The 72,089-nt window shown below is 40.0% G+C and overlaps 1 protein-coding gene and 1 long non-coding RNA gene across 3 annotated transcripts; one reads left to right on the forward strand and one right to left on the reverse strand.

Moving 5' to 3' along the window:
• Positions 1–26,303: 26,303 nt before the first annotated feature.
• Positions 26,304–48,270, reverse strand: LOC119525740. Of its 2 annotated transcripts, none has more exons than XR_005215003.1 (3): positions 48,227–48,270; positions 30,406–30,529; positions 26,304–27,037 (listed from the first exon to the last, which is right to left on the reverse strand). It is a non-coding gene; the product is annotated as an uncharacterized LOC119525740 (long non-coding RNA). The 2 variants fall into 2 exon arrangements; XR_005215004.1 differs by lacking the exon at positions 48,227–48,270 and adding an exon at positions 31,832–32,169.
• An 18,325-nt stretch (positions 48,271–66,595) lies between these two features.
• LOC119525702 (olfactory receptor 13A1-like) lies at positions 66,596–67,486 on the forward strand. The gene has a single exon (XM_037824529.1). The coding sequence runs from the start codon at positions 66,596–66,598 to the stop codon at positions 67,484–67,486; it is 891 nt and encodes a 296-aa protein (XP_037680457.1).
• Positions 67,487–72,089: the final 4,603 nt, after the last annotated feature.

Here is a 72,089-nt window from a genome sequence, read left to right on the forward strand (position 1 = left end):
GTGGGCCCAACTTCTCAGCTGTGATCTTCCAGGACCTCTGCTGATGGAAGGCTGTGCTATGTCACAAGTGTGCACCATCCCTCAAGGGAAGCCCTGGATGGCCAGGCCATGCAGGGGTGCTCCTAGCCTGATGCAAAGATGGCTGAATGGGGCATCTCAGCCCCCTTCTTTTCACACAGCTCCACCTTCCCAGCTCTGGGACAACTAGCTGTGTATGCATCTAAGGCCACTGTCCATGGCCAAGATTGTGGCATGTGTGTGGTGCCATGGGACACACTCCCTTTCACACTGGGTTTCCGGGCATGGCTCTGGGCTGTGGGACCAGCCCTGGGCAGGATTGTCTCCAGCCCACTGGGGAGCTGGCTGCAATCAATGTGGGTTTTTTCTCCCTTTGGCTCTCCCCTATGCCCCCCTGGCCCTGAGGGGATCAGCAATTGTCTATCCTCCATGCCAGACACTGAGAGGTTGGCACAGCCTGCTCCTCCCATGCTTCACAGCAGGGTTCTCACCATCATAGCTGCAGCTTCTCCTGTGTTTCTTTTCAAGAACTAGTCCATCTCCAAACACCATCCCTTGGTTTCCCCACACTGCAGCATGGCTGTGGAACTTTCAGCCAGCTCACTCACTTGTTTCAGAAATCAGACTCCCAGTTTCACCAAGTGCATGGTCCTGTGGTTTTAGCAGACATTGTCCAGCTGGTGCATTGCTGAAACTGGTGTTCTGGGTCATTTCCTGGTTTTTATCTAGTATTTTTCATGGAGGTGTTTTTTTGCCCTGTCTCACCTAGCCGTCATCTTAGGTTCTCCCCCTGTAGCACTCCTTTTTTAATTTCCTGTAGCACCTGTCTCGTACTCATGAACTCTCTCAGTGTCTGTTTGTCTGAAAATATTTTAATCTCTCCCTCTTTTTTGAAAGACAGTTTTGCTGTATACAGAATTCTTAGTTGGCAGTTCTTTTATTTCAGTATGTTAAATATATCACACCACTGTCTTCTCACCTCCATGGTTTCTGTGGAGAAATCAGTGCATAGCCTTATTGAGCTTCCCTTTTATGTGACAGATTGCTTTTCTCTTGCCACTTTCATAATTTTCTCTTTGTTTTTGACATTGGACAATCTAATCAGTAAGTGTCTCAGAGTACATCTATTGGGGTCTATTCTGTTTGGGGTGCACTGTACTTCTTGAATCTCTAATTTTCTGTATTTCATAAGAGTTGGGAAATTTTCAGTGATTATTTCTTCTATTATTCTTTCTGCTCCTTTACCCCTCTCTTCTCCATCTGGGACACCCATAACATGTATGTTTGCATGTTTCATGCTGTCACTCAGCTCCCTAAGTCCCTGCTCATATTTTTCCATTCTTTTCACCATCTGTTCTTTCATGTGTGTGAATTCAGGTACCTGGTGTTCCAATTAACTGATCCTTTCTTCTGCTGTTTAAATTTACTGTTGTATCCCTCCATTGTCGTTTTCATCTCCTCCCCTATGCCCTTCATTCCCATAAGTTCTGTCATTTGTTTTTTCAAGTTTATGAATTCTTCCTTATGGTCATCCAGTGTCCTTATATCCTTCATCTCTTTTTTCTATTTCTTCCCTCAGCTCATTGACTTGATTTTTGAATTGATTTAGATTTGTTTGAACATCTCCAATTAATTCTTCATTCAGCTCATTGAATTGATTTAGCAATAATTGCTTCAACTCCTGTATCTCAGATGAATTATCAGTTTTTTCCTTTGGCTGATACATATTTTCATGTTTCCTAGTATGGCTCATTATCTTAAGCTGTCTAGGCATCTGACTTTCTTGGTTAGTTTATTCTGGAGCTTGTTTTCACTGTTTTAGCTAGGATTTTCTTGTTATTTGCCTTGTTCTCTAATCCTTGGTGTTTAGTTTGGCTTATTCTAGATGTTTAACTTAGATTCTGTTTAGTTGATCAGAGTTTTTCACTTCTTGTTTTTCTGTTTCTTGCCCTGCATCTATGAAGACTTTTGTGTGGTGTTCGCCTCACATATTGTCAGCCCCAGTCAGGTTTTCCTAGTCCAGAGGGGTCAAGGTCTCAAGAGGAGGGTATGGAGTTTCCTTGAAGATGAGACCCTCCTGTGAGGCCTTTACACCCTGTGCATCTCCTATGATGTCCAGGAGGTGGTGCTTGCCAGCCTGCAGTTCTCCCACCATTGTAAGGAGGTGGGGAGCCTTTAGTTCTCCAGGTGACCCTAACCCAATATGGAACATGGCTGACTGAAGCTAGTTAATTAATTCCAAACCCTGGAATTTGAGCTCCCAAAAGTGCTAGGAAGTTAAGATGTTTAGTGAAATTTCTCTGCCACCAGACTTATTGCTTTGTCTCTCAGAGCTATCTTAGCTCTGCTCTTGCCTGGGCCCAAATTGCAAGTCTCTGAGGATTTCTATAGTGGGTTTCATAGAGTAATTATTTAGAAAATGAGAAAAAAAATTAAAAAACTAAAGGAAGGTCTCTGTATGGTCTATTTACAGTCCTTGCAGTTATAATGGACTATTGAAATGCTAAAAGACCAGGGGTTGAGGGCAATTAAGGAGAAATCAAGAAAGAAGAGAAGCTGGCTTTTCAGACAAGGGCTCTCCCTCCCTGGATTTGCATATGTGTCTGATTCTGTTTGAACCCTGCTCTTCTCCATATTATGTTCACCTGACTCCAAAAATTTCCTTTTTTATTTTGTTTTCTATTTTTTTGCTGTTTTGCCAGCCCTATCTCCTCTCCAATAGGCTGACTGCTCCCGGATTTTCTAGTGTCTGATCTCAGTTTATCTATGGTTGCAGCTTTCATTCTCCCTCCTGGTTCCCAGCATGGATGGCCCCTCCTCCCTTGGGATTGTGCCTGGCATGGAGGGGCATGGGCTCCCTGGCTGTGAGAACTTACAGATTTAGCTGATCTCAGCTGTTCCACACATTCATGGGTGTTTTATGGCATTTGTCCAATCTCAAATTACTCTGTGGTTTACAGTCCATACAGTTCCTGGCTTTCTACAAACTGCCCCAGAGGAGTAACCCTCAATCCTTTTATAAATTGTGAAATACACAAGACATAAAATTTACCATTCATGATATTTGATACCTTAACCATGCCATTCTAACATTACTGCAGTCTACTTCCAGAACATTTTCATCTCTCCAATAGGAAACCCCATAACTTTTAGCATGCTCTCCCCATCACCCAACCCCTAGCCCCTGGCTACCATCATCTGCTTTCTGTATCAATGAATTTGCCTATTCTGGACCTTACACATATATGTAATCACCCAATATGTGATTTTTCTTGCCTGTCTTCTTTCACTCAGTATGATGTTGTCAAGGTACATTCAGACTTGGTAGGGATCAGGATGTCAGTGTTTGTATGCTTGATATTCTCAGCTCTTTGGATGGGAGAGGAGATGGGCCTGGTGAAGGGTCCATTCCCTCTCATTGGCCAGAGGTTCCCAGAAAGAAACAGGGTCAGCCTTTTTGGCATCAGCCATGGGGCAGGGCTGGTTGTTGACTTTTCCAGCCTTGCTCTCACAATGCTGAGAGTGTTAGGAGCTTTGCTTTTGGGACCTTAAATAGAAGCCCAGAGAGGTCACATGGCTTGCCAGGGTCACAGAGCTTGGAGATGGCAGAGCAAGGATAGGGACAGGATTCCTTCTGTGAAAAAGTGTCTCTTTTTCTAAACTGCTCAATGCTACTTGTTGGAACACCTGGCCCCCAAGTGTCTTGAAAACTGCACACAGCAGTTTCCTTGACCTAGGACAACTGAGGTTTGACCTACTCTCCTTGTAATATCATTTGCTAACTTTAATCTATACCCAAAACTACCACCTTCCTGAGACTTGCTGAGATACTGTTATCTCTATTATCCTCCCCTCTTCCCTTTTGATTACAATCAACTCCTCCCTATGCTGCATGACCCCATTCCCTGCCTTATGCTGTCATGCCCATTGGAATGTTGAGCCCTTATAACCAGCTTATTCAGCCCCTCAAAGCACAGACTATTTCCACATTGTGCTTTGAACTGGCCACCATTCAGAGCAGTTCCTGAATCCATTCAGAGAACCTCCTGATTTCAGGGCAATGTGGCTTGACTTCCCCACCCTGTAGGTAAGCTCTATAATAAAATCTCACATCTCAGAACATGTCCAGTTTTCTTTACTGTTTGGCTACAAAAGCTCTCTTGGGCCATGACAATTGACACGCCAGCCTGCAGACTAAAGAAATCCCAGCCACTGATGACATGAGCTTGGGGAAGGGAAAGGAGAAGTCTCTGGGTGGGATACTGGGGTGGCCTGTGACACTTAGGTGGGGAGGGGTGGCTACCCTTCTAGAGGAATGGGGTCTGCTAAGAAGGAATGGGGATGTGTATGACTCCTTGGCTGGACTAATAGCCCTCCTTCTACAGGCTACAGGACTACTAGGATTTCATGAGGAAAAGGAAAGTCACCAGGCTGCTGCAGCAGTAGCCTGGCCATTCTTGGAAGCTGTGTTTGCAGCTACAGAAAAACCTTAATGGCTGATACAGCAGTCTGCTGGTTAGAAGAGGAATTGAAGTTAGAAAGGGATAGGCAATTAGCCCAAGCTGAATTGAAGGACACTATGGATAAAAGTTTAGAAATACTGGCATGCCAGTACACTAGAGTAAGAAGGCATAAGCTGCCCAAAGGGCAAGTTAGGCATTACCTTAGCTTCCCCTGACTGGAACCCTAAAGTGTGGGACCCTGTTGATTCATCATCAAAAGATGAGCCCCTGTCTGACTGGGAAATTAAAACCAAAGAAAGTTTTGTCCTCTGGTCCAACAAAAGTTGTCTTCCCCCAGATGTACTGTTGTAGTATATCAGTATAAATTACCAGGGTCATTTAATAGCCCTGTCTGGCTAATGGAAAAAACTAATGGTACCTGACAAATGACTATTAATTATCTTGAACTTAATTTGATAACTTCTTTTTTTGCAGCTGTGTCAAATATAGCTATCTTGTTGTAGGGTATGTGTATTCAATTAAGCCAATTTCACTTTGTGTTTAACCTTGTCAAAGCTTATTTTAGTATTTTAGGTCCCTCCAGCCAGACTGCATCCAACTTCACTTGGGAAAACCAACAATGGACACTTGCTGTGCTTCCACAAGGACACCTCCACAGTCCCACCATCTGCCATGGACTGGTAGCACAAGATTTAAAGAAAAGGACATCCCCTATGTTTCAATCTTATGATGATATCATGCTAATTAGCAATTCTTTTCCAGAACTAGAAATCGCCAGTAGCACAGTGGTGACTCATCTTGAAATTCAAGGATGGGCAATCAATCAAAACAAATTACAAGAGCCTGGACATTCTATCAAGTACTTGGGTGTTGTCTGGTTGGGTAAAACTAAAGCTATTCATTTAGCTGTTGTTAAAATACAAAGTTATCCTATACTGCTAACTCCTATACAATTAATAGCTTTTCTTGGTTTATTAGTTTATTGGAAACTGTCTATACTCTAAAAATTTAAAACATTTGTACACCCTAATTAGAAAAGGAAAAGCATGGGAATGGGGTTTTCCACAGCAGGCTGTGTTCATAAAAGCACAAGCACAGGCTTTAAGGGGGGTGAGCCCCAATATGTCCTGTGAATTGGATGTGGCCAGTGCCAGTATTGGCTAGGGGTGGGGTTTGTGGCATAGGTAACAGGCTAAATGTGTAACTATTAGATTCTGGTCCTAACTTTGGAAGGGAACAGAGATTCAGATATAGCCTGTTGGACAAGCAGTGGTGTGCAGCTTATAATGTTGTGTTACAAGTGAAAGTTTTAACTCAAATGTGCCCAATGGCCACACTCATACAGGGGTGGACACAGGAGACTATGAATAAGCCTCATTCAGGGAATGCTCAGCTAAGCATGCTGAAAAAATGGAAAGCCTATGTCCTACAATGCTGAATTTGAGCAATAGCCCTGAGAGTGCAGAGATGCATGAAATTTTAGAACCAGTCTCCCAGGTGGAAGAGCAGCATGCCCTGCCTCCTTGTTGATCCTCCTGAGATGGCTTCTCCCATGCCCATCATTGATGGACAAGGCAGTATACCTGACTTTCCATGGTATACTGATAAATTGGTACTTGGGCAACATGCTACCTGGACAGCCATGTCTGTCAAGCCAAGTACTGACATCATCTGGTGGGAGACTAGAACTTTGCAAAGCAGCTAGTGGGCTGAGCTGCAGATTGTACAGATGGTAATTGTCCATGAACCAGGGGACACCTTGACTGTCTGCCCAGAGTATTGGGCCATATATTGAGGCCTAACTGTATGGATGGCCACATGAAAGCAGGAGCAATGGATGGTGGTTGACAGCCCCTTTTGGGGGAAGGAACTGTGGGAAGATATCTGGATAGCCTGCCAGAAATGTAAGGTAACTGCTTTCCATGTTTCTGCCCATAATGTTAACTCATTGCCAGGTTATGCAGAAGCATATTCCCTAGCAAAATTCCACAACCTACCAGCAATGATGCATGAGGTGACTGAATGGCTGTGTCAGAAAACTGAACACCAAAGGTACCAGGCCCTGTGGAAGCTGGTGCAGCAGTTTCAGCTGCCTATCACCCAAAAAGAGTTAAGAAGAGTAAAGCATACTAGCCCTTCCTGATCACTGCTATGGCCCAGAATGCTTCCTCATGGACTTGGACCCATCAGTGGGGACCAGATTCCTTTCACCTGTTGGCAAGTAGACTACATTGTCCCCTACCTCTGTCCAAAGGGGCAAAATATACCTTCATCACTCTAGATGCAGCTATGGGAATGTTGCTGTCCTTCCCAGGGGTCAAGACCAATGGGTGAGCTATCATTTGTAGCTTAAAAAAATTAAGTGTGTTTTCTGGGGTCCCCACACACATGAACAATGATAGGGGTCTCCCTTCATTGGACTATTAACCCAGGCCTGGGCTACAGAACATAATGTCCTTTGGACATTTCACTTGCCCTATAATCCCAAAGCAACTGGGTTAATTGAAAGAATGAATGATCTTTTAAAGAAACACTTAAAGGATGATAGAAACTCCTTACAACGATGGACCCTATGACAGTACCAGCATTAACTCCAGACTGAAAACAGTGGCTCCCAGTCCTGTGACAATGGCAACTGCAGGGCCCATGAAGGCCTTACAAATTCAAATAAGGGGGACAGCTGCCCTCAAGCTGCAGTGAGGCAGCAATAATAATCTGAACTTGCCTGTGCCACAAACACTAGAAACTGGGGAAAATAAGGTCAATTGGCTCTTGTTCTGGCCATGCAGCCAATCTGGTTGAGAATCCTAAGTCCATGGGTTATTATGCCAAAGGTTATTTGCATTCCCCATCTGGGGCCCCCATCCCCAAGGGAACTGTATGCATAACTGCAACCCCAAACTAACTGTAGATCTGACCCTGATGGGGTCTCCACAGGGGGAGAAAGTAGGGCTTTAAAAAAAAACCTCACCTTGAACTCTTCTATCCACTAATGAAAACTCAGCTTATATATTTTTACTAAATGTGCTATTAATTCTTGTTAAAAAAAATTGTATATTACTGTTTCAATAATGAATTAACTAAAGTTTTGTACTTAGCATTACTCTAACAAGTTTTCATTTTAGTGGTAATTGTATGTTGCACAATGTCTGCTTGAAAACAGTTTCCAAAATTATTTTGGTAACTTAAGCATAAGGGGTATAAAGAATGTTTTGTATGAAAAGGAAAAGGAAAGTAGTTTTGTTCTGAAAAACTGGATGGTTATAGAAAGTTGCAGAAACTTTGCAGAAGGAAAATTTATTTCTGTAGACAAAGTTAGGAATGGTAAAACAAAACAAAACAAAACTAGGTACAGAATAAAGCAGACTGCCTGGTAGTTTTATCCATTAGATATTTTAGCCCCAGGTGTACCTCTGCTTTAATTAATATTCAGTGATGCATATATGTACCTGATAACTCACAAAATGTAACATAGGCTCTTGATCACATGCCAGATCATATAAAAAATATTGAATATTTTTCTGATATACTTTGTCCAAATGGTTTAATTCTTTAACTTGGCCATGGTATACTTGTTAATAGGATTACTTTCCATACATACTGGTTTACTTGTACTCTGCTGTTCACTGTATTGTTGTGAATTATGGGTGCAATATCTGCCCTATAGTCAATGCAAATCACTTCATGGGGGTGGACTGTGGGAGCCCCTGGCCCCCAAGTATCTTGAAAACTGCACACTGTAGTTTGCTTGACCTAGGACAGCTAGGGTTTGACCTATTTTCCTTGTAATATCAGTTGCTAACTGTAATCTATACCCAAAACTACCTCCTCCCTGAGACTCCCTGAGATACTGTTATCTCTATTATCCTCCCCTCCTACCTGTTGATTACAATCAACAACTCCCTATGCTGCATGACCCCACTCTCTGCCTTATGAATGTTGAGCCTTTATTACCAGCTTCTCCAGCCCCCCAAAGTACAGACTATTTCCACATTGTTCTCAAAACACACCGCCATTCAGAGGAGCTCCTGAATCCATTCAGAGAACTCCTGATTTCAGGGCAATGTGACTTGACTTCCCCACGCTGTAGGTAAGCCCTATAAAAAAGCTTATGTCTCATAATGTGTCTGGTGCTTTCTTTAGTCCTTTGGCTACAAAAGCTCTCTTGGGGAGGACTGACTTTCATGAAGCCTCCTTGAGACCCAGACTCGTCTCCTTCCTCTCATCGAGCACCCAGATGGTGTATAATTACTCCCAATATGCAGCGGGAAAACTGGCTCTCAGAAAGGTTGAGGAACCTGCCCAGGGTCACAGACCTGGGAAGTGGCCGAGCCGGGATTTTAACACATCCACCGAACACCAGATTCTCGCTTCAACGTTAGCGCTGCATCCCAAGGGCCCAGGACCACCGTCCTAACACCGCAGACAGACCACTGGGATGCCTTGGGTGAGGAATCCAAGATTTGGAGAGTTCAGAGGATGTGAGCAAGGTCATGGAGCCAGGACAAAGATCCAAGTCTCAGACCCTGCATGGGGAAAGAGTATGAATTTTGTAGAGAATTCTACAGAGTGAGTGAATTATTCATAGTCTCTGACAGACACACGAAGGAAAAAAAGACAGACGTGAACTGCTACCAACAATTTACAAGTGTACAAAACATAATGTGCTGTTGGCGCAAGTTTTTATTATAATAATGGACATAAAGTTGTTTCATAATTTCCAATATTGGCAATCTGTCAACTTTGGAATGTTTTCCTAATTATTTCCAAGTCAGTCTTAACTGTTCTTGGAAAGAATTAGAAAAGGAAAGAAAGGTCACTGTTTTAAAAATAGGCATGGAGAGGCCATAGTAACCCAGATCTAGGATTTAACTCTGCTCTGGTCTTAGATCCTGAGGAAGACGTCCACCTACTTTCACAAGCGGGAACAGTCAAGTCATGATTTTAATCCTAGACATGGTCCCTTCAGCAACTGAAGAGTCAGATTAACTCCAGAAAACTGACTAATTTTCCTGTTATTGGGACCTTCCTTCCATCACAACCCTATACAAGCAATGGGGAAAAAAGAAGAAAGAAAAGAAGCTTACCATGTGCTCAGGCTCTAAGCAAAGTGCATTTCATGCACTTTCTCATTTAAGCCTCACAACAATCCTCAAAGGGAGGTTTGGGCCTCTCCATTTTACAGATGAGGAAACTGAGGCTAAAAGAGGTCAAGTAACTGACCTAAGGGCACACAGATAGTAAATGGGAAAGTCAGAACTTATGACTGGAAAACTCATACTTGTCAATACCAAATTTTACTTCCAGTAGCCATGTGGCAACCCATGGCCTGAGCAAAACAGGCCTGAAGATCACTTGTCAATACCAAATTTTACATCCAGCAGCCACGAATCCACTTTTCCTGTGGATGTGGACTCTGAGATCTTCTGACCCTGCAGGAATGAAGCAGCAAGGACTTGGTCTGAAGTGGAGTGAGGCCTAGATTTTGAATCTAGGAGGAGAGACACAGTTCCCAGGGACCTTTGAGAGGGTGGAAGCTGGTCTGTACCAAAATGGGAACAGAATCAAGGGTTGAGGAGCACTCTCTACCTACCCAGTCAAGATCTTTTGTGTCTTCAGAGACAGTGGGTGACATGGCAAGAGCATGGATTTGGATGCCAGGCAGAACTGGGTTTGAACCCCAGCTCTAACACTTCCCAGTTGGTGACCTTGGATAGACCAACACTGCAGGATCTACAGCTGTTAGGGAGATAGTATTTGCCCCCCTGTCTATGCTGTTCTGAAGATTAAATGAGATGCTGAATGGAAAGGGCCTACCACAGTGTCTGGCCTACCATAGGTGTTCAATAAATGTGATTACCCTCTTGTCCCCCTCTGCCACTTTGGCGGGGCCCCTGCTTTGCCCACCATGTCTGGAATTCTCCCTCCTCAACATTATACTCAAGTGAGTGAGAACCAGCAGTGGTGAAGTGAGGGTGAATGCTACCCAGGGACAACATAATATGTTTGTGCCCCCTCTCCCTATGTGGCACTAACATTTGCCAGAAATAAAGAGTGACATAGCAAAAAAAAAAAAAAAAAAAAAAAGCTCTCTTGGGCCATGACAAGGATTTATTAAGAAAATTGTGATTAATCTCTTGTGTATTCTAGGTTATTGAAGGTACTTTATTGATTGCTAGTTCAGTTCTTCCTAACTTGATAAAAGTTTCCCAAAGGGGAGTTAACCTATATTTTGAAAGCATGGGAGGTTATCAGGTCATAATAAATCTTACCTGAAACCTTAATGTACATTGGACAAAATTCTGTGGCTATGAATGTCCTAGCTCATTATTTCTCACAAAATATTACATAGGAGGTAGTCATAATTATTGTTAAAGATAGATAAGAAATCTTAGGCAAACAAAGGATAAAAAATATGACAAATTCTGATGATGAAATGCTACTCCTCATTACTCATATTGATGGCTTCAATAAAACACTAAAACTTATAATTTCATTAACAAACTATCATCACCTTTGTCCATTTCCATAACTTGATGCTCAACCTCATTAACAAGTCTGTATATATTAGGTAATCATTCACCTATCTCTGGCTTCTATCTGTAGGTCCCCTATAGTCCACATTTTAAGACTGTGATTTTGTATAATCTAGGGATTCATATTAGTGATATACAATATCTCTCCTTTAGTGTCTGACTTAATTCACTCAGCACTGTATCTTCAAGGTTCATCCATGTTGCCACATATTTCAGGACCTCATTCCTTGTTACTGCTACATAATTTTCCATTGTATGTATACACCACATTTTGTTTATCTACTCACTGTTGAAGGACACTTGGACTGTGAATAATGCCACTGTGAACATCAGTGTGCAAATGTCTGTTCATGTCACTGCTTTCAAATCTTCTTGGTATATACCATGTAGTGGAATTCCTGGGTCATAGGGCAACTTGATATTTAGTTTTCTGAGGAGCTGCCAATCTGTCTTCCACAGTGGCTATACCATTATACATTCCCACCACCAGTGGATAAGTGTTCTAATTTCTCCACATCTTCTCCAGCATTTGTGGTTTCCTGTTTGTTTAATGGCAGCCATTTTTACTGGTGTGACATATCTCGTTGTTTTGATTTGCATTTCCCTAAAAATTACTGTAGATGGACAGTTTTTCATTTGTGGTTTAGCTGTTTGTATTTCATCTTTGGAAAAATGTGCCCTCATGTCATTTGCTCATTTTATAATTGGGCTATTTGTACTGTTGTCATTGAGTTGTAGGATATCTATATATGCTGGATAGTCAGGCTTCCAAATATTCTCTCCCACTGAGTTGGCTGTATTTTCACCTTTTTTGACAAAGTCCTCTTAGGCACAGGGGCTTTTGATTTTCAGGCATTCTCATTTATTTTTTCTTTTGTTGCTTGCACTTTGGGTGTAAGGTGTAAGGAGCTACCTCCTATTACTAGGTCTTGAAGATGTTTTCCTATATTATCTTCTAGGAGTTTTATGATACTGGCTCTTACATTGAGGTCTTTGATCCACTTTGAGTTAATTTTTGCATAGAGTGTGAGGGATGGGTGCTATTTCATTCTTTCAATGTTGATATCCCACTCTCCTAGCCCCATTTGTTGAAGAGGCTATTCTGTCCCAGTTCAGTGGATTTGGGGTCCTTGCCAAAAATCAGTTGTTCATAAATTTGGGGGTCTGTTTATGAACCTTGATTATATTCCCTTGATCAATATGACTATCTTTGTGCTGTTTTGAACTTAAGTCAGGACATGTAAGTCCTCCAACTTCATTCTTGTTTTTAGAATATTTTTGACAATTTCAGGCCCCTTTTCATTCCAAATAAATTTTATAACTAGCATTTCAAAGTCTGCAAAGTAGGATGTTGGAATTTTGATTCATATTGCATTGAGTCTGTTGATCAGTTTGGGTAGAATTGTCATCTTAATGATGTTTAGCCTTCCTATCCATGAACGGGGAGTATGTTTCCACTTATGTAGGTCCTCTTTAAATTCTTTTAGAAAATTTTGTAATTTTCTCTGTATTCACTGGTTGAATTTATTCCTACATACTTGATTCTTTTAGTTGCTATTGTGAATTTGATTTTTTTCCTGATTGCCCCTTCAGTTTGGTCATTACTAGTGTATAGGAACATTATTGATTTTTTGCATATTAATATTGTATCCCAGGACCAGATGGCTTCACAGGGAAAGATGACAAGCCACTTTGTGAATATGCTTATTAGCTCAAGAAACTTTGTCATCCATTGCTCAGGATTTTCCAAATATAGGATCATATCATCTGCAAATAATGAATGTTTTACCTTTTCCTTTCCAATTTGGATGCATTTTATTTCTTTTTGTTGCCTAATTGCTCTGGCTAGAAATTCTAGCACAATGTTGAATAACAGTGGTGAGAGTGGGCATTCTTGTCTCAATCTTGATCTTAGGGAAGGCTTTAAGTCTCTCACCATTGAGTACTATGCTGGCTGTAGGTTTTCATACATGCCCTTTATCATATTGAGGGTTTCCCTCAATTTTTGCCTTTTGAAGTGTTTTTATGAAAAAGGATGATGAATTTATTTAAATGATTTTTAGCATCTATGGAGAAGATCATTTGACTTTTCTCTTTGATTTGTTAATGTGCTGTAACACATTGATTTCTAGCATATAGAAACATTACTGAATTATGTGCATTAATTTTGTATCCCACTACTTTGTTAAATTTGTTTATTAGCTCTAATAGCTGTGTCATTGATTTCTTAGGGTTTTCCAGATATAAGATCATATTGTGTCATCTTCAAATAATGCAGTTACTTCTTCCTTTCAATTTGGTTGTGTTTTATTTCTTTGTCTTGCCAGATTGCCCTGGCTAGCACTTCTAGCACAATGTTGAATAACAGTGGTGACGGTGGGCATCCTTGTCTCTTTCCTGATCTTAGAGGGAAGGCTTTCAGTCTCTCACCATTGAGTACTATGCTGGCTGTGGGTTTCTTGTATATGCTCTTTATTGTATTGAGGAAGTTTCCCTCAATTCCTATCTTTTGAAGTGTTTCTATTAAAAAAAGGATGCTAAATTTAGCTGAATGTTTTTCAGCATCTATTGAGATTATCCTGATTTTTCCCTTTTGATTTGTTAATATATTGTATCACAGAGATTGATTTTCTTAACTGAACCACACTTGCATGTCTACAACGAACCCCACTTGGTTGTGTTGTATAATTCTTTTAATGTGCCTTTGGATTTGATTTGCAAGTATTCTGTTGAAAATTTTTCATCTATATTCATTAGGGATATTGGCCTGTAGTTTTCCTTTCTTGTAGTATCTTTATCTCCTTTTTGTGTTGGTGATGTTAGCTTTATAAAATGACTTAGACAGTGTTCCTTTTTTCCAAATTTTTTTTGCATTAGTTCTTTTTGGAATGTTTGAAAAAATTCTCCTGTGAAGGCATCTAGCCCTGGGTATTTTTTTTTTTTTTTGTAGGAAGTTTTTTGATGACTAGGTCTCTTTACTTGAGACTGGTTTGTTGAGGCCTTCTCATTCTTCTCAGTTCAGTCTAGGTTGTTCAAGTGTTTCCAGGAAAAATTCTGTTTTGTCTAAGTGGTCTGGTCATTGATGTATAGATGTTCATAGTATCCTCTTATGACTTTTAAATTTCTTCAAGATCTATGCTAATGACCCTCTCTCATTACTGATTTTGTATATTTGGATCTTCTCTGTTTTGACTTTGTCAGTCTAGCTGGTCTAATCTGGTTGATCTCAGAGAACCAACTTTTGGTTTTATTTATTCCATTGTTTTTTTTGTTTTGTTTTTAATTTTCCAGATCATTTATTTTTTCTTTAATCTTTGTTATTTGCTTTCTTCTACTCAATTTAGGGTTAATTTAATGCTCTTTCTCTACATTCTCCAGATGTTCAGTTAGGTCTTTGGTTTTAGCTCTCTCTTTCTTTTAAATGTATGCATTTAGAGCTATGTTTCCCTCTCAGTACTGCTTTGCTGCATCCCATAGGTTTTGATATGTTGTGTTTCCATTTTCATTTGTGTCTAAATATTTACTGATTTCTCTTGCAGTTTCTTCTTCAACCCACTGATTGATTAAGTGTATGTTATTTAACATCCATATATTTGTGAAAGTTCTGGTTCTTTGGTAGTTTTGGTTTTCAGCTGCATTCCATTTTTATCAGAGAATATGCTTGGAATAATTTCAATCTTTTTTAATTTATTGAGGCTTGTTTTGTGCCCCAGCATATGGTGTATCCTGGAGAATGTTCCATGAGTGCTAGAGAAGAATGTACTTCCTGGTATTTGGGGAAGCAATGATCTATCTATATATATATGTTAGGTCTAATTCATTCACCACATTGCTGAGGTTCTCAATTTCCTTATTAATCCCTTGGTCTAGTTGTTCTATTTATTGAAGAGAGTGGTGTATTGAAGACTCCCACTATTATTGTAGAACTGTCTTTTCCTCCCTTCAGTTTTGCCAATGTTTTTCTCATGTACTTTGGAGCTCCTTGATTGGGTGCATAAGTATTTATGATTCAATATTATTATGATTTTTGGTGAATTGTCCTTTTTATTAATATATAGTGTCCTTCTTTGTCTCTGATGACATCTTTGCATTTAAGGTCTATTTTGTCTGATATTAGTATTGCTACCCCTGCTATCTTTTGGCTGCAGCTTGAGTGGAATCTTTTTTCCATCCTTTGATATTCAAACCATTTGTGTCACTGGCTCTAAGATGATTCTCTTGTAAACAGCATATCAATGGATTAAACATTTAAATCCATCCTACTGGTCTGTATCTTCTAATTGAGGAGTTTGATCCATTCACATTCAAAGTTATTGCTCTGAAGGCAGTTCTTGAACTAATCATCTCATCCTTTGGTTTTTATTTGTCAAATCTATTTCCCCCTTCTCTTTTTTTACCTATAATTTGCCCTACTAATATTTTCACATTGTGCCTGTTTCCAGACCTCTCTCTGCTTTCTTTGTTTCTCAGGTGGTAGAACTCCCTTTAGTATTTCTTGAAGGATATCTCTCTTGTTAAAAAATTCTCTCATCATTTGTTTATCTGTGAAAATTTTAGTTCTCCCTCATGTTTGAAAGAGCTTTGCTGGATAAAGAATTCTTGGTTGCCAATTTTTCTCTTTCAAAATCTTAAATATGTTATACCACTGCCTTCTCATCTCCATGGTGCCCATAGAGTAGTCAGTACTTATTCTTATGTGGGAAATCAATTCTCTTGCTGCTTTCAGAACTTTCTTCTTCTCTTCAACATTTGACAATGTGATTAATGTATATCTTGGAGTGTGTTTGGATTTATTCTATTTGGAGTTCATTCCTTTGATTTGAATATTTATGTCTTTTATAGTGGTTGGGACGTTTACCTCATCTCCTCAAATACTCTTCATAGCTCTTTATTCTTCTATTCTTCCAAACACAAAACTCTTCCTAGCCCTTTACTCTTCACTTCTCCTTTTGGGACACAAATGATTCTTATTTTATGTGCTCCATGATATCCATCATTTCCCTGTTATCCATTTCAAATTTTTTATTTTTTTCACCATTTGTTCTTTTCTGCATTCACATTCAATTGTCCTTTCCTCTGGTTCACTTATTTTTCTACCTCTTCAATTGTGCTGTTGTGGGTCTCTAGTACACGTTTCTTTATTCATATTTATTGAGATATGCTCACATATCATGCATGTCATCACTTCAAAGCTACATAGTTATACAATCATCTTCAAGCATCAAGTCTACTGGGTTTGAGTTAGATCTTGCAGGTATTTATTTCTATCAATTCCAATACCTTAAAGCCTAAAAAGGGCTATATAGTGCATAAGAATGAACACCAGAGTGACTTCTCAACTCAATTTGAAATCTCTCAACCTCTGAAACTTTATTTGGTTTCATTTTGCATCCCCTTTTGGTCAAGAAGATGTCCTCAATCCCATGATGCCAAGTCAAGATTCATCCTGGGAATCATATCCTGCATTGTCAGGGAGATTTGAACCCCTGCCAGTCAGATCCCACATAGGGGGGTAGGCAGTGAATTCACCTGCCAAGTTGGCTTAGCTAGAGAGGGAGGGCCACATCTGAGTAACATAGAGGTACTCAGGAGGAGAAACAGGCAAAATTATAAACATGTTTATTTTCTCCTTTGCAGTAGTGAGTTTCATAAGGGCAAGCCCCAAGATAGTGTTCAGCATATAAAACTGTCACTCCCCAATGTTAGTGAGAACATCAGCAACAACACACATGAGGAAGTCCAACACTTCTGCCTTTCCCCCAGCTCCTCAGAGGTCCCTGCATATATATTTTTATTCTCTGCCCAAATTACTTTGGGATGTATTACTATTTCACATTAACCTATACAAACTTACCTGTTCTCATTTCCTTTTCAAAGTCCCATGTAATTATGATGTTTGAACAAACTATTTGTACAAGTTAAATTGTTCAATAATACCAAATAAACATCTCTTCCCTTGGTCTCACATGGAATTTTCAGTCTTGTCAGTATTGTCCTTTACCCTTAGACCCAATTTCCCCTAGTTGTAATGAGATCTGCTACAGTCATATCTCTAATCAAAGTCTGGACTCTTTTTCAGCTTTTTTAAACAGTTACTGTATGTGCTAATATTGACATTCACATCTGCTGAGCTCTAGTTCTGAGTTTCAGGTATCACACAGATACCAAAATTTCCAGAGACCAATAAGATTATACACAAAGGAATCAGCATCTCAGAATTTGGAGATAGCTATTAAAATTCAGGAGTAGATGTGACTGCTGTAAGAGCTTACAATCTAGGGACCATTACCATAAGTGTTCCCCTTAATAAGCTGTGCTCTAAGATTCAATTCTGAGTTTACACATTGTAGCTATTCCATATTGGTGGGTAATTATATTATTTGCCTGTGTTTGTGGTATCTTCACTCAAAATGCTGTCTGAAGGATCCATTCATCTCATTGTATGTCTCACAGCTCCATTCCTTCTCACAGTTGCTCAATATTCCATCATATGCACGCACCACAGTTCACCATTCTGTTCATCAGTTCATGTACCATTAGGACACCTCCATGTATTGCAAATTGTGAATACTGCCTCCATAAACACCAGTGTATCAATGCCCATACGTATCCCTGTTCTCAGAACTTACAAGTATATACCCATAAAGAGGTTGCAGGACATTAAAGCAACCACATACTCAGCTTCTAGTGAAACAGACTCTCTATCCTATGAATAGGCTACATGATTCTCTCTCCTCACCAACAGTAAACAGGGGCACCACTCTCTCTATATTTTCCCCAACATGTTTATCCCTATGTATAGTTTTCATACAATTATATATTCAAATATGATATAATTTTCCATGGTGTACAACCAATTGTTGACAATATCTTCATACAGTTGTGCATTTATCAGCATAGTCAGCACTTGAACATATTAATATGAACAAATGTTTTGTTTTATTTATTATGAAAAAGGTTTTTTTTGTTGAACAAAAAAGATAATAAAAAGAAAATAAAGCATCATATGATACAATACATTAGGATAGAAAACAACACCAGTGCCAAGAACCCCATATCCCTAACCTATATACCCCTCTCATACATATTTAACTTTGGTATATTGCCCCTGTTACATCTAATGAAAGCATATTGCAATGTTACTGTTGATCATAGACTCCAGCTTGCTTTGATTATGTTTTTTCCAAAATACAATCCATATTGCAACACTCTGCATGGTTGACATTCATTTGTTCTCCCATGTGAGAATATTTTTATACTTGTACATTTAGTAACAGTCATTGGCCACTCTAGTTTTTGCCAAGTTATACAGTCCCAGTCTTCATAATCTGTCTTTACCTCTGGTGTCATACATTCCTCTATCCCATCTCTTTCAGCTCTACTCACACACATCTTTGTTCCATGCACTTACAATATTCTGCTACCATCAAAAACTGTTATATTATCAATTTCTGGATCAATACAATCAATCATGCTGAACATTCTGTACTCCATCAGTCAAGTGCCTGATCTCTACAATCTTTACATATACTGGTAGCAGCTTATAAATAATGTTTAAAATTAATTCAATATAATGAAAAAACAAAAATTAAACTTCACATTTAAAAAATAATCACCATGAGGGCACAATAATTTTCAGGCAATCTGGCCAAAAATTCATAAACTCAATTTCATTAGGAAGAAACTCTGAAAAAAGCACAATTTGTGGACTATTCTTTAAAAGGATATTTCAACAGTTTTCTAGTATGTCCAGATGAAGGAAATAATTGAGATATATTCAGAAGAAAGAGAATAAATATACCTGAAAAAGAAATGCAATGTTTGTTATGAGACTGGATATTATTTTTGTTTTGTGCCTTTCTACATTTCTATCATTATTATTATTACTATTAACATTTTCTTGGTCTACAAGACGTGATTGGGTAATTGTTGGGGTGGGACCAGGCCCCTAGATGAGATATTTGTACTACAACCAGGTTAATTTAATGATTGTGGTAATGTTCCCATGTATATATAAGAGAATGTCTCTTTTCTGAATTGACATACTACAAGAATAATTCAAGAAACTTTTTTGACACATAAATTTCCAATTGTTAAAGAAAACCTTATTATACAAGGAACATGAAACAATTTAACACAGTGAAAAAAATAAATTAAATAAATGCATCTCACGTGTTGGTTTCCCTCCTCATGAAGGCACAGGGTCAGATCAGGGTGAGATTACACTGACCTGCTTTTATGGGATATGAGAAGAATAGTCACAGTCAGTGCCACTTGGCCCTACTCCCTTGGGCATCAGCAAATTCAGGAAAGGAGAGGTTGGGGAACTCATCTTCCTTCACTAATAATCACTCAGCATTTAGGCCCAGATTGAGACTACTGGCAAGCACAAATAGATCAAGAAATCCCACAACTTAGACAGCCATGGGCCAATCTTCATGTCAGATATAAACACTGGACAGGGCAGACACATCAAAGTTGTCCAAATTACCCTGATTTCAAGGAGGTTTATTGACAGCACATGGGCATGCCTCATGATGAACTCTGGTAAATGAGCACCCAGGATGCTAAGCTGAATTCTTAGATCCATTGGTAATTTTTGTGCCATTGGAAAATAAAGGCAGGCCCAAGGTTGACCAGGTTCACTTCATTAATTTTCCACTTAACACATACCAAACTGGAATTTGCCCTTGGCCCTTGCACTATAGGATCCTCCAGGGAGAGTCCAATGCTCACCATCCATCAGTTGTGCAGGTGATCCTTGGTGCTGCAGAAGCATCTACATATAGGTACTCCAAACTGCATGGGCCACACCTCCACCATCACCTGTACATTTGGAGAGGCCCTTACATTTTCAGACCACAGGGCAGCCATTGGGATAGAGGCCTGTTACTTAGCAACCAGATGTTCATTGTGAGGCAGGTGTGGGTAAGCATAACACGTCCATGTGCATTCCAAGCACCTGTCATAATTCTAGGCCACTCTGGGAAACTGGGCTGACTCTGACTCCTCTGCAGTTTTGAGCCCCAGTGAGATTTCTTCCCTGAGGTTTCTTAACATGGGATTTCCTGCACTATGTTGGTACATATTGGTACACAGATTCCTATTGGGAGTAATGGGAAAGACACAGAAACACTTGGTGTGTTTTGTAGCTGATTATGAACACAAAGCTCAGCAGAAAACCTTCTATTTGAAAGTGGTTATGAGGGATATGAAGTAGTTTAACTGGAACTAGATGACAAAAGAAGGAAAAAGGAAACATAGGACTGTGCAGCAATAAATAATACCCCAAGTAAAATACATGGACTGTATGCAAATTACTATTTATAATATTAGAAATCTTTAATCAACTGCCTTGAAGATAACCCATTAAGGCAAACTTATGTAATGGGGGAAGCAAAGTAGTTATTTTAGGTTATTTGCTTTTTGGAAATTTTCCTTTGCTGTATTATAAGATGGGGATTTTTGATGTTTGTATGTTGTAGCTTATAGATAATGTTTAAAATGAATTCAATTAAATGAAAACAAAAATTAAACTTCACATTTAAAAAATAATCACCATGAGGGAACAATAATTTTCTGCAATCTGGCCTAAAATTCATAAACTCAATTTCATCAGGAAGAACCTCTGAAAAATAAAATTTGAGGAATATTCTTTAAAAGGATGGTCCGGAAGTTTTCTAACATGAACAGATGAAGGAACTAATTGAGATATATTCAGAAGAAAGAGAATAAATGTATCTGTAAAAGAAATGCAATGTTTTTTATGAGACTAGACACTATTTTTGTTTTGTGCTTTTCTACATTTCTGTCATTATTATTGCTATCAACATGATGCTTGGACTATAGGACATGATTGTGTAACTGTTGAGTGGGGACCATGCACCTAGATGACATGTTTTTACTATAATTGGGTTAATTTAATGATTGTGTAATGTTCCTGTGAATACCTAAAAGAATGTCTCTTTTCTGAAGTGAAATACTACAAGAATAATTCAAGAAACTTACATTTTTTAAACATAAATTTCCAATTGTTAAAGAAAACCTTATTATAAAAGGAATATGAAACAATTTAACTCAGTGAAAAAATAAATGTGGTAAATGCACATGACATGCGTTGGTTTCCTTCCTCATGAAGGCACAGGGTCAGATCACAGTGAGATAACAGTGACCTTATTTCATGGGATATGAGAAGAATGGTCACAGTCAGTGCCACTTGGCCCTACTCCCTTGAGCATCAGCAAATTTGGGAACAGTGAGGTCGGGGATGTCTTCTTCCTTTGCTAATAATCTTGCTTTCAGATCTGGAACAAAATATGTGCCACATCTTTGGTTAATCTCTCCAAAGTCCAGCACCATGTAAAAGGGGACTTGGGGTGGGTATTCACAGTTTCCTGTGGATCACCCTTTCTTACAGAGCCAGGCTATGTTGGCTCCCAGGACATGGATTTCTCTGAGGGTATTGATAAATCCTGGACCAAGTAACAAACATTATTCAGGGTTCTCCATCTTGCCTGCCCTCTTGGAGTCTCTATCCCTGTCCCTGATAATGCCTCCAATGCACACAACTCAGAAAATATCAGCCAGTCCACATCGTGTGGTCTTAGCATCACAGGACTACCTTGATGGTCACTCAGCATTTAGGCCCAGAATAAGACTTCTGGTAAGCACAAAAAAAGGAAGAAATCCCACCACTTAGAGAGCCATGGGCCAATCCTCATGTCAGATATAAACACTGGGCAGGGCAGACACATCAAAGTTGTCCAAATTACTCTGAATTCAAGGGGGTTCATTGACAGCACATGGGCATGCTTTATGATGAGCTCTGGTAAGTGAGCACCTGGGATGCTAAGCTGCATCTCTTGGAGCCATTGGTAAATTCTGTGCCATTGAAAAATAGAGGCAGGCTCAATGTTGGCCAGGGGATCTTCATTAATTCTCTGCTTACCCCACACCAAACTGGAATTTGCCCTTGGACCTTGAACTATTGGATCCTCCAGGGAGAGTCAAAAGCTCAACTTACAATGGGGGTGCAGGTGATCCTCAGTGCTGCAGAAATATCCACATATATGTACTCCAAACTGCATAATCCACAACACATCCACCATCACCTGCACACTTGGGGAGGCTCTTACATTTTCAGACTGCAGGGCAGCCCATTGGGATAGAGTCCTGTTGCTTAGCAACGTGATGCTCACTGTGAGTCAGGTGAGGGTCAGTGTAACTTGTGCGTGTGCATTCCAAGCTCCCAACAGAATTCTAGGCTGCCTTGGGAACTTGGGCTGACTGTCTCTTCCACATGTTCAAGCCCCAGTGAGATTTGTTACCTGAGGGTTCTTAACTTGGGAATTCCTGCTGTATATTGGGCACAACTTGGTACAGGGATTCCTATTTGGAGTAATGGGGAAGATTCAGAAAAACTTGGTGTGATGTGTAGCTTATTCTGCACATAATTCTCAGCCAAGAAACCTCTATTTGAAAGTGCATATGAGAGATGTGAATTAGTGTAAATGGAACTAGGTGACAACAGAGGGGGGAAAAACATATGATGGTGCTGCAATAAGCAATTCCCCAAGGAAAATGCATGGTCTGTATGAAGAGTACTGTTTATATTAGAAATCTTTAATCAAATGCCGTGAAGATAACCCATTAATGCAAACTTGTGCAATGGGGGAAGCAAAGTAGCTATTTCAGGTTATTTGCTTTCCTGGAACTTTGCTTTGCTTTATTATAAAGTGGTGATTTTTGATATTGTGTGTTGTAGCATATAGATAATGTTTAAAATGAATTCAATACAATGAAAAAAATAGACATCACATTTAAAAAATAATCACCTTGAGGGCATAATAATTTTCTTCCAGTCCAGTCTAAAATTCATAAACTCATTTTCATCAGGAAGAAACTCTGAAAAATAACAAAATTTGAGAATATTCTTACAGAATGGTTCAGCAGTTTTCTAATATGTCCAGATGAGGGAAATAATTGAGATATATTCAAAGGAAAGTGAATAAAGAAGTGGAATGGTTGATATGAGACTGGACACAATTTTTATTTTGTGCCTTTCTACATTTCTATCATTATTACTATTAACATTTTGCTTGGTCTATAGGAAATGATTGGGTAATCTTTGAGGTAGGGACTAAGCCCCTAGATGAGATACTTGTTCTACAACCAGGTTAATTTAATGATTGTGGTAATGTTCCTGTGAATACATAAGAGAATGTCTCTGCTCTTAAGTGAAATCCTACAAGAATAATTAAACAAACAGGCATTTTTTACACATAAATTTGCAATAGTTAAAGAAAACATTATACAAGGAATATGAAACAATTTAACTTGATTTAAAAATAAATTATATAAATGCTCTTCACATATGTTGGTTTCCCTCCTCATGAAGGCACAGGGTCAGATCAGGGTGACATTACACTGACCTGCTTTCATGGGATATGAGAAGAATATTTACAGTCAGTTCCACTTGGGCCTACACACTTGGGCATCAGCAAATTCAGGAATTGAGAGGTCAAGGAACTCCTCTCCCTTGGCTAAAAATCTTGCCTTTAGATCAGGAACAAAATATGTGCCACATATGTGGCTAATCTCTCCCAAGTCCAGCACCATGTAAAATGGGGACTTGGGTTGGGCATTCACACTTAACTGTGGATCATTCTCATTGACAGAGAAAGGGTATGCTGTCTCCCTGAACAGGGATTTCCATCAGGGCAATTATTCCTGGACAAAGAAACAAACAATATTCAGTGTACACAATCATGCCTGCCCTCTGTGAATCTCCATCCCTGTTCCCAATCATGGCTCCAACTCACTCTACTCAGAAAATATCAGCCTGTCCACAAATCGTATGGTATCTGCACCAAGGGACCACCTTGACTGTCACTCAGCATTAGGCCCAGAATGAGATTTCTAGCAAGCAAAAATAGAGCAAAAATCCCACCAGTTTGACAGCCATGAGCCAATTCTCATGTCAGCTATAAACAGTGGAGAGGGCAGACAAATCGAAGTTGTCCAAATTTCTCAGACTTCAAGGGGGTTCATTGATTGCAAATGGGCATGCCTCAGGTTGAGCTCTGCTAAGTGAGCACCAAGGATGCTAAGCTGCATGTCTTAGATCCAGTGGTAATTTCTGTGTCACTGGAAAAAAATGCAGGCCTAAGCTTGGCCAGAGGCACTTCATTAAAGCCCTGAGTACCCCATACCAAATTGGAATTTGTCCTTGGGCATTACAGAATTACATCCTCTAGGGAGAGTCAAAAGCACACCATCCATCAGGAGTGCAGAGGAACCTGAGACTGCAGAATCATCCTCATATATCTACTCCAAATGGCACATGCCCTAAGACTTCCACAATCACCTGCACACTTGGGAAGCCTCTTACATTTTCAGACCCCAGGGCAGCCATTGGGATAGAAGCTTGTTGCTTAGAAACCTGATGCTCATTGTGAGGCAGTTGAGAGTCAACATAATTTGCACATGTACATACCAAACACCCGCCAGAATTTTAGGCCACTTTGGAAACTGGGCTGATTATGTCTCCTCCATAAGTTCAAGCCCCAGTGAGATTTATTTCCCACGGTTTATTAACTGGGGATTTCCTGCAGTATTTTGGGCACACATGACGAAAGGGACTTCTATTTGGAATAACGGGAAAGATTCAGAAACACTTGTTGTTGTCTGTAGCTTATTCTGCACACAAGTCTCAGCCAAGAGGACTCTATTTGAAAGTGGATATGAGGGATGCGAAGTAGTGTAACTGGAACTAGATGACAAGAGTGTGAATAGGAAACATTAGACTATGCATCAATAAACAATACCCCAAGGGAAATACATGGACTGTATGAAGTATACTGTTTATAATATTACAAATCTTTAATCATATGCCAAGTAGATACATTAATGCAAACTTGTGGAATGGGGGTAGCAAAGCAGTTATTTCAGGTTATTTGCTTTTCTGAAACTTTGCTTTATTTTATTATAAAGTGGTGATTTTAGATGTTTGTGTATTGTAGCTTATACATAATATTTAAAATGAATTCAATACAATGAAAGAAACAAAAATTAAACTTCTCATTGAAAAAATAACCACCATCAGGGCACTACAATTTTCTACCACTCCCACCTAAAATTCATAAACTCAATTTCATCAGGAAGAACCTCTGAAAAAAATTCAATTTGAGGAATATTCTTTAAAAGCATATTTCAACAGTTTTCTAAAATGTCCAGATGAAGGAAATAATTGAGATATATTCAGATGAAAGGGAATAAGTATACCTGAAACATAAAGGCAATATTTGTTATGAGACTGGATGATAACTTGTTTTCTGCCTTCCTATATTTCCATCATTATTGCTATTAACATTTTGCTTGGACTATAGGACATGATTGGGTAATTGTTGAGGTGGAGGCCAGGCACTTAGATGAGATAGTTGCACTACAACTGGGTTATTTAATGATTGTGGTAATGCTACTGTGAATACATAAAAGAATGTCTCTGTCCTTAAGTGAAATACTACAAGAATAATTAAAGAAACTGACATTTGTTTACACATAAAATAAACATATTTTATACATTGTTAAAGAAAACCTTATTATACAATAAATATGAAACAGTGTTAACTCAGTGGAAAAATAAATTAAATAAATGCACTTCACATGTGTTGGTTTCCCTCCTCATGAAGGCACAGGGTCAGATCAGGGTAAGATTACACTGACTTGCTTTCATTGGACAGGAGAAGAATGGTCACAGTCAGTGCCACTTGGGCCTACTCCCTTGGGCATCAGCAAATTTGGGAACGGAGAGGTCAGAGAAGTCTTCTTCATTTGCTAATAAGCTTGCTTTCAGATATGGAAAAAATTATGTGCCACATGAGTGGTTATTCTCTCCAAAGTCCAGGAGCATATAAAAGGGTGACCTGCTTTGAGGATTCACAGTTACCTCTGGGTCATTCTCACTGACAGAGAAAGGGTATGTTGGCTCCCAGAACAGGGAATTCCCTTAGGGCAATAATTCCTGGACCAGGGAACAAACAATATTCAGGGTACACCATCATGCCTGTCCTCTGGGTGTCTCCATTCCTGTCCAAAGTCATACCCCCAACCCACTCAACTCAAAAAATATCAGCCTGTCCACATATCATGTGACCTCTGTATCACAGGATGACCTTGACTGTCAGTCAGCATTTAGGCCCAGAATGAGACTTTGGACAAGCACAAATAGAGCAAAAACTCCCATCACTAAGACAGCCACGAGCCAATCCTCATGTCAGCTATAAACAGTGGATAGGGCAGACTCATCAAATTGTCCAAATTTCCCTGACTTCAAGTCAACTCATTGACTGCACATGGGAATGCCTCATTTTGAGCACTGCTAAGTGAGCTCCTGGGATGCTAAGTTGCATGTCATAGATCCAGCAGTAATTTCTGTGCAATTGGAAGACAAAAGCTGGCCAAAGCCTGGCCAGGGGCAATTCATTAATGCTTCACCTATCCCACACCTAATTGGAATTTGCCCTTGGGCATTCTAGTATAGCATCCTCCAGGGACAGTCAAAAGCTCACCACCAATCAGGGGTGCAGGGGTTCTTCAGGGCTGCAGAATTATCCTTATATACCTACTCCAAACTGCACAGGCACCAACCCCTCCAAACTCACCTGCACAATTGGAGAACCTCTCACATTTTCAGACCACAGGGCAGAAATTGGTATAGAGACCTGTTGCTTAGCAACCTGATGCTCATTGTGAGGCAGTTGAAGGTCAGCATACTTTGCTCATGGTCATTCCAAGCACCTGCCAGAATTCTAGGCCACTTTTGAACCTGGGCTGATTCTGTCTCCTCCACAGTTTTGAGCCCCAGTGAGATTTCTTCCTTGAGGTTTCTTAACTTGGGATTTCCTTCTGTATGTTGGGCACACCAGGGTATAATGATTCATATTTGGAGTAATTGGAAAGATTCAGAAACACTTGGTGTGGTGTGTAGCTGATTCTGCATGGAAGTCTCAGCCAAGAAACCTCAAATAGAAAGTGGATATGAGGGATATGAGTAGTGTAACTGGAACTAGATGAAAAGAATGGGAAAAAGGAAACATAGGACTGTGCAGCAGTAAACAATACTCCAAGGAAAATACATGGACTATACGAAGTGTACTGTTTATAATATTAAAAAATTTTAATCAAATGCCTTGAAGATAACACTTTAATGCAAACTTGTGCAATTGGGAAAGCAAAGGAGTTATTTTGGGTTATTTACTTTTTGGAAATTTTGCTTTTGCTTTATTATAAAGTGATGATTTTTGACGCTTGTGTGTTGTTGTAGCTTATACATAAGGTTTAAAAAGAATTCAATACAATGAAAGAAACAAAAATTAAACTTCTCATTTAAAAAGTAATCACCATGAAAAGGAGAGACTAGGCCTCCCTGTAATTGTGCCTAAGAGCCTCCTCCCGAATGACTCTTTGTTGCTCAGATGTGGCTCTCCCTCTCTAGCTAAGCCAACTTGAAAGGTGAAATCACTATCCTCCCCCCTACGTGGGATCAGACACCCAGGGGAGTGAATCTCCCTGGCAACATGGAATATGACTCCCGGGGAGGAATGTAGAGCTGGCATCATGGGATGGAGAACATCTTCTTGACCAAAAGGGGGATGTGAAAGGAAATGAAATAAGCTTCAGTGACAGAGAGATTCCAAAAGGAGCTGAGAGCTCACTCTGGTGGGCACTCTTACGCACACTTTAGACAACCCTTTTTAGGCTCTAAAGAATTGGGGTAGCTTGTGGTGGATACCTGAAACTATCAAACTACAACCCAGAACCCATGAATCTTGAAGACAGTTGTATAAAAATGTAGCTTATGAGGGGTGACAATGGGATTGGGAAAGCCATAAGGACCACGCTCCACTTTGTCTAGTTTATGGATGGATGAGTAGAAAAATAGGGGAAGGAAACAGACAAAGGTACCCAGTGTTCTTTTTTACTTCAATTGCTGTTTTTCACTCTAATTATTATTCTTGTTATTTTTGTGTGTGTGCTAATGAAGGTGTCAGGGATTTATTTAGGTGATGAATGTACAACTATGTAATGGTACTGTGAACAATTGAAAGTGCGATTTGTTTTGTATGACTGCGTGGTATGTGAATATATCTCAATAAAATGAAGATAAAAAAAAATAGTAATCACCATGATGGTACAGTAATTTTCTGACAATCTGGCCTAAAATTCATAAGCTCAATTTTATCAGGAAGAACCTCTGAAAACAAACACAATTTAAGGAATAGTCTTTAAATGATTGTTCAGCAGTTTTCTAATATGTCAAGATGAAGGAAGTAATTGAGATAAATTCAGATGAAAGAGAATACACCTTAAAAAGAAATGCAATGTTTGTTATGAGACTGGACAGTATTTTTGTTTTGTGCCTTTCTACATTTTCATCAGTATTATTACTATTAACATTTTGTTTGATATATAGGACATAATTGGGTAATTGTTGAGATGGGGACAAGGCCCCTAGATGACATATTTGTACTACAATCAGGTTAATTTAATGATTGTGGTAATGTTCATGTGAATACATATAAGAATGTTTCTGTTCTTAAGTGAAATATTACAAGAATAATTAAAGAAACTGACAATTTTTACACAAACTTACAATTGTTTAAAAAACCTTATTATTCATGGAATATGAAAGAAGTTAACATGGTGAAAAAATAAATGAAATAAATGTAATTCACATATCTGTTGGTTTCCCTCCTCAAGAAGGCACAGGGTCAGGTCAGGGTGAGTTTACACTGACCTGCTTTCATGGGATATGAGAAGAATGGTCACAGTCAGTGCTACTTGGGCATAGTCCCTTGGGCATCAGCAAATTTGGGAATGGAGCAGTTGAGAAATGCTTCTTTCTTTGCTAATAAACTTGCTTTCAGATCTGGAACAAAATATGGGCCACATCTGAGGTTAACCTCTCCCAATTCAGCACCATGTAAAAGGGGGACTTGGGGTGGGCATTCACAGTTACCTGAGGATCATTCCCACAGACCAAGCCAGGGAATGTTGGCTCCCAGAACAGGGATTTCCCTCAGGGCAATGATAATTCCTGGACCAAGAAACAAACAATATTCAGTGTACACCATCCTGCCTGCCCTCTGGGAGTCTCCATCTCTGTCCCCCATCATTGCCTCCAACCCATTCAACTAAAAAAATATCAGTCTGTCCACATATCATGTGGTCTCTGCATCACAGGACAACCTTGACTGTCACTTAGCATTTAGGCCCTGAATGAGACTTCTGGCAAGCACAGTGTTTGTTAGTGGGTCCAAGAATTTCCATACACCCAGGAATACAATGATCCTGGAACAGGCCTCCACTGGGTCAGACAGTGGTGGTGCTCACATGGAAACTGTCATAGCACACACCATGTCCACAATTAACATAGTTCTTTCCCTGGGATAGGAAACCCCAGATTGCATCATCTGTTTTTTGGCTTTAGGAATTGTAGTAGGAAAATAAATTGCTTGAATGCTTACCTCATCCAGCTGATCCACAGTGTGCTGATTCCCTAGGGTGTGGATCCAGTTGGCACTGATTCTAAATATTCTCAAATCCAGTGAAAAGCAAGACAGTGCAAATTCACCCTGCTCTGACCCACTGCCTTCATGAGGGGGGCAACCACATCTTCTGAAATATATTTATTTCATTTCTTTCCATGAAGTTACCATTGTTTTAATTTACTCTTGATAATAACATTTTTTCTCAACCACTGGGAATAATATATAAACACAATATTTCTATCTTCATATATTATTCTATATATTTATCTAAGAACAAAACATTCTCCTAGGTATTCATAGAATAATTTCCACAATCAAGAAACTATGCATGAAATAGTCCTAGTATCACAACTTAAGGCCTTGCCCATATCACACCAATGGCCCTTAAATGTCTTTTGAGCAAACAATACCATAATAATTATGAAAATGTTAGAGATGAAAGTAAAAATCAATAAATGTATTACATCATCCTGTCTCATATCACATATTGAAATTCTTTTCAGGTATATTTATTCAAGATATACTGTATATATTTCTATATATATTTTTTCTTCTTATTGATATATATGAAGAGCATTGAAGAATCATTATGTAGAATATACATGAATTGTTATTTATTCATAGATGCTTCTCGATTTGACTAAGGTAATGAATTTGGGGGAAGAATGGTAGAAAATTATTTTGCCATCACTGTGATTACTTATTAAATGTTATGTTTCCTTACTTCATTTTTATTATATACTTTTTTTTTTAATTCATCCAAAATTCAAAGCAACAAACACCTAAAAACACCACAGTTCTTACAACACAAACCAAAGGATTAAGAAAACATATTACCTTAAAAGTAGCTCTCATCTTTCTCATCTTCCTAGTTTGAATTATTGTGGTATCTTCCATTCAGTTGATGAAATAACATCTCTGATATTTTGAAACTGTCCTCTTAATATAGGCCATGTATTTTCTGAAAGAGATGTGTATAGCTGCAAGCTCCTGGATTTCTTAATTTCCTTTTATTATTCTTTTTATATATACACTACTTCAAGTCCCATTTAACAATTTCAAATACTCCTCTTCTGAACCCTATGTGAGGAATGTGCTGCAGTGAACACTGACAGTTCCTGAATCCCTTCTTTCAATCCAAATATGAATTCATGTTCCAATAGGTGCACAATATACAGAAGGAAATCCAAGTGCTAAGAAACTTCAGGGAAGAAACCTATTTTCCCTAGTCCAGAGGAGAAGACAGACTCATAACAGGTTCTCAGTCTGGTCTAGATTTCAGGCTCCGACTAGGAAGATGAATGTACATGCACAGTTCTACCTTCCCTCTTCACAATGAGAGGCAGGTTGCTAAAGAACAGGTATCAAATACAATGGCTCTTCCTGAGGCCTGGCAATTTAAAAGGCCCAAAGTGGGCAGTCACTGTGTAGAGAAATTGGGGCCACAAATGGGTGTAGTAGCTTTACTGGGATGCATCTGCAGCCAAGAGGATCTGCACACCTGAAGAAATATGAGCTTTTGATTCTCCCAGAAATTCTCTAAGACACAGAGTACAAGGGGGTCTTCCCATTTGGTTTGGCTGCTTGGGCCTAGAAGAGAAATGCCCCTGGCTGAGGTTTGGCAAACATAATTTTTCAATGGCTGAGAATATAATGATGGATTTGAGGCAGGTTTCTTAGAATCAATGTTACTCCATATGAGGAGGCCCTTTGATGTGGCATAGCCATGCTCATTCCAAAAACTGCCTATAATCAAGGAAAGCATAAGCACCTGTGATGAACCCCCACCCTTGAAAGGCTTGAATTGAAAGGAAGTTTGAACCCCTTGTCATCATAAACCTGAATTTGCTGCCGTATAGTCTGCCTGCCAGTTGTAACTGTCAGAGCATAAATTCTGTGAGACCATCATGGGAGTCCCATGTCGCAGAGCTCAAATTATGTTTACTTCTTGTGGAATTTGAATTGAATGAGATATTGCATAATTTGGGAAAGGCATGGTGTCACACAGAAGGCAGGAATTATGGTGACAAGTGAATATGGTTAGTTGCTGGGTCCAAGAAATCTCATACACCAAAGATTACTGTGATCCTGGAGCAAGCCTTTGTTGGTTCTGTCAAAGGGAGTGCACACCTGGAAACTCATAGCCCAGAGTTTCCCCCATTAACATGGTTCTGTCCCTGGGATAAAGAAACCCAGATGGTATCACCTGTGTTCAGACTCTGAAATCTATATTAGTAGCAAAATAAATTGCAAGAATGCTTACCTAATATATCTGATCCAGAAAGTGCTGATTCCCAATTGAGTAGATCCAGTTGGCACTGATTCTGAATATCATTCTCAGATCCAGTGAAAGGCAAGTCAGTGCAAATTCACCCTGCTCTGACTCACTGCCTTCATGTGGAGGGCAGCCACATCATCTGAAGTATATTTATTTCATTTCTTTTCATGAAGGTACCATTTTTTTAAAATTTACTCTTGATAATAACATTATATCTCAAACAATGGGAAATAATATATAAACACATTTCTATCTTCATATATTATTCTATATATTTATCTATGAACAAAAACATTTTCCTAAGTATTCATAGAAATTATCCATGAAATAGTCCTAGTATAACATCTTGAGGCCTTTCTCGTATCACACCAATGACCTTTATAATGTCTTTCAAGCAAGCAATACCATATTAACTATGAAAATGCTAGAGATGAAAGTAAAACTCAATAAACTTATTACATAATCCTGTCTCATGTATTACACTTTCTTTTCAGGTATATTTATTCATGATATGTGGGAAAGTGAGTCTTCCATGTGGCTTAAGCCATATCTGAGGTGGTGGCTTGGAATGCTAAGCCACATGCCTGCATGGAATGCTGTGCAGGCATGCCTCATAAAGATATGTGTCTTGGAACATAACAACATTTGCTACTGTCCTGTACCTAGATTGCTCCTTCTGCTATGCAACAAGATGTAAACATTGGCAATGCAAAAAGCAACAACTTGCTCAGTTTTCTTCTTCATACAAAAATAAAAAGGGGGCTATGTGGGAAAATAGCCTGAACTGGGAATGCATCCTTGACTCTCCTAGCACCTGCATTGTTGATACAAGAAGCAAGCAAGTCTTGGGTGGTCTGTCCTTGACTTCCTTGTTTTGCTCACTTCCCTATCTTGCTTTCTCTAGCCTGTTAGTAACTCCCCTATTTTCTGTGAGAAAGTGAAGCTAATAAATATGCTGTGGAGCAAGCTGAGGTGCTCTTTGCCTACAAGGCTCTGAGTCCCCTGCTCCTAAAACTTTATATTTTGTGTCTGTGTTTCATTCCTGCCCCACCCTGTCAGCAATAATGATATACTGTAATATTTCTATATATATTTTTTCTTTGTATTGATGTTTGAAGAGCACTGAAGAATCATTATGTAGAATATACATCAATTGGCATTTATTAAAAGGTACTTCTTGATATGATTGAGGTAATGAATTTTGTGCAGGAATGATAGAAAATTATTTTGCCATCACTGTGATTTCTTCTTAAATGTTAATTTTCTTACTTCATTTTTATTATATACTATTTTGTCTTTGAGCTGTATCCAAAATTTAAAGCAACAAACACTGAATAAACATCACAGTTCTAAAAACACAAAACAAAGGGTTATGAAAACAAATTACCAGGAGTGCTAGGGGAAATTATGGCAGTAGAGGGATAGATAGATGACAAAGACTGAGACTGTATAACTTAGTGAAACTAGAGTGATTGATGATGGTGACTAAATATACAAATATAAAATTGTTGTTACATGTAGGATAACAATGTCTACCTTGTAAGATGTTGGAAAGGGATGATATTAGGGAAAAGTATAGTTAAAGCAAACTGGAGTCTATGGTTAATAGTAACATTGTAATATGCTTCCAGTAAATGTAACAAAGGCAAACAGCAAAGCTAAATGTCTATGAGAGGGGGATATAAGGGAGGAGTATGGGATTATTGTAGTGGTTTTGTTGTCTGACTTTATTATTATATTGTATTCTATGGCATTTTAATTTTTAACCTTTTTTAGTACAGTTTTAACTTTTTTCATTTTTTTGAAGTAATGAATAAGTTCAAGTGCTGACTGTGGTAAAGAATATACAACTACATGATACTGTGAATTGATTGTATACTGTGGATGACTGTATGACATGTGAATGTATCTCTGTAAAATTGCAGGGAAAAATATAAAGAGGGATAAAAGTTCTGGAGAAAACATTGAAGGATGTACCTATTTACTATTGATGGGGAAGTAGAATGGTGTAGCCTATCTAGAGGACAGTGTGATGGTTCCAAATGAAGCCAAGTATGTGGGGGCCATAAGGTCCTGCAACCTCATTATGGGTATACATATGGAAGATACAACAGCAGGGACATGAATAGACATTTGCCCACTGGTGTTTATGGTGACAGTATTCACAATTTGCAATGGATGGAAGTGGCCTAAGGTTACATTGACTGATTAAACGAATGTTGAACTCTGGTGTATGCATAAAACAAAATACTGAGCAAGAAGGAATGAAGTTGTGAGACACACAGCTAGGTGAATCAATATTGAGGACAGCATTTGGAATCAAGTATGCCAGAAATGAAAACAAATCTTATAATGCCTCACTAATATTGACCAACTATAATGTGTAAACTCCAAGAATTGAATGTTAGAGCATAGCTTATCAGGATAATGCTTATTGTAATGGTCCCTAAATTGTAAAGTCTTAAAGCAGTCATATCTACTCCTGAGTTGTAATGGTTATCTCTAAATTCTGAGATGCTGAACTCTGTATAACCTGGTCAGTCTTTGGAACTTTGCATATCTGTGTGATACCCAAAACTCAGAGCTAGAGCTCAGCAGCTATGAATGTCAATATTACCTCATACAGCAAATGTTAAGCTGAAAAAGAGTTCAGACTTCAATTACAGATACGAGTAGAGCAGATCTTGTTAGGAGTAAGGCAAATTCAGCCAAAGGATAAAGGATGATATTGACTGTGATTTAAAAACTTCAACCACTGTGTGAGATGAAGGGAAGAGATCTTTATTTGGTGCAGGATCTATATTTTCTGCAGAACACTAAATAATTTAACATATACTTTTAGGTTGTTCAAACATATAATTACACAAACTATGAATAGGAAGTGGATCTGTTAGGTTTGTGTAGGTTAGTGGGAAATCCTGATACATCCCAAAGTAATTTTGGCAGAGAATAAAAGTATATTTGCAGGGTCTCCCTGAGGAACTGGGAAAAAATGCAGAAAGTTTGGATTTACCCACCTGGGTTACTACTGATATTCTCACAATAACTGACGACTGACAATCCAGCAGAATGTGCCCTCAATCTTGGGGCTTGCTCTTATGAAGATTGTTACTGTAAAGGAGAGTGTAAGCCTACTTATAATCATGCCTAAGGGTCTCCCCAAGAGAACCTCTTTGTTGATCACATGTGGTCTCTCTCTCTCTCTAAGCCTATGAGGCAGGTGAAATCCCTGCCTTCCCTAAGTCCCAGGGATGGCAATCTCCATGGCAATGTGAGGCATGGCAGATAGAAATGAGCTTTGACCCAGCATTGAAGGACAGAGAAAATCTTGAATAAAAGGGGGAAGAGAATGGAGCCAAATAAGGTTTCACTGGCTGAGAGATTACATACGGATTCTAGAGGTCACTCTGGAAGGCATTCTTATGTGTTATATAGATATCCCTCCTTAGTATCTAGTGCATTGGAATAGCTAGAAGAAAATACCTGAAACTGCTGAACTGCAACCCAGTAGCCTTGATTCTTAAAGACAATTGCATCACTATGTAACTTACATGGTGTGACTTTGTGATTGTGAAAACTTGTTGGCTCACACTCTTTTTATCAAGTGTATGGACAGATGGCTAGAAAAAAAATAGGGACAGAAACTAAATGAAAAATGGGGTGGGATGGGGGAGATGGAACGTTTTAGGTGTTCTTTTTACTTTAATTTGTAATATGCTTACATTAATTCTAACAAAGGTAACATACCTAACAAAAATGTCTGTAAGAGTGGGAATATAAGGGAGGGCTATGAGATTCTTTGCAATGTTGTTGTTGTCTGACCTTTTTATTGTATTTTATTTCAATTTTATTTTTCTTCTTTTGCTTTTTAGTTGTCATTTTTTCTTTCTTTTTCATTTCTCTTTTAATTTTTTCTTTGGCACAGCAGGTGCAACTAGGGCTGCCTCCACACCACCTCTCTCTCTGCCAATGGGGACTGCAACCTGTTCTGACTTGAGTTTTCTTTGGACTAGAAGACAGACAAACTTACAGTCCTCCTCCATGTTGCAATCTGACTGTGAATCCTAATGTGAAGAGAAATCCACTGGATCCCATAACTCAGGATCCCAACCAGGCAAAATTAGAATTTGCCTGACTCACACCTTATGCAGCTTGTGACTTTACCCTAGCATACTGGCATGCAAACATCTCTAAATATCTACTTGCTTCAGTCTCTCATTTATAGCATCCTTTAGTTCTGCCTGTGTCAGCCTCATATTCCTTTCTGACTTCATTTCATCTTCTAGGTGGTGCACAGCCACCTTAGCCACTAAAGTCTCTCCAGTTGTGGCTAGTACATCCTCTAACAACAGCAATCTGGCAACCCTTGTTCTCTTTCTAAATCCCCAAGACTCTTGTGGCCTGCTGCAGGATGGCTATTAATCCTGCTGGAGAGGTGCAAGAACTTCCATACTTCCTCAGTAGACCTGATTTATCCAGGAGGCTAGCCACTCTTCCCCACATAGAAGTCCCAGGCCACCCTGGTATCCCTCTCAGGGTATCTCCCTTCCCAGGTTTTGTATCTCCAGAAAAGGGGTTTCTTTGGTCTTCTGGCTGGCTTACAAATTGTCAATGACCATGAGGGCTTTTCCAGACAAAAGGCAAAGAAGATAAAGGGCATTGTTAGAGACACAAACCTTTCTTGGAAGTTACTTATAGGAGTGCAGAAATCAAGCAGTTTTCTCTCATCAGGCAGGTACAGCATTCAGCAGGGAAGCAGAGTGTGCAACTAAGGGGACTGGTCAAGCCAGTTATAAGTGCTAGAAATAAAGATATTCCTAAGGGTCTAAGAATGGGTATGGGGTTCTGTGACATAATGGATAACTGATTATGTTTGTGCAGGAAAGAAGGGAGAATTTTGTTACTTTGTAGATAACAAGAGTGATAGCATCTTAGAGAGCTCAGAAAGGAGGTAAGTTATAGATCAATATCTGACACAGGAGATCTGATTCTACACTTACATAGTCCAGTGGCACATTCCTGCTGATTCACAAAGAGGGTAGATTAAACATTAACTGACCCAGGTCTTGCAGGCAGCTGTGCACCAAGCTCCACAGGCCCTTGAGCCTAGGCCAGGGGCTCCTATATTAGTTAAATTCTCCAGTCTTCTTTAAATTGGAAGAATAAAGACATGGAACCTGACATTAAGGATGTATTCTATTCCATCTATTCCCCTTGTCTGTATGTAATTAGCCCAGTTTCAAGTTGCTACACTTTATCTAAATGATTGTTCACAAAGCTTTTGCCTGCCATGTTTAATAGAGGCACATAAACTCTTATTAAGGAATTGTACCCCAGGACAAATCATGAAGGCTTACTAGGAAAGACATTGAAGAAAGACAGCTGGTGAGGTATACAAATAACAAGCAGAGATAGATATAGGGAGTCTAACTACTCTAAAACTTTTGAAGAGCCCTTTCACAAACAGTTTCTAAGGAGGACATAACCAGCAAAAGTGCATTCCACTTTCAAAAACCTTTCTTGACACTATGGCACTCTCAACCTCTTCCTCTTTTCAGTTATCAACATGATTTATTTAACACTAGTCTCCAAAACTTAAATAAGAACATATATATATATATGTATATATATATATATATATATATCTTGGAGTCCCAAAGGAAAAAGGAAAAAAAAAACCCTCTTTGCAGCAGGGTTCAAAGCTTTAGTTCTGTAATTACTGTGAACAAACCTGGATATTAAAAGGAAACCACCCCTGGAATTTCCCTAAGGCAGCAAAAGCCTGCCAGAAGCCTGCCTCTGGAAAAGCAAGAACCTTTCCCAATTGTCCGGATCACAGCTTTAAGAGAAATAGATCTAATAATTGGAAATAATTAAAAGTAGTGTGTAGAAACTTCCAAACCTCACAGACCTTTTTTAAAACTTTTAAATTCAAGTTCAACAAGATAAGTAAACCTTTATCTTTGTCTCACCTCTTTCTGAAGTCCTAAGCACCTAGGGCAGCTGTGGGGGAAGGGCTGGTGTAGAAAGATGGGGGAGATGTAGTTTAAAATTCTTTTTTTTACTGGGCCTGGAGGTTAAAAATATTAGGCATAGAAAAAATACTGCATAATAGGACGTTTGCTAGAACTATTTTTTTTTTTTTTTGTATCTCCCTAGAAAAATCAAGCCAACTTCCATTTTTCTTCTCCTGGGAGGCCAACAATGGACTTTTACTGTGTGTCCCCAAGGCTATGGACATAGCCTGGCCATAGGCAATGGTCTCCTGACAAAGGATTAGCCAAATGAAAAAGTCCAACAACTGTAACTAACCAGTAACCCTTTTTAAGGTGCAATGTTTCCCTGCACCACAAACACCAAAGCAACTAAAGTCTTTCTTAATATTGTTGAGGCATTGGAGACCTTTGTTCCTCACTTAGCCCAAGTATTAAAACCTTTGTGTATCTTGATTAGTAAAGGCTATTCCTGGAAATGTAATACCTCCCAATAGGCTGCATTAAAAAATGCAAAAAGGGCAGGAGCACAGGCACAAGCACGGGGGTGGGAGTGTAGATCTAGTCCTGCCCTGTGAATTGGATGTAGCCAGCACTAATATTGGCTTTTGGTGGGGTCTGTGACAGAGGCAACATTCTAAATGAATGTCTCTGGGCTTTGGTCACCATTATGAAAAGGGGTGGAACTGAAATACACCCCCTGAATAAAACCAATGTGCACTGCATATAATATTTTATTGCAAGTGGAGGGGCTGAAGCAAAGATGCCCAGCCACCTTAAAAATGGCCATCCCTAGTCAGGGGTCAATTACTGACATAGCATCTAAGCCACAGTCTGGCAGTGCCCAGCTGAGCACACTGGCTAGGTGGAGAGCTTACTTGCTACAGTACATCATTTTCAATACCAGCCGTCTGAATGCAGAAATGCATGAGACTCTTGGACCAGGGCCCTATAAAGAGGATTCAGCGGCTAAAATTGCTGCACCTGAGGAAGCTGTTGAAATAACAAGAATTGTGGGAAGCCTGCTAATGATGGATAGCTGTTGTCAGCAGCTAGTGGACATCACTAAAGTGTGCATTTTGTACTCCCTGTGTCAACCATGTAGTCTACCACACCAGACAGGGCACATGGGCTACAGAAGTCTCTTTCTGTTCTCAAGGTATAATTTTACTGCTGTGGAAAGGGTTACTGGACTTTTGTTAGGTTTTCCAGTGGGGAAGGCAAACCAGCAAGTTGGAAAGAGTATGCTCTCTGTATGGCATACCTACACAAATAGACAGTGATTTGGGGACCTTTGTCACTGAACAAATGACCCAAGCATGGGCTATGGACCATAAAATCTCAACAACAAAAAGGTGTTATCCAGGCCCTAACCCTCCTGAACTCCTAGAGCTGCAACCCCAGCTTCTATTAAAATGATAATGGTGGGACCAATGCAAGCACTAAGAACCCAAGTTGAAGGGGAAAATAAGTGGGGAAATAGTAATAATTTATTGTTGCCTTTGTCTTAGACCATAGAAAATGGAGAAAACAAGGTCAATTGCTCTTGGTGCTGGCCTATTCAACCATGATGGTTAGGAATCTCAAGTCCCTGGGGAATGGCAGTTACCAAAAACATTGTAATAAGACCTGAATGTCTTTCCACCAATCCAGGGCCTCCTATTCCCATGGGAAACTTATGCATAACTATTTGGAAATCAGGAGAAATTACTCCTTATTATTCCCCATAAACAACTTTCTTTCTGCTTAGCACACATCTTCCTGCTTCAGCAGTAATTCATGCCCCAAAATGAACTCAATGTTGGGCTTGCACAGACTTGCCACCTTTAGGTGTTACTTACCTTTATTGGACTGTGACCACTGTGAAATGAACTGTATGGAATATCTTATTGGCCTGGCAGAATTCAGCAATTTTAATTCCCTTTCTTGGTCATGGAGACATCTCTTTGGTGATATTATCTCTGCAGGGGGGAATTCTAGTGTTCTGTTGTCTGTGAATGCAATGTCTGTCCTATGGTAAATGTAGTCTGCTATGTGGGGTGGATAGTAGGGGCCCAGGTCCCAGGCCCCTTCCCCTCCATAGTGATTTCATGTAGTACCTACTTGACCAGAACAGATGTTAAAAGTCATCAGACCTCTCCAGGGGAGGAAAAAATGTATTGTTAACAAGGCATTGAATCTCCCCTCCCCTGACCACTGTTGATAACATATCTCCACACACTTGTGTCACAAGACCTTGCTAGAACTGTTTGCACACCCTCCTTGTCCTAACCCTTATAAACCAACTCCTGACACCCCCTGCTGCTTTTGCAGAGCACTAACTTCCATCTTTCCTGGCCAACTGCTGCTATGGAACCATAACTCCTATCAGTCCTACTCTAGTCATGTCTGACTCTGTGCCTGACATGTTCTTGATCCTAGGGCTAAGCTGTGTTGAGACAACAGTTTAAAGTGATGTTTTTTCTCCCATGTGTCACTTTCTCCTCTGGCAATTGTATCCACATCCATAAAAACATATTTAACTTTCTAAGATGAGTAGATCAATGTAAAAATCCATGCTTACCTTTTTTTTTTTTTAAAGCTGTTTACTCTCTGTACCTTTTATTATATATATATATATATATATATATATATATATATATATATATATATATTTTACTTTCGATTGTTTACAGTACCATTACATAGTGGTACATTCATCACCCAAATCAATCCCTGACACCTTTATTAGCACACACACAAAAATAACAAGAATAATAATTAGAGTGAAAAAGAGCAATTGAAGTAAAAAAGAACACTGGGTACCTTTGTCTGTTTGTTTCCTTCCCCTATTTTTCTACTCATCCATCCATAAACTAGACAAAGTGGAGTGTGGTCCTTACGGCTTTCCCAATCCCATTGTCACCCCTCATAAGCTACATTTTTATACAACTGTCTTCGAGATTCATGGGTTCTGGGTTGTAGTTTGATAGTTTCAGGTATCCACCACCAGCTACCCCAATTCTTTAGAACCTAAAAAGGGTTGTCTAAAGTGTGCATAAGAGTGCCCACCAGAGTGACCTCTCGGCTCCTTTTAGATTCTCTCTGCCACTGAAGCTTATTTCATTTACTTTCACATGCCCCTTTTGGTCAAGAAGATGTTCTCCATCCCACGATGCCAGGTCTACATTCCTCCCCGGGAGTCATATTCCACGTTGCCAGGGAGATTCACTCCCCTGGGTGTCTGATCCCACATAGGGGGGAGGGCAGTGATTTCACCTTTCAAGTTGGCTTAGCTAGAGAGACAGGGCCACATCTGAGCAACAAAGAGGCATTCGGGAGGAGGCTCTTAGGCACAACCATAGGGAGGCCTAGCCTCTCCTTTGCAGCAACCGTCTTCCCAAGGGTAAAACCTGTGGTAGAGGGCTCAACCCATCAAACCACCAGTCCCCTATGTCTGTGGTCATGTTAGCAACCATGGAGGTGGGGCAGGCGAACACCCCTGCATTCTCCACAGGCTCCCCAAGGGGGCACTACATCTTTTTTTTTTTTTTTAACTTTCCCTTCTTTTTTAAATCAACTGTATGAAAAAAAAGTTAAAAAGAAAACAAACATACAATAAAAGAACATTTCAAAGAGACCATAACAAGGGAGTAAGAAAAAGACAACTAACCTAAGAAAACTGCTTAACTTCCAACATGTTCCTACTTTATCCCAAGAAAGTTACCTAATGTAGCAACATTTCTGTGAACTTGCTCCTACTATATCCATCAGAAATTAACAGACCATAGTCATTCCTGGGCATCCCCAGAACGTTAAATAGCTTATCTGTTCTTCTTGGATTATTGTTCCCCCTTCCTTAATTGCTCTCTATTGCTAGTTCCCCTACATTCTACATTATAAACCATTTGTTTTACATTTTTCAAAGCTGACATTAGTGGTAGCATATAATATTTCTCTTTTTGTGCCTGGCTTATTTCACTCAGCATTATGTCTTCAAGGTTCATCCATGTTGTCATATGTTTCACGAGATCGTTCCTTCTTACTGCCGTGTAGTATTCCATCGTGTGTATATACCACATTTTATTTATCCACTCATCTGTTGAAGGACATTTGGGTTGTTTCCATCTCTTGGCAATTGTGAATAATACTGCTATGAACATTGGCGAGCAGATATCTGTTCGTGTCACTGCTTTCCGATCTTCCGGGTATATACCGAGAAGTGCAATCGCTGGATCGAATGGTAACTCTATATCTAGTTTTCTAAGGAACGGCCAGACTGACTTCCAGAGTGGCTGAACCATTATACAGTCCCACCAACAGTGAATAAGAGTTCCAATTTCTCCACATCCCCTCCAGCATTTGTAGTTTCCTGTTTGTTTAATGGCAGCCATTCTAACCAGTGTTAGATGGTATCTCATTGTGGTCTTAATTTGCATCTCTCTAATAGCTAGTGAAGCTGAACATTTTTTCATGTGTTTCTTGGCCATTTGTATTTCCTCTTCAGAGAACTGTCTTTTCATATCTTTTGCCCATTTTATAATTGGGCTGTCTGTACTATTGTCATTGAGTTGTAGGATTTCTTTATATATGCAAGATATCAGTCTTTTGTCAGATACATGGTTTCCAAAAATTTTTTCCCATTGAGTTGGCTGCCTCTTTACCTTTTTGACAAATTCCTTTGAGGTGCAGAAAACTTCTAAGCTTGAGGAGTTCCCATTTATCTATTTTCTCTTTTGTTGCTTGTGCTTTGGGTGTAAAGTCTAGGAAGTGGCCGCCTAATACAAGGTCTTGAAGATGTTTTCCTACATTATCTTCTAGGAGTTTTATGGTACTTTCTTTTATATTGAGATCTTTGGTCCATTTTGAGTTAATTTTTGTGTAGGGGGTGAGGGAGGGGTCCTCTTTCATTCTTTTGGATATGGATATCCAACTCTCCCAGCCCCATTTGTTGAAAAGACCATTATGACTCAGTTCAGTGACTTTGGGGGCCTTATCAAAGATCAGTCGGCCATAGATCTGAGGGTCTATCTCTGAATTCTCAATTTGATTCCATTGATCTATATGTCTATCTTTGTGCCAGTACCATGCTGTTTTGGCAACTGTGGCTTTATAATAAGCTTCAAAGTCAGGGAGTGTAAGTCCTCCCACTTCGTTTTTCTTTTTTAGAGTGTCTTTAGCAATTCGAGGCATCTTCCCTTTCCAAATAAATTTGATAACTAGCTTTTCCAAGTCTGCAAAGTAGGTTGTTGGAATTTTGATTGGGATTGCATTGAATCTGTAGATGAGTTTGGGTAGAATTGACATCTTAATGAAATTTAGTCTTCCTATCCATGAACATGGAATATTTTTCCATCTTTTAAGGTCCCCTTCTATTTCTTTTAGTAGAGTTATGTAGTTTTCTTTGTATAGGTCTTTTACATCTTTGGTTAAGTTTATTCCTAGGTACTTGATTTTTTTAGTTGCTATTGAAAATGGTATCTTTTTCTTGAGTGTCTCTTCAGTTTGTTCATTTCTAGCATATAGAAACATTACTGACTTATGTGCATTAACCTTGTATCCCGCTACTTTGCTAAATTTGTTTATTAGCTCTAGTAGCTGTAGCGTCGATTTCTCAGGGTTTTCTAGATATAAGATCATATCATCTGCAAACAATGACAGTTTTACTTCTTCTTTTCCAATTTGGATGCCTTTTATTTCTTTGTCTTGCCGGACTGCCCTGGCTAGCACTTCCAGCACAATGTTGAATAACAGTGGTGACAGTGGGCATCCTTGTCTTGTTCCTGATCTTAGAGGGAAGGCTTTCAGTCTCTCACCATTGAGTACTATGCTGGCTGTGGGTTTTTCATATATGCTCTTTTTCATGTTGTGGAAGTTTCCTTCAATTCCTACCTTTTGAAGTGTTTTTATCAAAAAAGGATGTTGGATTTTGTCAAATGCTTTTTCAGCATCTATTGAGATGATCAATTGATTTTTCCCTTTTGACTTGTTAATGTGTTGTAATACATTGATTGATTTTCTTATGTTGAACCATCCTTGCATGCCTGGAATGAACCCCACTTGGTCATGGTGTATGATTTTTTTAATGTGTCTTTGGATTCGATTTGCAAGTATTTTGTTGAGGATTTTTGCATCTATATTCATTAGGGAGATTGGCCGGTAGTGTTCCTTTTTTGTAGCATCTTTGCCTGGTTTTGGTATTAGATTGATGTTAGCTTCATAAAATGAGTTAGGTAGTGTTCCATTTTCTTCAATGTTTTGAAAGAGTTTGAGTAAGATTGGTGTCAGTTCTTTCTGGAAAGTTTGGTAGAATTCCCCTGTGAAGCCATCTGGCCCTGGGCATTTATTTGTGGGAAGATTTTGATGACTGATTGGATCTCTTTGCTTGTGATGGGTTGGTTGTGGTCTTCTATTTCTTCTCTGGTCAGTCTAGGTTGTTCATATGTTTCCAGGAAATTGTCCATTTCCTCTACATTATCCAGTTTGTTGCCATACAGTTGTTCATAGTATCCTCTTATAATTTTTTTAATTTCTTCAGGATCTGCAGTTATGTCACCTTTTTCATTCATTATTTTGTTTATATGGGTCTTCTCTCTTTTTGATTTTGTCAGTCTAGCTAGGGGCTTGTCAATCTTGTTGATCTTCTCAAAGAACCAACTTTTGGTGATATTTATCCTCTCTATTGTTTTTTTGCTCTCTATGTCATTTATTTCTGCTTTAATCCTTGTTATTTCTTTTCTTGTACTCGGTTTAGGATTGGTTTGCTTTTCATTTTCTAGCTTCTTCAGTTTATCCATTAGTTCTTTGATTTTGGCCCTTTCTTCCTTTTTAATATATGTGTTTAGTGCTATAAATTTCCCCCTTAGCACTGCTTTTGCTGCATCCCATAGGTTTTGGTATGTTGTGTTCTCATTTTCATTCGTCTCTATATATTTAGCAATTTCTCTTGCTATTTCTTCTTTAACCCACTGATTGTTTAGGAGTGTGTTGTTTAACCTCCAGGTATTTGTGAATTTTCTAAGTCTCTGATGGTTATTGACTTCTAATTGTATTCCATTGTGGTCAGAGAATGTGCTTTGAATAATTTCAATCTTTTTAAATTTATTGAGGCTTGTTTTATGTCCCAGCATATGATCTATTCTGGAGAAAGTTCCATGAGCACTAGAAAAGTATGTGTATCCTGGTGATTTGGGATGTAATGTCCTGTATATGTCTGTTAAATCTAATTCATTTATCAGATGGTTTAGGTTTTCAATTTCCTTATTGGTCTTCTGTCTGGCTGATCTATCTATAGGAGAGAGTGATGTGTTGAAGTCTCCCACAATTATTGTGGAAACATCAATTGCTTCCTTTAGTTTTGCCAGTGTTTCTCTCATGTATTTTGTGGCACCTTGATTGGGTGCATAGACGTTTACGATTGTTATTTCTTCTTGCTGAATCCCCCCTTTTATTAGTATGTAGTGGCCTTCTTTGTCTCTCAAAACATCCCTGCATTTGAAGTCCATTTTATCTGAGATTAATATTGCTACACCTGCTTTCTTTTGGCTGTAGCTTGCATGAAATATTTTTTTCCATCCTTTCACTTTCAGTTTCTTTGTGTCTCTGTGTCTAAGATGAGTCTCTTGTATGCAACATATTGATGGTTCATTTTTTTTGATCCATTCTGCGAATCTATATCTTTTAATTGGGGAGTTTAATCCATTTACATTCAACGTTATAACCGTGAAGGCATTTCTTGAATCAGCCATCTTATCCTTTGGTTTATGTTTGTCATATTTTTCCCCTCTGTCTATTAATATTCTTTATTGTACCCATACCGAATCTCTTTAGTACTGAACCTTTCTCCAAGTCTCTCTGTCTTTTCTTTGTTTCTCTGTCTGTAGGGCTCCCTTTAGTATCTCCAGTAGGGCAGGTCTCTTGTTAGCAAATTCTCTCAGCATTTGTTTGTCTGTGAAAAATTTCAGCTCTCCCTCAAATTTGAAGGAGATCTTTGCTGGATAAAGTATTCTTGGCTGGAAATTTTTCTCACTCAGAATTTTAATTATATCATGCCACTGTCTTCTTGCCTCCATGGTGGCTGCTGAGTAGTCACTACTTAGTCTTATGCTGTTTCCTTTGTATGTGGTGAATTGCTTTTCTCTTGCTGCTTTCAGAACTTGCTCCTTCTCTTCTGTGTTTGGCGGTGTGATCAGTATATGTCTCCGAGTGGGTTTATTTGGATTTATTGTATTTGGGGTTCGCTGAGCATTTATGATTTGTGTATTTATGTTGTTTAGAATTTTTGGGAAGTTTTCCCCAACAATTTCTTTGAATACTCTTCCTAGACCTTTACCCTTTTCTTCCCCTTCTGGGACACCAATGAGTCTTATATTTGGACGTTTCATATTATCTATCATATCCCTGAGGTCCATTTCGATTTTTTCAATTTTTTTCCCCATTCTTTCTTTTATGCTTTCATTTTCCATTCTGTCATCTTCCAGGTCACTGATTCGTTGTTCAACTTCCTCTAGTCTTGTACTATGAGTGTCCAGAATCTTTTTAATTTGGTCAACAGTTTCTTTAATTTCCATAAGGTCATCCATTTTTTTATTTAGTCTTGCAATGTCTTCTTTGTGCTCTTCTAGGGTCTTCTTGATTTCCTTTGTCTCCCGTACTATGGTCTCATTGTTCATCTTTAGTTCTTTGAGTAGCTGCTCTAGGTGGTGTGTCTCTTCTGATCTTTTGATTTGGGTGCTTGGGCTTGGGTTATCCATATCATCTGGTTTTTTCATATGCTTTATAATTTTCTGTTGTTTTTGGCCTCGTGGCATTTGCTGAACTTGATAGTGTTCTTTTAGGATTTGTAGACCAGTTGAAGTCCTTATCTCTAATTTATCAGATCTACAGCTTCGTGGAGTACACTTTCTCTAACTAACCAGCAGGTGGCGTCCACGAGCCACCTGTTCTCCACAAGCCAGTTCTCCCCTGCTCAGCCTTTTTGGTGAGTGGGGGAGTGAGTCTTGTGGGGTCCAATTGGTGTACCAAGCTTGCGTGTGTAGTTGGTGTTGCCTGCACTGTATATGGGGCGTGTTTCTGCGCAGTCAGGGAGGGGAGGGGTGGCTCTAACAATCAAATCTCCCTGGTGATCCTAGAGTTTTAAAGCTGCTGCAATAGTCTAATCCTTCAGTTCAGTCCTGCCACAGTTTGTCTCTGCCACTGACCCACAAGTCCTTGGTATTGGCGTATGGCTCCTGAGACTTGCAAGTGGGCCCCTCTTCCAGGCCGTGCACCCCGGGTCCTCTGTTGAGAGATGACTGTGCTATGTCACAGGTGAGTGCCATCCCCCCAGGGCAGTTCTGGGCTGCTGGGCTGTGTAGGGAGGCTCCCAGTCTGCTGCAATGATGGCTGAATGGGGCTTTGTTAATTCACACTGCTCCACCTTCCCAACTCTGGGACAATCAGCTGAGGTTGCAGGGAAGGCTAATGTCCACACTCAGTTTTGTGGTGTGTGCCTGTTATTTGAAGCACTTCCCTCACACTGGGTTGTCTGGGGCAGCTCTGGGCTATGGGGCTGGCGATGGGCAGGAGTGTTTCCTGTCCACCAGGATGATGGCTGTGAGCGGACACCCCCCTTTTCTTGGGAAGTTGTGGTGTTTAGTGAATTTTCTCAGCCACTGGATTATTGCCTTTTGTCTCAGAGCTCTCCTAGTTCTGCTCTTGACTTGACCTGCCCAAATTGCAAGTCTTTGAAGCTTTCTGTATTGGGCTTCTTAGAGTAATTGTTTTAGAAAAAGAAAAAAGGATTAAAAAAAAAAAAAAAAAGGGCCCTCCTCAGAGATCTAATGGGTTATTGAAATGCTAAGAGACAAAGCAACCAGGGCCATTAAGGAAAGGTCCACAGGGCAGAGAGATCAGCTTTTCTTCGGGATTTGCATATGCGCCTCAGGGCCCTTCCCCTTTCTATGTTCACCAGAACTCCAAAAATCCTCAGCTTTTATTTTGGAGTTTTTAGTGTTGTTTTTTTTTTTCTATGCCTGTCTCCTCTCTGCTGGGCTGGCTGCTCTCAGATTCTCTGGTGTCTGGTCTCAGTCTATCTATGGTTGGAGTTTGGATCAGTAGAATGAGTTTCCGATTAGGGCTGCCACTGCAGTTCTCCCTTCTCCTTCCCGGAGCTGACAGCCCCTCCTCCCACGGGACTGAGCCTGGCAGGGAGGGGCGTGGGTCCCCTGGCCGCAAAAACTTACAGATTTCGCTGATCTCAGCAGTTCCACGTTTTCATGAGTGTTGTATGAAGTATGACCAAAGTCAGATTGCTCTGTGGTGTCCAGTCCACACAGTTCCTGGCTTTCTACCTACTTTCCTGGAGGAGTAACTAAAACATACAGCTCACCAGTCTGCCATCTTGCCCCGCCTCTCCTCCCATGCTTACCTTTTAAGACCTTGGATATGGAATCTGTCTATGCATATTTCTTCACATGACAAGAAAAGAAAATGATTAGATTGCTGTCTTTCTTTAAGCTTCCTATTTAAAAAAGAAAAGAAAAAGGAGGTCAAGGGCAGTGCTCTTTAAAAAATGAAATTCAATATTTAAAATGGATAACAGAAAATCTGTGATTGAAAGCAGCCCTGGGCCCTGGATCTCAAACTTCCATCACAACCTGTATTTTGGGTGCTGTTTGGAGAATGTTCTCTGATGCTTAGTGGATTTCCTCCCTGTGGCTATGACTTGTCATTTACCAAACCATGCATTTCTGCCATCATGACAACTGCAAATAAAATGAGTCAAATCTTTACTCTTCATATTTTATCTAAAATCACCCTATTTTTATCTAATATTAGAAGACATACTTAGCAAAGTTGGCAAAAATTCTATAGACATCTTTTCATATGTATATATCTGCTGTTCCAGTTCTGCTGCAGGCTCAATATTTGTTTAGGTTCCTGAGATACCTCCACCCTAGGCCTAAGTTGGGTGTTCTGAACTGTTTATAGTGAAATAAGTATCTTTTTGAAAAAATAGAAAGGCAGGTGACAAGCCACTCAGAAGCAAATTTCTAATAAAACAATAGCTTTTGCAACTGTGCTTTGATTTTAAAGATTCTCTTTTATTCCCAATGTCTTTTTTAAAGATTCTCATGATTTAGAGGGATAAAGGAATAGTTAATACAGAGAATGTTATAAACTAGGTGAAGAGAGAAATTTGATTGCATACTTTTTTAAGTTTTCACTTTCTTCTCACAGAATTTTAAAACTATACTGCAACATATATTTGAATTTTAATAGTGATCATGGATTATATTTATTAAAACCCAGGGATATCAAACAAATTAGTTTAAAGTTATCTTTGCTATTTCTTGATATTATTTGTGTTCCATTAATTTCTTTTGTTTAATCCATGTACACAATCACCTGGTCCCCACATTTCCCTTATAGGTAAAGTGGATATCACAATAAATGAGTCATTGCATGGATTCTAATATAGGAGAATTGCACAGATTTACAGTCTTAGGAAAAGGACTTTTTCCTTAAAGAAATTATGGTATGGCCAAAGGAAAATGGAGAAAGAAGAAGAGACCTATAGAAATTGTTGAAAATATAAATCTGAGAATGGGAAAACACACAAGCCCACCACACCAAGGAGTGTATTGGAATCTTTAGTTACTTAAAGAATGTAATTTAATAGAGAACTTACTGAGAGAGTTGATTAAAGTTTACATTAATGGCTCAGATGGACACAAATTAGGAATATGTTGTGCAGAACTATAACAGATATGAGTATACATTTAAAAATAAAAATCTTTAGTTACTACAATTATTTGATGAAGTTTGGCAGTGTATCAATTCTCTTCTTGAAACTGCATTTCAGCAGTGTGGAATTGTGTTCAATACCAGCAACTATTATCACAAATGGAAGAAGAGACAGCCAGAAAAGACCTTGGCACATCTCTGGACATCCATGCTGTGGAAAATATCAAGGATGAGTCCTTATCTACATTTGCTTTTCCATGTTCTGGAACTTGTTCAACTAGGTGGGAATGCAGGACTGGCAAGCTCTGAGGGGTTTTTAACTACTATCTAAATCTTGATGTCATCACAGGGACATCTTTCCTGGCCCACTGCCAGGAAATATGAATGTAGATCATACATTCACATTTCTGGATAATATTATTTATCCTCTTTTTATCAATTCTACTGCTAATGAACATATGTGAATATCACGGGATTTAACTATTGTAAATAGTGCTGCTATGAACTTTCTTACCCATATGTTTGGAGACCATATGGAAGAATTTCTTTTGGATGTGACCCAGGAGAATAGGTGCTAAGTCACAGGACATGACTATGTTTATCTTTAGTATAAACTTCCAAAACATTTCCAGAGGGATGACTCCACTGCACACATTACAAAATTATATAAGAGTTCCAAATTAAGTCTAAGTCTGTTACAAATTCAGTGTTTTTGTTGCTCAAGTTAACAGAAATGTAGGAGTTTTAAAGGAAAACAATTTCCAGTGTTGTCATATATCATTTCAAAATAATTTTAAAAGCAATTGTTCACAGAGTAGAAAGGAAACAAACACTGTCTCTCAGTTTCTATCACTATGAACTTACAATGGGTTCCTTCTTTCAAGGTTTCAGTGATTTATTGTGGAAGTCCCTGACTGTGGTCTTCCACATGGGGAGTGGAAAACACCCTTGGTGTTCTTGCTGCCCATCATCATGATTTGAATCATTTTAGCAAAATGTGTTTCATTAAACATTAGTCCAACCTATTTGAACAGCAGCCATGCTAGGATCCCCCAAATGGGAGGTGCACATCTTCTCATCTCTTAGCATCAGAGAAGAGGCTGTGGGGTGCATGGAGGGCAGGGAAACCCTGAAGAACAAACTGTTTCTTCAACCCCACATCCCATGCACACTATTTCCCATTATGAAAAGTTAATACTTAAAGAACAACTATGTTTTCTGAGCAGACACCCTGCATCCTTGTGGTATAATATATTTATCATTGAGAATCTGCAATCATCCCTGCTACCTAGCCTTGTGTCATCTGATGTCAACAGGGATCAGATTTTCTACCCCTGATATGTTTCAATACTTCCCACCAAAGGTAAACACAGAAAAACATCCCAAGTGACATAGGAGGGCCTCAAACTCTAAAAATTTCCTCTATGATACTTGGGTAAGACCTGAAGCTTTCTGAAGTTGAAGTGAATGATGCAAAAAAGTTGTCTCCAAAACTGGCTTACTGTGGGCAACACAGAAAGTGATGGGCTTGCTTCTTATCCACTACTCAGTGGCCCTCCTTAGTATCCACAGCCCTTTCACATGCTTATGAGCAAATTAGTGTTATCTACAGCAAAGAGAAGAAATTGCCCAGATTATAGTTTTTACCATGTAGCAGATGAAGTCTGGGTTATAAACTGTGCTCTTCATTTAGAAAATTACTATCAATTCTACATTAAAAATTCAAATTTTTCTCTTAATCAATCATTGAATTCAAAATTACACAGTTCTTCTTTGGCAGAAAGTTGAATCCAAGAGAAATACCCCAATCGCCATATTCATATTGTGTATTGTAATGTGACATTTTGCCTGCTCAGGTGGCTGAATTTCCCCATGGATTACCTTGAATTTTTAAAGTCTTATAGATGATATAATGATGATGATGATGATGAAAATGATGAAGATGATTAACAAGTTTATTGAGATATATTCACACATCATAAAACCCATGCAAAGTATGTAATGAATGGCTCACAGTATTATTGCATAGTTGTGCATTCATTACAAGATTTTCAGAATATTTTCATTATTCCCTCAAATTCAATAACACTTTTTCCCCTTATTATTTACCCTTAGCCTTGGTATGGTACATTTTTTACTGTTGATGATAGAATATTAAGATATTACTGTTTGCAAAAGTTTGCAATAGATGCATTTTCCTCCACAGACCACTCTATTAACTCCCTGCAATAGTGATGGACATTTGTTTTAGTTCATGAAAGAACATTTTTATATTTGTGCTATTAGTCACAGTCATCATCAACCACAGGGATCACTGTATTATACAGTACCATGTTTTATCCTCTACTTTTCCTTCTAGTGACATACATGACTCTAAACTTCCTGTTTCAGTGACAATCACACACATAAATCAGTGCTGTTAATTACTCTCACCACAATAGGCTACCGCCACTTCTATCCACTTCCAAACATTTAAATTCAACCTAGTTAAATTTTTTGCCCACATTACACAATTGCTTCCTATTCTATAACCTCATCATATCTCCTGGTAACCTTTGTTTTTCTGGATTTTAACTCTATGAGTTTACTTATTATAGTTACTTCATAACAGTGAGATCACACAATATTCATCCTTTTGTATCTGACTTATTTCACTCACCTTAATGTTGTCAAGGTTTATCCATGTTGCATGCTTCAGGTCTACATTCCTTCTAACTGCAGAATAATATTAATAACATTTTTTATCCATCCATCAGTTGATGGACCCTTGGGTTGCTTCCTTGTTTTGGCAATTGTGAATAATTCCACTATGAACATTGATGTGCAAATGTCTGTTTACATACCTGCTTTCAGTTCTCTTACATTTTACATTCCCAACAATAATGAATGTGTTCCTATTTCTTCACATCCTCTCCAACAGCAGTTTTCTATTTGTTTAATGGTGGCCATTCTGGTAGTTGTGAAATGATATCTCAATTTGGTTTTGATTTGCATTTTCCTAAAAGCTAGCAATGTTGAGCATCCTTCTATAGACAGAATAGGTTCTTAATGTGTTTCTAGAAAACTGCGTTTCACCAAATTTGTTGAGTATTGTTGGCAATCTAGTTGTTTATGGAATCTTCTTATGAACATTTTTTGTGTGTGTGTGTGTGGAGAAGAAAAGAAATTTATTCATGATCTTGTGAGAGCAGGTGCACCACCAAAGAAACGTGGCAGGTGCACCCAACAATAGAACACAGCAATATTTATATCCTAAGCCTAACATGCAAGTCCCTCCCCTGTTTCTCCATTGGCCAGATACTCCAGAGGGTATAGCCTATCCAAGAAAGCTAATTAGCCCACCTTTGGGATTTTAAATTGTACAGCCTGTCTGAGAGAGCTAACTAGTCCACCTTTGGGAAGGAGCTAGCACCAACTCTGGGCTTACATCAGAGGCCCTCTACTTCCCTGTAACTGTGGAGCCCATTTCAGCCAGTCTTGTCTAGTTTCCATTTTCCTTACTCCACATTGCCTTTATGTGAAAGCTAAACTGAAACCTTTCTTGCAGATTCCCTCCTCTTTCTTTTTAAACTCTTTTTAGTTTTCACATTCTAGTTTCTTAAATTTGCTAAGAACTTTTTCACATTCCTCATCATAGGGATCTTTCTCTTTGAGGGGGGTATAGATTGCTCTGCTGATATTGCACAGGCATTTGCTTTGTTAGGGCAGTTTTAATGAGTCTTTGAGCTAACCCCTGGGCACATGGGGTAATGCAATGCCCAACCACTGTGAGTACTCCAGCTGAAATGATAAGGGAAGTTAAAACAGACATTGCAACTCCTTTTCATTTCCTGAGCCAATTTTCCAACCACCCCATGAGTGGGTTGTTAAAGCTAGAATTTTCTGCTAGTTTCTGAGATAAGGCTGTTAAGCCTTGTAAAGCCTTGGTGATAGTTCCATTAGGTGCTGTATTATTGGGGATGAATGTGTAATAGCTTCCCCCAGTTATAACACAGACACTTTCCTTTTTGGCTAGTATCATATCTAGGGCAATCCTGTTTTTCCATGCCAGTTACTGGCATCTAACTGTTCTGCTATTCCTTTGATGGCATACCTGGTATAGTTGATAAATCTTTGCTGATTATAATAGATACAATTGATCCAATCCACATTTTTACTGATGGTGACCCACCAGAATAAGAATGATTCAAATCCTGCAGCCACTTGATTTCTAGCTTTAAACTTATCTGGAACTCCCTGGGGAACCCCTATACTATCTAAATAGATTTGTTCATCAAAGGAACCAGGTACATTTCATACATTTCTGTTATTTCTTTTGCCTTGGGTTGGTACATTTTCTTTACTTTCAAATGCCAGGGTGAATGGGATAGACAATTGAACCAGAGAGCAGTTTCCTCCCCAATTTTCAGGTAGTGTTGGCTGGAGGACACCCTCCCCACAGTGTCACCAGAGGTCTGCTCAGGGTATAGCTAAGCTGGAGAAGTTGCCAGTACTATCCTCACTCATGTTCCACACTCGTGTACACAAGGCCATGGTTCCAAGATACTGGACCCCTTCTTCCCATTTGGAGAGACAAGCAGAGTGGTTTCCAGGACCAAGGCAGGAAGCTGATATGGCCTTGATCCTTCCCTTCCAGACTGGATGGAAAAGGGAAGACAATGTACTACAACTTTCAACAGGAGTAGCATTTTGAAAGAGGAGTATCATACACTTAAACACATTTTCATGCTTTTCCATACCTAAGGGGAAGGGCACAATTTGAGCAGTGAGTCAGTCTGTTGCACAAGCATAACAGTCACTTTTGTTTAGACTCTGGATGGTATATTTGACCCATTCTACCCAGGCATTTGTATCTCCATAACCTGTCTCTATTTCTTTCCATTTTTTAAAAAAAATCTTCATTTTATTGAGATATATTCACATACCACAGTCATACAAAATAAATCGTACATTCAATTGTTCACAGTACCATTACATAGTTGTACATTCATCCCTAAATCAATCCCTGACACCTTCATTAGCACACACACAAAAATAACAAGAATACTAATTAAAGTGAAAAAGAGCAAGTAAAGTAAGAAAGAACACTGGGTGCCTTGTCTGTTTGTTTTCTTCCCCTATTTTTCTACTCATCCATCCATAAATTAGACAAAGGGAAGTGTGGTCCTTATGGCTTTCCCAATCCCATTGCCACCCCTCGTAAGCTACATTTTTATACAATTATCTTCGAGATTCATGGGTTCTGGGTTGTAGTTTGATAGTTTCAGATATCCACCACCAGCTATCCCAATTCATTAGAACCTAAAAAGGGTTGTCTAAATTGTGCGTAAGAGTGCCCACCAGAGTGACCTCTCGGCTCCTTTTGGAATCTCTCTGCCACTGAAACTTATTTCATTTCCTTTCACATCCCCCTTTTGGTCAAGAAGATGTTCTCCAACCCACGATGCTGGGTCTACATTCCTCCCTGGGAGTCATATTCCACATTGCCAGGGAGATTCATTCCCCTGGGTGTCTGATCCCACATAGGGGGGAGGGCAGTGATTTCAACTTTCAAGTTGGCTTACCTAGAGAGAGAGAGCCACATCTGAGCAACACAGAGGCATTCGGGAGGAGGCTCTTAGGCACAGTTATAGGGAGGCCTAGCCTCTCCTTAGCAGCAACAGTCTTCCCAAGGGTAAATCCTGTGGTAGAGGGCTCAACCCATCAAACCACCAGTCCCCTATGTCTGTGGTCATGTTAGCAACCAGTGAGGTGGGGCAAGCCAATACCCCTGCATTCTTCACAGACTCCTCAAGGGGGCTCTACATATTTTTTCCTTGTTTTTTTAACTTTTTTTTAAAAATCAACTGTATGAAAAATAAAAAAATAAAAAAAATAACTTAAAAAAAAACATACAATAAAAGAACATTTCAAAGAGACCATAACAAGGGAGTAAGAAAAAGACAACTAACCTAAGATAGCTACTTTACTTCCAACATGTTCCTACTCTACCCCAAGAAAGTAACGTAATATAGCAACATTTCTATGAACTTGTTCCTACTATACCCATCAGAAATTAACAGACCATAGTCATTCCTGGGCATTCTCAGAAGGTTAAATTTACCCGCAATAGCTTATCTGTTCTTCTTGGATTATTGTTCCCCCTTCCTTAATTGCTCTCTATTGCTTGTTCCCCTACATTCAACATTATAAACCATTTGTTTTACATTTTTTCAAAGTTCACATTAGTGGTAGCATATAATATTTCTCTTTTTGTGCCTGGCTTATTTCGCTCAGCATTACGTCTTCAAGGTTCATCCATGTTGTCATACGTTTCACGAGATCGTTCCTTCTTACTGCCATGTAGTATTCTATCATGTGTATATACCACATTTTATTTATCCACTCATCTGTTGAAGGACATTTGGGTTGTTTCCATCTCTTGGCAATTGTGAATAATGCTGCTATGAAAATCGGCATGCAGATATCTGTTCATGTCACTGCTTTCTGAACTTCCGGGTATATACCGAGAAGTGCAATCGCTGGATCGAATGGTAACTCTATATCTAGTTTTCTAAGGAACGGCCAGACTGACTGTATAATGGCTGAACCATTATACAGTCCCACCAACAATGAATAAGAGTCCCAATTTCTCGACATCCCCTCCAGCATTTATAGTTTCCTGTTTGTTTAATGGCAGCCATTCTAATCGGTGTTAGATGGTATCTCATTGTGGTCTTAATTTGCATCTCTCTAATAGCTAGTGAAGCTGATCATTTTTTCATGTGTTTCTTGGCCATTTGTATTTCCCCTTCAGAGAACTGTCTTTTCATATCTTTTGCTCATTTTATAATTGGGCTGTCTGTACTATTGTCATTGAGTTGTAGGATTTCTTTATATATGCAGGATATCAGTCTTTTGTCAGATACATGGTTTCCAAAAATTTTTTCCCATTGAGTTGGCTGCCTCTTTACCTTTTTGAGAAATTCCTTTGAGGTGCAGAAAACTTCTAAGCTTGAGGAGTTACCATTTATCTATTTTTTCTTTTGTTGCTTGTGCTTTGGGTGTAAAGTCTAGGAAGTGGCTGCCTAATACAAGGTCTTGAAGATGTTTTCCTACATTATCTTCTAGGAGTTTTATGGTACTTTCTTTTACATTGAGATCTTTGGTCCATTTTGAGTTAATTTTTGTGTAGGGGGTGAGGTAGGGGTCCTCTTTCATTCTTTTGGATATGGATATCCAACTCTCCCAGCCCCATTTGTTGAAAAGACCATTATGACTCAGTTCAGTGACTTTGGGGGCCTTATCAAAGATCAGTCGGCCATAGATCTGGGGTTCTATCTCCAAATTCTCAATTTGATTCCATTGATCTATATGTCTATCTTTGTGCCAGTGCCATGCTGTTTTGACTACTGTGGCTTTATAATAAGCTTCAAAGTCAGGGAGTGCAAGTCCTACCACTTCGTTTTTCTTTTTTAGAGTGTCTTTAGCAATTCAAGGCATCTTCCCTTTCCAAATAAATTTGATAACTAGCTTTTCCAAGTCTGCAAAGTAGGTTGTTGGAATTTTGATTGGGATTGCATTGAATCTGTAGATGAGTTTGGGTAGAATTGACATCTTAATGACATTTAACCTTCCTATCCATGAACATGGAATATTTTTCCATCTTTTAAGGTCCTCTTCTATTTCTTTTAGTAGAGGTATGTAGTTTTCTTTGTATAGGTCTTTTACATCTTTGGTTAAGTTTATTCCTATGTACTTGATTTTTTTAGTTGCTATTGAAAATGGTATCTTTTTCTTGAGTGTCTCTTCAGTTTGTTCATTTCTAGCATATAGAAACATTACTGACTTATGTGCATTAATCTTGTATACTGCCACTTTGCTAAATTTGTTTATTAGCTCTAGTAGCTGCATCATCGATTTCTCAGGGTTTTCCAGATATGAGATCATATCATCTGCAAACAATGACAGTTTTACTTCTTCTTTCCCAATTTGGATGCCTTTTATTTCTTTGTCTTGCCAGATTGCCCTGGCTAGCACTTCCAGCACAATGTTGAATACCAGTGGTGATAGTGAACATCCTTGCCTTGTTTCTGATCTTGGAGGGAAGACTTTCAGTCACTCATCATTCAGTACTATGCTGGGTGTGGGTTTCTCATATATGTTCTTTATCATATTGATGAAGTTTCCTTCCATTCCTAACTTTTGAATTGTTTTCATCAAAAAGGGATGTTGGATTTTGCCAATTGCCTTTTCAGCATCTATTGAGATGATCACTTGATTTTTCTCTTTTGATTTGTTAATGTGTTGTAATACATTATTGATTTTCTTATGTTGAACCATCCTTGCATGCCTGTAATGAACCCAACTTGGTCATGGTGTATGACTTTTTTAATGTGTCTTTGGATTCAATTTGCAAGTATTTTGTTGAGAATTTTTGCATCTATATTCATCAGGGAGATTGGCCAGTAGTTTTCCTTTTTTGTAGCATCTTTCCCTGGTTTTGGTATTAGATTGATGTTAGCTTCATAAAATGAGTTAGATAGTTTCATTTTCTTTGACGTTTTGAAAAATTTTAAGTAAGATTGGTGTCAGTTCTTTTTGAAATTTTTCTAGAATTTCCCTGTGAAGCCATCTGGCCCTGGGCATTTATATGTGGGAAGCTTTTTGATGACTGATTGGATCTCTTTGCTTGTGATTGGTTGGTTAAGGTCTTTTGTTTCTTCTCTGGTCAGTTTAAGTTGTTCATATATTTCCAGGAAATTGTCCATTGCGTCTACATTATCCAGTGTGTTGGCATACAGTTTTCCATAGTATCCTCTTATAATTTTTTTTTAATTTATTCAACATCCACAGTAATGTCACTTTTCTCATTCATTATTTTGTTTATATGGGTCCTCTCTCTTTTTGATTTTGTCAGTCTAGCTAGGGGCTTGTCAATCTTGTTGATCTTCACAAAGAACCAATTTTTGTGGTTATTTATTCTCTCTCTATTTTTTTTATTCTCTATATCATTTATTTCTGCTTTAATCCTTGTTATTTCTTTTCTTCTGCTTGGTTTAGGATTGGTTTGCTGTTTGTTTTCTGGCTTCTTCAGTCGATCCATTAGTTCTTTGATTTTGGCTCTTTCTTCCTTTTTAATATATGCATTTAGTGCTATAAATTTCCCCTCAGAATCACTTTTGCTGCATCCCATAGGTTTTTGTATGTTGTGTTCTCATTTTTATTCATCTCTATATACTTAGCAATTTCTCTTGCTATTTCTTCTTTAAGCCACTGATTGTTTAGGAGTGTGTTGTTTAACCTCCAGGTATTTGTGAATTTTCTAAGTCTCTGATGGTTATTGACTTCTAATTGTATTCCATTGTGGTCAGAGAATATGTTTTGAATAATTTCAAATATTTTAAATTTATTGAGGTTTGTTTTATGGCCCTGCATATGATCTATTCTGGAGAAAGTTCCATGAGCAGTAGAGAAGAATGGGTATCCTGGTGATTTGGGATGTAGTGTTCTATATATGTCTGTTAAATCCAATTCATTTACTGGATAGTTTAGGTTTTCAATTTCCTTATTGGTCTTCTGTCTGTTTGATCTATCTATAGGAGACAGTGATGTGTTGAAGTCTCCAACAATTATTGTGGACACAATTGCTTCCTTTAGTTTGCCAGTGTTTCTCTCATGTATTTTGTGGAAACTTGATTGGGTGAATAAACACTTATGATTATTATTTCTTCTTGTTGAATTGCCCCTTTTGTTAGTATGTAGTGGCCTTCTTTGTCTCTCATAACATCCTTGCATATAAGTCTACTTTATCTGAGATTAATTTTGCTACAACTGCTTTCTTTTGGCTGTAGCCTACATGAAATATTTTTTCCATCCTTTCACTTTCAATTTCTTTGTGTCCCTGTGTGTAAGATAAGTCTCTTGTATGCAATGTATTGATGGTTCATTTTTTAATCCATTCTGTGAATCTGTATCTTTTAAGTGGGGAGTTTAATCCATTTATATTCAATGTTATAACCATGAAGGCATTTCATGAATCAGCCATCTTATCCTTTGGTTCATGTTTGTCATATATATTTTATTCCCTCTTTCTATTAATATCCTTTAATGTATCCATACTGAATCTCTTTAGTACTGAACCTTTCTGCATGTCTCTCTCTCCTTTCTATGTTGCTCTGTTGGTAGGGCTCTCTTTCATATCTCCAGTAGGGCAGGTCTCTTGTTAGCAAATTCTCTCAACATTTGTTTGTGAACAATTTAAGCTCTCCCTCAAATTTGAAGGAGAGCTTTGCTGGATAAAGAATTCTTGGTTGGCATTTTCTCTCACTCAGAATTTTAAATACGTCATGTCACTGTCTTCTTGCCTCCATGGTGGCTGCTGAGTAGTCACTACTTAGTCTTATGCTGTTTCCTTTGTATGTGGTGAATTGCTTTTCTCTTGCTGCTTTCAGAACTTGCTCCTTCTCTTCTGTATTTGACACTGTGATCAGAATATGTATCATAGTGGGTTTATTTGGATGTATTCTATTTGCAGTTCACTGGACATTTATGGTTTGTGTATTTATGGTGTTTAGGAGATTTGGGAAATTTTCCCCAACAATTTCTTTGAATACTCTTCCTAGACCTTTACCCTTCTCTTCCCCTTCTGGAACACCAATAAGTCTTATATTTGGACATTTTATATTATCTATCATATGCTCCCAGGTGGGATCAATGAGGAATCCAGCTGGGAGGTAGAAGCCATGCCTTGGCAGGACTCCTGAGCTGGTGAATCTGGACAGCTCTGTGGTGAGGTGCATATTGTATAAGGAGGAGGTGAATGTTTTCTGCAAACAGCTTTCATGTGAAGCCCAGCTGTGCAGTGGTCCAGAACACACCTTGGAGATTCCTATGGGGTGAGGGGCAGAGGGCCATGGCCTTCCAGGTGGCAGATTCCAGCATCTCCACCTACAGGTTCAACATGATCCTCTTGGGACAGTGCGGTCTCCCATTGCACAGAGGAGTTGTGTTCAGGCAAGGATGCCACAGTCTGGCATATTTTCAAGGCTTGATTTTCTTATTTGAGATTGAGGTTATGTCACCCATGCCACTGTCATGGGCTCAAATGTTACCCTCTCTCCCCAGTAAAATTTGGATGAGATTACTTCTATGTATCTCCATCATGCATGGCTCAGGAGGGCCCATGGAGTTGTCCCCTGTGCTTCAGTACCTGTAACACCCTCTCCCCTACTGTTATGTCCCAGAGGCTCCTATAGAACCTAAGCCCTCACCATCACAGTCCCTCCTTCTGGGGAGATAGAATTGATGGCCCACCAGGAAGAGGGCCACAGGGTTAAAATGCAGCCCAGACTGGCCCATGGGGGGCTGTAGGGCTGGGACTGGGGATGTCCTCATCCACCCTGAAGGATGGGGTCAAGGTTGACCAGTGTATCCAGGAGATGAGGGGCACTGTTGGGGGTAGCTTACTGCTCTCAGATGAGTGTTTGCTGTTGAATCTCAAGCACTTGAATCTCAGGTCTTGATGGGAACCAGGACCCAGAAGAAATGACCAGGAAATGGAGGGTCCTCTTGGCCCTGCAGATGCCCAGTTGTCTGGCCCTAGGCCCCTCAGGCTGTGACAGGTGAGGTGGTACATTGTTTTCTCCATCCTGCATTCCTGTGAGACTTGAGGTTAGGGCTGGGATCACACTGGTGTCAGCCTGCCCTGCCCCAGAGGCATCTTGAGACATTTGCCCTCAGGGGGCAACACAGGGCAGCCTTCTGCTGTGAACACATGATGGTCTGGCTTGTGGGTGCAGAGTACTCCTGTACCAGGCACCAGCCCCTGCTCCTAACTTTCCTGACCCCCATGAATCCTTGACTTTGCCAGGTTTCCTCACTTCCCCCTTCCTGATATGTGTTGCACTTTCCATTCAACTCAGCCTCCACTGAATGCCAGCCCATTACTCAAAGGCAAACACATGCATGAATCTGTCCCACACCAGGGTGCTTTCTTCATGGGAGAGCTGGGGTGACATAGGCAGAACCCCCTGTGTTCTCACACCCACTTCCTTCTTGCAAATGGTCCTTCCCCAGGGAAATTTCCATCCTGTTCCTGTCATTGTGCAGCTCATTTCCCTGTGGATGGAGGTCCACTTGGATGGTCTCCTCTCAGAAGGTTGAGCCCAGGGTCCCCACAGTCTGTGCTCTATGCAGATTGTACTTGGGCAAGGGAGACTCACAGTGGCTTGCTCCTTGCAAATGTGGAACTCTCTGAGGGAAAGACCGTTGCACTGTCTTGAGGGTCCTCCCTCCCATAGGACAAATTGATGTATGTACTAGGTGCTCAGAAAAATATTATTAAACAATTCTTCTGATAATGAGACTTAGATGGTATGAATTTTGGTTACACATTGGGGGTCATGAGATAAACTTGGAATCAGTTCTGGCAAGGGTCTTCACCACAGATTATTTTCATAAATCAACATGATCCTTTAGAAAAGTAGTCATTTCAATTAGTAAAAGCAGATGTAGCTGAAGATTATAGCTCTCAAATAAGTTAAAATAATTTTTCAAATTCTTGACTTGTTGGAATTCCATTGCATTAACTATCATGTGAAATATTTAGTCATTGGTCAGAGATTAAAAATATGCATTGATTGATTGAGTTGAAGGACATTATGATGTCTTGAAAATCATAGGGACTCAGTGGTTATTTCTTTGCAAAAATTAAAAACCCCTATAAACTAACAATGGCATTCTATTGGCTGTTTGGTAATGACAAGTGTTTGCATGTCACACTTTATGAAGTTGGTGTCTGTCTAAGGTAAATTGATGGGCTTTTCTTGTCTATATTATATTCTTAGTTCCTGACTTGGGCATGTTGTAAAGAGACCAAAACAAGATACCTCACTGGTCAGTTATAAACATTTTGGTCACCCAGGGGAGACAGGAGGCTGTGGTGAGCTCACTGCACCATCACTCAGGCCTGGGTCTGTGTTTCTCTGTGAACTTCCTGAGGAGCTGATGGCTGCCTGGCCAAGAGCTGGGACCTACCCTGCTGAGGTGCCATGGGCTGGGGCTGGGTTTGCAGACATTGATGCTCACTTGCCCTCAGATTTCTGATGCTGCTTCAGACTTGGCCCTCAAGGGCAGGTCAGTGTGTCTCCCTAGTGTATGGACACTTGGCATTTCTGAGTGAAGAGTCCCATCATATTAAAGTCAATATCTTCAATGTTGAGTTCTGTTGACAGCATGCCCCCTTGATGGGATGTGATGGGATGGGCACTTTCCTTCTGTGGTCTTCTACCCAAGCCCATGAACCAGTCTGCTCACAAGGAGAATGTCAGACAAATCCCCATAATGGGACTTTCTATGGGGTCCCTGAGCAGTCATCCTCAAATGGTCAAGGTCATCAAGTGAAGACAGTCTGAGAGAAACTGTCAGCATCAAGAGGAGCCCTAGGAGATGGGATGACTAAATGTCATGTGTCATAGATGGGTGCTGAGACAGAAATGTGACATTCAGGAAAACCAAGGAAATCTAATAAACTGAGGACTTTAGTTAACAATAATGCATCAATATTGGTTCTTTACTTATGACAAATGTTCCACATAGATGCAGCATGCTGCCTACAGGGGTCTGGTTTGGGGGGTGCCTGAAAGTGCTGTCTACTACCTTCCCTATTTCTGTAAATCTAAAACATGTAAAGAATGAATTTAATTTAGGAAATACCCTCACCCTCCCCCAGTTTCCTTCAGGATCAGCTGTGCACAGGCCCTTTTCTGGGTCAGCAGAGCATGAACTTCTGATCAAGGAGATATGGACTGAGAAGTCCCAGCAGCTCCCAGGCCAGGCTCAGGCCAAAAAGGCAAGGGGATTTTCCCAGGAGACAGTCCTGGGCCCCTACCCATGGCCTCAGGGCCCTGGGCTGCCCTGTCCCTTTCTCAGGCCTGGATCCAGCCCCTACCACAGTACCACACCCCAGAGCCCCTATTTACCTACAGCTGGTGGTAATTCCAAACCAAGGAATGCTCCTACTCCTCCTTGCACCCTAGTGACCTTGATGTCTATCCTGAATTGATGTTTTCCACATAAATGTCAGCAGCAAACAAGGGAGAAACAGACAGGAGGACTTGGGGCTTTTAACCCCATGATTCTATCTCCCCTTTAATCACAGTAAGGATACTGTCTAACTTTACATGAAAATGTTAATCTTATATTTAGATAGGAAACATTTGGAGCACATCCCCTATCAGGGAATATATTAATCATGAAAAACTGTCAACACCTTGACTTTTGAACTCTTTCCTAATTTTTCTTTAATTGTTGCTGGAAAAGACAGATCTGGTTTAGTCCTGTCCTATTTTATTGTGGAATAAATGCCCCTACAATCACTTGCTCATGGTTTTCACTATTTCAGTTTCAGATGCTGAAGTGCTCTGAGACTCTCTGAGCTCCTCAGCTTTGCTGTCCCTGGCCCTATCTGTGCATCTGATCAGTAAGTGGACATGATGGTGCTTGTGGATTTGACTCTAGAATAGACCAAGGTCTTTAAATTAAGCTGCTCTGGCTGCAGGGACTGAAGGTGGCTGACTCAGCTCCCTATGCTTCAGGGGCAGGAGGTGCCATGGTGAACATGCAGATGCACAGAGAGTGTACCCTAGATGTTAGCAGTGGATGTGGCTTGCAAGGGCCAGAGGAGGACTTGGCCATCTGTGCCTGCATGGAGATGGTCCTATGCTTTGCAAAGAAGTATTTGTGAGGTAGTCACTGCATGGTCCCAGTGATGACCCTTGGATGGGAGACCCCCAGGGGTGATGACACTCTCTCTGTCCTGCTGCACTGTTAGCACCTACCACAGCTTTTGCTCCCTTCAGCAAAAAAAAAAGGGGGGGCTTCAGGGCCCTTGCAAGTGTGGGGAGCAAAGGGAGGAAAAAAAAGAGCAGATAACAGTTGGCATTGTCACAGAACTCTGAGCACACCTGTTCCTGAGCTCTGCTCTCTAGGCATTCATGGCCAGGTGTAAGTTTCTGCAAGTTTGCAGCATCTCTGTTCATGAGACACTGGAGAGGTTAGAACGTGTGTTCTAGTTTGCTAATGCTGCCAGAGTGCAGAACACCAGACATGGATTGGCTTTTATAAAGGGGGTTTATTTGGTTAGACAGTTACAGTCTTAAGGCCATAAAGTGTCCAAGGTAAGTCATCAACAATCAGGTACCTTCACTGGAGAATGGCCAATGGTGTCCAGAAAACCTCTGTTAGCTGGGAAGGCATGTGGCTGGTGTCTGCTCCAAAGTTCTGGTTTCAAAATGGCTTTCTCCCAGGATGTTCCTCTCTAGGCTGCAGTTCCTCAAAAATGTCACTCTCACTTGCACTTGGGGTATTTGTCCTCTCTTAGCTTCTCTGGAGCAAGAGTCTGCTTTCAATGGTGGTCTTCAAACTGTCTCTCATCTGCAGCTCCTGTGCTTTCTTCAAAGTGTCCCTCTTGGCTGTGGCTCCTCTTCAAAACATCACTCACAGCTGCAATGAGTTCCCTCTGCCTGTCAGCTCATATATATGGCTCCACTGATCAAGGACCACCCTTAATGGGTGGGGCCACACCTCCATGGAAATTATGTCATCAGAGTTAACACCTACAGTTGGGTGGGGCTCATCTCCAAAGAAACACTCAAAGAAATCTAATCAAAATGGATAACATCTGCACACACAAGATTACATCAAAGATAATGGCATTTGGGGGACATAATACATTCAAACTGGCACAACATGCATGTGTTGACAGCTCCTTCTTCTCAGGCAGTACTTCCCCACAGGGAATCTCCCAGGGCAGGTTCTCAGACCCTCCCCTTCCCCAATGCTCAGTGGGCCTAGAGTGTACAGTGAATCAGGGGAGGGGATGAAAATTTTCAGCTTGGGGTTAATGGATCTGTGGCTCCTTGGGCACATGTTGTGGAGCTCAAGGAAGATGGTCTTCTCCACCATGCTGGGTCCTGTCTTGCTTGAGAGGGCCATGGCCAGGGTTGAGTTGCTGTACAGGTGTGTGAGATCAGGGGCTCTCACAGGCCTGGCATCCAGGTGGGTGCATTGGTGGAAGGCCCTGGGCAGGGCTGAGGCTGGGTCTGTGCATTTCTTTGCTGCATCCCCAGCCCCTGGCACAGCCTGACACTAACTAAGGGAAAAAGCTTCCCACTTAGCCCAAGAGAACCTCAGTGGGGTGAGAGTCTGGGGTTGGGATCCTGCTGGTGGCAGGATCCAGCTGCTCAGAAGCAGCCCTGGATGCCCACAGTCCTGTCCCCCTACACTCTGAGGTACTCCCTGGAGTGGATGAGGCAGGGCTGGTTGGCTGTGGTTTTGACTGAAGGGCCTGCTACCAGGTTAATGCACAGCTGACCTCTGGCAGTGGCCCTTGCCCTGCCTCATCTGATAGCTGGTGGCTGGCCCCCAAGACTTGGAACACTCTGCCCAGACTCCTTCCCAGGATGCCCCTTGATCTGCTGGTCTCAACCTAAGCCCATCTCTCTGCCTATCTCACCCCCTCTGTGAGAGGAAATTCCATCCTTTCTTTAAGGCAATCTTTATCTCTGAAGCCTCACCCAATCCCAAGCTGAACTGGTTTTTCCTCTATGGGAGTTCTGAGACCTGGACCCCACTGGTCTGCTGGCTGGTGTGTGTGTCTTCCCTGTCACCCTGTGCTCCATGCACCATCTCCCAGTAGCTTTCATATGTCAGGTTAATATAGGAAATGTTCACAATTAAGGGGAAAACAGGCTGCCCTTTCCTCAGTGTAAATTATTGAGTGATACCAGCCAAGTCACAAAGAGGAAGGGTACACTGTCATGGGGAGGGGCTGGGTGGGCTGGGCTGGGGATCCTGAGGGAAAACCTAATCCTCTGATTGTCTTCTGTATTGTAAGGACCTGCAGTATCATCTTAGCCATGTGTTTCCTAGGTCCAAAGCACCAACACAATCATTCCTGTAGAGTCTTAGAAGGATCAGTGTGTGGAGAGGACAAGCACTGAGTTCTCTGCCTCCCTCCACCCAGGTGCTTTTTGCTTCCCAGCACCTCTGGGAGACACTTACCCACCAAATGGCAGCAAACACCCACACAGCTCTGGCAGAGCTTGTCCTGCAGGGCTCCTCAGAATACCCCCAGCTCCAGGGTGTCTTCTCTGCTCTCTTCTTCCTCCTTTACCTGATGGCTCTCACAGGGAATGGCCTCATCCTCATGGCCATCTGCCTGAATCCATTCCTGCACACAGCAACATATTTCTTTCTCATCAACCTTCCCATCTTAGATATTGTCTGCATGTCCACCATTCTCCCCAAGTTGCTGGAGGACCAGGTGGGCAAGGGCAGCACCATCTTCTACCAGGACTGCATGACCCAGCTCTTCTTCCTGACATGGTTTCTGAGGGCAGAGCTATTGCTGCTCACACTCATGGCCTGTGACTGCTATGTGGCCATCTGCCAGCCCCTGCAGTATCACATGCTGATGAGCAGGCCCCTCTGTGTCCTGCTGGCAGGCAGTGTCTGGGAAGTCAGTGGGGTCAGCACCTCTGTGCCCACTGGCTTGATGGCACAGCTAATGTTCTGTGGCTCCAGACAAATCCATCACTTTCTGTGTGAAGTCCCCACATTGCTGCTGCTTGCCTGTGGCCCAACATGCCTGAGCAACAACATGATTGTTTTCACAGATGTTTACTTTGGGCTGGTCAACTTCCTGCTCACCATGGTATCCTATGGCTTCATTGTCACCAGAATCCTGCACATCCACTCAACTGAGGGCAAGCACTGGGCCTTCTCCACCTGTTCCTCCCACCTCCTGGTGGTCTGCATATACTACTCCACTGGCATCCTACACCTACATCCTCCAGGGTCTGGCTCCTCCATGGAAAATGGCAAAGTGGTAGCCATCATGTACAAGGCAGTCAGCCCCATGCAGTGTAGTCAGCCCCCACACTGTGGAGAAAGGATGTAAAAGCAGCTCTCAGGAGGGCATTCTCAACATTTGGTAAATGAAAGGGATTGCCAAGATGATTTTTTTCTTTATGTTAGGGAGTTAGTTTCAAAAAATGACTGAGAATATGGTACAAGTGGCAAGGAGGAGAATACAATTTGTGTGATGGATTTATAAACAATGTGCTTGCCCCAATGAAAATTGGCCAAACTTCTATATGGACTTTAACCGAATGTTTCAAAGAGCAACTGTGGATATTCTCTAGGTTTCAAGAGAGCAGAAAGTGAGGGAGAAATGCAATGGGAGAGTGGCCTGGAGGAATAGCAGAAGTCCAAGCAAGATATTCATGTGGGTCACTCCCTCCAGGGTCTGTTAATACTTTCACCCACATTTGAGCACCAGGGAACAAGGCTGTAGCCTTCATGTGGGGGCACTGCTGGCCACTTCTATTGTGGGTGGATTCTGGTGTTCTGGATTGAGGCTTATTCTGCACAATGCTTTGTGCATTTTGACATGGGGTTTCTTGGTATCCTGCTTTGGAAAAACTCATCTGGACCCTGATTCTCCAATCCAACTCCTCTTGGCATGAGTTTGTGAAACAGACAAGAGGCACTGCTCCTCACCATGTCTGCAAGGGGCAGCAGCCTGGGCTCTGTGAAGAGGATGACAGGTGGTGTAATCCAGCCTTCCACTTTAGTGACCTGCACAACAGAAGTGTATTTTAATTTAGTTTTTTCCCTTCATGAAAAGGCAGCCACATTATTTAACTAAGAATCTTTGCTTAAACAAGAAAGATTTGGTTTGGTTTTCAGTTTGTAAGAAATCTTTTTCAATATTACTTTTATGTTTTCAGTCCCTTCCCAATGTTTTTCTCCCCTTCCTCTTCCTCCTCCTACTGGTCCTTCCCCTTCTGTTTTACATCACTTTCATTATTAGGGTTATACTCTACTTCTAACCTCTAAATGGTCCTGTTCTTCACTGCTACAACTCTCTTCTGTTGGTAATTGCATTCATGTCCACATCTGTATTTATTATTATTTTCCAGCAATACCCAAATTTATACATAGAATCCATTCCTCACCTCCAAATCCCAAGCTTATTGATAAAACTGTCTAGCTAACATAACACCTGGAAGTTTTCTGGGCATCTAATTCAACAGTATAAATACACAATCTTTATCATCCCCAACCCCATCTAGTTCTAACTGTTACAATTACTCAAAAATTATTGATCCTCATCCTAGTCTCTGAATCCAAAACATCCTCAAAACCTATTGATTGAGGAGGGGCAGGGCAAGATGGCAGAGTAGTGAGGTGTAACTTTTAGTTACTCCTCCAGGGCAGTAGGTAGAAAGCCAGGAACTGTGTGGACCAAACACAGGAGAGCAATTTGACTTTGTGCATACTTCATACAACACTCACAAATGTGTGGAAGAGCTGAGGTCAGTGAAAACTGTAAGTTCCTGTAGCCAGGGTACCCATGCCACACACTGCCAGGCTCAATCCCATGATATGAGGGGTCATAGGTGCTGGGAATGAGGAGGGATATTTGCAGTTGCCACACTTATTGAAACCTCAGGCTGCTGATCCAAACTCCAAACATAGATAGAGAACAGACACTGGAGAATCAGGGAGCAGTCAGCTCAGCAGAGAGGAGATAGGGCTAGCAAAAACAGCCAAAAAAACCCAAAAATAAAAACATAGGATTTTGGAGTTCTGGTGAACATAAAACAGAGAATGGCAGGGTTCAAACGGAGTCAGGCTCAAATGCAAATCCAGAAGGTGAGTTTGCTTGTCTGAAGAGCTGGTTTCTCTGCTTTCTTGAACGTTCCTTAATGGCCCTAATTTCCTTGTCTCTTAGCATTTCAGTAGCCCATTAAATCTCCAAGGAGGGCCCTTATTTTTTTTTTTTTATCTTCTTCTCTTTTTCAAAAACAATTACTCTGGAAAGCCCATTTCAGAAAGCCTCAAAAAATTTGCAATTTGGGCCCAGACAAGAGCAGAGCTGAGAGAGCTCTGAGACACAAGGCAATAAGTCCAGTGGCTGAGAAAATTTGCTAAACACCACAACTTCCTAAGAAAAGGGTTCATCTCCTTACAGCCATCTACCAGCCCACAGCAACCCCAAACAACCCAGTGTGATGGGAAGTGTTTCCAACAATACACACACACCCCACAATGTCAGGCATGGACAATAGCCTTTCCCACACCCTCAGCTAATTGTCCCATAGTGGGGAAGGCAGAGCTGTGTGAAAAGGGGAAAATTAATGCACTCCAGTCAGCCATCATTTCAGCAGACTGGGAACACCCCTACACAGCCCTGCAGGCCAGAACCTCCCTTGGGGGATGGGGCTCACCTGTGATGTAGCATAGTCATCCCTCAGCAGAGGACATAGGAGTGAATGGCTTGGAAGAGGGACCCAACTGCAAGTCCCAGGGACCATACACCAGTACCAAGGATATGTGGGTCAGGTGCAGAGACAAACTGTGACAAGAATGAACTGAAGGATTACACTACTGCAACAGTTTTAAATCTCCAGGAACACCTGGGAGATTTGATTATTGAAGCTGCCCCCACCCTAACTGCTCAGACAGATGCCCCATATGCAGGGTGGGCAACATCAACTACACATGCAAGCTTGGTACACCAATTAGACCCCACAATACTCACACCCCCACTCACCACAAAGACAAAGTGAGGGAGAACTGACATGAGGGGAATAAGTGACAGTTGCCACATGCTTGTTAGAGAAAGTGTACTCCATGAAGCTGTAGATCTGACAAATTAGAGATAAGGGTTTCAATTGGTCTACATATCCTAAAAGAACACTAACAAGTTAAGTAAAAGCCAAGAGGCCAAAACAACAGAAAATTTTAAAGCATATGAAAAACCCAGATGATATGGGTAACCCAAGTCCAAAAACCCAAATGAAAAGATCATAGTACATGCAGTACTTGGAGCAATTAATCAAAGAACTAAAGACAAACAATGAGAGCATGGCACAGGATATAAAGGACATGAAGAAGAGCCTAGAAGAACATAAAGAAGAAATTGCAAGAGTAAATTAAAAAAACAGATGATCTTATGGAAATAAAAGAAACTATTGACCAAATTAAAAAGATTCTGGATACTCATAGTGCAAGACTAGAGGAAGCTGAACAGTGAATCAGTGACCTGGAGGATGACAGAACAGAAAATGAAAGAACAAAAGAAAGAATGGGGAAAAAATATAAAAAATCAAAATGGACATCAGGGATATGATAGATAAAATAAACTGTACAAATAGAAGACTCCTTGGTGTTCCATAAGGAGAAGAGAAGGGTAAAGGTCTAGGAAGATTATTCAAAGACATTGTTGGGGAAAACTTCCCAAATCTTCTAAACACCATAAATACACAAATCATAAATGCCCAGTGAACTCCAAACAGAATAAATCCAAATAAACACACTCCAAGACATATTCTGGTCACACTGTCAAATACAGAAGAGAAGAAGCAAGTTCTGAAAGCTGCAAGAGAAAAGCAATTCACCACATACAAAGGAAACAGCATAAGACTAAGTAGTGACTACTCAGCAGCCACCATGGAGGTGAGAAGGCAGTGACATGACATATTTAAAATTCTGAGAGAGAAAAATTTTCAACCAAGAATTCTTTATCCAGTAAAGTTCTCCTTCATATTTGAGGGAGAGCTTAAATTTTTCATAAAAAAATGCTGAGAGATTTTGCTAACAAGAGACCTGCCCTACTTGAGATACTAAACAGAGCCCTACTGACAGAGAAACAAGGAAAGGAGAGAGATATGGAGAAAGTTTCAGTAATAAAGACATTCAGTATGGGTACATTAAAGGACAATAAGAGAGAGAGGGAAAAATATATCTGACAAACATAAATCAAAGGATAAGATGGCTGATTCAAGAAATGTCACCATTGAATTGCTAAAGATAATCTAAAAAAAAAAATGAAGTGGAAGGACTTACACTCCCTGACACTAAAGCTTATTATAAAGCCACCATTATCAAAACAGCATGCTACTGGCAAAAAGATAGACATACTGATCAATGGAATCAAAACGAAAATTCAGAGATAGACTCCACATCTATGGCTGACTGATCTTTATAAGGCCCCCAAAGCCACTGAAATGGGACATAACTGTCTTTCCAACAAATGGGGCTGACAGAGTTGGATATCCATATGCAAATGAATGAAAGAGGACCCCTACCTCACACCCTATATAAAAATTAACTCAAAGTGGATCAAAGATCTCAATATAAAAGACAGTACCATAAAACTCATAGAAGATAATGTAGGGAAACATCTTCAAGACCTTGTATTAGGTGGTCACTTACTAGATAGACTTTACACACAAAGCACAAGCAACAAAAGAAAAAATAGATAAATGGGAACTCCTCAAGCTCAGAAGTTTCTGTACCTCGAAGGAGTTTGGCAAAAAGGTAAAGGGGCAGCCAACTCAATGGGAAAAAAATGTTTGGAAACCATATATCTGACAAAAGTCTGATGTCTTGCATATATAAAGAAATACTACAACTCAATGACAATAATACAGACAGCCCAATTATAAACTGGGCAAAAGATATGAAAAGACAATTCTCTGAAGAGGAAATAC

This window comes from Choloepus didactylus (assembly GCF_015220235.1).
Source record: "Choloepus didactylus isolate mChoDid1 chromosome 26 unlocalized genomic scaffold, mChoDid1.pri SUPER_26_unloc1, whole genome shotgun sequence".
In the NCBI taxonomy this organism is placed as follows: domain Eukaryota; kingdom Metazoa; phylum Chordata; class Mammalia; order Pilosa; family Megalonychidae; genus Choloepus; species Choloepus didactylus.

Excerpts from the sequence above, each read along its gene's own strand:
- LOC119525702 (XM_037824529.1), top strand. The coding sequence starts at position 66,596 with ATGGCAGCAAACACCCACACAGCTCTGGCAGAGCTTGTCCTGCAGGGC.